The 58451-nt window shown below is 61.1% G+C and overlaps 4 protein-coding genes across 4 annotated transcripts in view; 2 read left to right on the top strand and 2 right to left on the bottom strand.

The window, feature by feature from the left end:
• The first annotated feature begins 891 nt into the window (after window positions 1-891).
• SSTR5 (somatostatin receptor 5) lies at window positions 892-2315 on the top strand. Its single transcript, XM_028531300.2, has one exon. The coding sequence runs from the start codon at window positions 911-913 to the stop codon at window positions 2027-2029; it is 1119 nt and encodes a 372-aa protein (XP_028387101.1). The 5' UTR covers window positions 892-910; the 3' UTR covers window positions 2030-2315.
• Window positions 2316-9479: 7164 nt separating this feature from the next.
• C1QTNF8 (C1q and TNF related 8) lies at window positions 9480-10972 on the bottom strand. Its single transcript, XM_028505697.2, has 2 exons — window positions 10768-10972; window positions 9480-10031 (listed from the first exon to the last, which is right to left on the bottom strand). The coding sequence occupies exons 1-2, from the start codon at window positions 10964-10966 to the stop codon at window positions 9481-9483; spliced, it is 750 nt and encodes a 249-aa protein (XP_028361498.1). The 5' UTR covers window positions 10967-10972; the 3' UTR covers window position 9480.
• Window positions 10973-16004: 5032 nt separating this feature from the next.
• TEKT4 (tektin 4) lies at window positions 16005-27419 on the bottom strand. The gene is made up of 7 exons (XM_028528979.2): window positions 27250-27419; window positions 21417-21962; window positions 19294-19364; window positions 18728-18871; window positions 17946-18168; window positions 17134-17288; window positions 16005-16311 (listed from the first exon to the last, which is right to left on the bottom strand). The coding sequence occupies exons 2-7, from the start codon at window positions 21948-21950 to the stop codon at window positions 16095-16097; spliced, it is 1344 nt and encodes a 447-aa protein (XP_028384780.1). The 5' UTR covers window positions 21951-21962; window positions 27250-27419; the 3' UTR covers window positions 16005-16094.
• A 29465-nt stretch (window positions 27420-56884) lies between these two features.
• Window positions 56885-58451, top strand: part of LOC118499599 — a 2506-nt gene continuing 939 nt past the window's right edge. The window contains exon 1 of the mRNA XM_036021100.1: window positions 56885-58451. This exon is cut by the window's right edge and continues 939 nt beyond it. Coding sequence (XP_035876993.1) covers window positions 57985-58451 — 467 coding nt within the window. The 5' untranslated portion in view covers window positions 56885-57984.

Here is a 58451-nt window from a genome sequence, read left to right as displayed (position 1 = left end):
CTGTGCGGGCGATGGGCCCCACCACAGAGCACGTGGAGCAAGCCGTCCCGCTGCGGTGACAGCGTGTTGTGCAGCAGTCTCTCAGGTCCTTTCCTCGGCCCGGCCCAGGGAACATTCGCGCTGTGGTGAGCGGGCTGGCTGGCAGCTGCGGGGCCACGGAAACCAACTGCTCTGGGACCACATGGCTGGGACTCGGTGGGGGTGACACAGGTGCCACTCACCAGGGGGTGGTGAACCAGTGGGAACCAGTGGACACTGGCAAAGCCTCTGTAGCCTGAGGTCTAGCTCCCGGCCATGTGAAGGGCCGGGCACTCTTCTGCTGCTTACGGGAGGTCACCCAGGGTCCGGCTTTGGGGTCACACAGGAGAGCAGGGCTCAGTGGGCGTTGCCACGCTTCCTGGTGGCGTCTTGGATGTGAAGGACCCGCAGTGCTCAGCCAATATCTTGGCCTGCTAATTATTCCTCCTGACTCTGGGGAGGGTCCCTGGGGGTCTCTGACGAAATGACACCTGCCATACTCAGTCCCTTACCCGTGAGGTGGGAATAGTGACGCTGCAGTGAGACAGTGCTGGCCTCAGACAGGAGGATGGCTGTGGCCAACCGGGGCACCACCCCGGGAAGGTGGGGGACACAAGGGTGGTCAGGTCTCTGCAAGCCACTGCAGTACCAACAGTCGGTGTCTCAACTCAGGCTGCTGTCCCCTTGCTCCTTCCTCTCTGGGCTGGTTTTCCAAACAATTTGCTTAATGTGATTCCCGGCCAAGTCGCACATGGATAATCGTGTTTACCCTACGACTGGGGTAATCCTGCGCCTCCTGGGGGGTGGGGAGGAAGTGCCTGGCTGTCCCATTAATTGCCCGCATCCTCCCTTCTTCTGCTGCAGAAAGGACAGTGTTCTGCCCTGGGTGTCCATGGAGCCTCTGTTCCCCTCCTCTAGACCAGACAGCTGGAATACCTCCTCCGTGGCCACTGAGTGGCAGACCAGCGGAGGCGACGAGAATGGGACGAATGGGACGATGGCAGGACCGGCGCCCTCGCCGGGGGCCCGAGCAGTGGTGGTGCCAGTGCTCTACCTGCTGGTGTGCGCGGTGGGTCTGGGCGGCAACACGCTGGTCATCTACGTGGTGCTGCGCCACGCCAAGATGAAGACCGTCACCAACATCTACATCCTCAACCTGGCGGTGGCCGACGTGCTTCTCATGCTGGGGCTGCCCTTCCTGGCCACGCAGAACGCTGTCTCCTACTGGCCCTTCGGCCCCGTACTGTGCCGCCTGGTCATGACGCTGGACGGCATCAACCAGTTCACCAGCATCTTCTGCCTGACCGTCATGAGCGTGGACCGCTACCTGGCCGTCGTCCACCCCATCCGCTCCACCCGGTGGCGCCGCCCGCGGGTGGCCAAGCTGGCCAGCGCTGCAGTCTGGGCCTTCTCCCTGCTCATGTCTCTGCCACTGGTGGTCTTTGCGGACATCCAAGAGGGCTGGGACACCTGCAACCTCAGCTGGCCAGAGCCCGTGGGTCTGTGGGGCGCCGTCTTCATCATCTACACATCTGTGCTGGGCTTCTTCGGGCCGCTGCTGGTCATCTGCCTGTGCTACCTGCTCATCGTGGTGAAGGTGAAGGCCTCGGGCGTGCGTGTGGGCTCCACGAGGCGGCGCTCGGAGCGCAAGGTGACGCGCATGGTGGTGGTGGTGGTGCTGGTGTTCGTGGGCTGCTGGCTGCCCTTCTTCATCATCAACATCGTCAACCTAGCCGTCGTCCTGCCTGAGGAGCCCGCCGCCGCGGGTGCCTACTTCTTCGTGGTCATTCTGTCCTACGCCAACAGCTGCGCCAATCCTGTGCTCTATGGCTTCCTCTCTGACAACTTCCGCCAGAGCTTCCGGAAGGTTCTGTGCTTCCGAAAGGGCTATGGTGCTGAGGATGTGGATGCCATGGAGCCACGGCCCGAGAAGAGCAGCCAGCTACAGGAGGCCACTCTGGCCACACGCAGCTCAGAGGCCAATGGGCTCATGCAGACCAGTAGACTGTGAGGGCCGCTGGTGGGAGTTGTCGCTGGGCCAAGCCTTTCCCTGAGATTCGGGGACCTGCTGAGGTGCTCCCCAGCAGCCTGAACACTCTCCACGGGGTGAGGGCAGCTGCCTGAGGTGAGGCTGTAGGTGGCCCTGCAGTGATGAGCTGCCGCTTCCACCTGTCTGTTCTTGTTGCGCAGGCAGGGGTTCCGGGGTCTTGGGTGGGAGGGGGTGGGAGCGGCCCAGGCGTCCCAGGCAATGGTCAGGGCATCGCAACCTTCCGGTCCTGCCCCAGCCTGTGTCAGCCTCCCAGACCAAGGGAGTGGCCATTAGTGTGAGCTAGTGACCACCCACCCAGCCCCCGCCCTCTTGCCACATGTGTCCCTCCTCAGGTCAGCCCTGCACCACCTGATCAGCGCCAAGTGCCACGCTGTGAAATTAAAGACTCCGAATGTGCTGGGCTCTGGCCTGCGCCCCCGGCTCCCGGCAGCTGGGAGCTTGTGGACTGTAGACACGGCAGGTGTGAGGAACAGAAGCTGCAAATGCCCCCAGGGCAGTGAGAGAGGGTGCTGGCACACCCCCTGCTGGTCCATCTCCCTCCCTCCTAGCCGCAGTCCCCTGGTGAGGGGAGCGAGGAATGGGGACTGTGGGTTCTGTGGTCAGAGTGCGCGGGGAAGGCGGCAAGTGTGGAGGGAGAGCGAGGAGTTGAGCTTGGGGGTGAAGAGTCAGCCCCCAGGTTTCTGGGTGAAGGGCTAGGAGCACAGGTGTCCAGAGGGGCTCCATGCAGGGGCCTGGGTCACCGGGAGAGGCTGTCCTGGGAATGGGGCAGGTGAGGACTCAGGAATGTACAGTTACCTCCCCTGCTTTCTGCAGGGCCTTTGGGCTGGAGAGGGAGCGGAGATGGAAGCAGAAGAGGAGAAATATCCAGACAGTCGTGTGGGGAGTGGCCTCTCAGTGCAAATAGCAGCTGGCTGGAAAAGGCTATGTGGGTGAATGCAAACGCCAACAAATGCCAGGAATTTCTGTGTCCCCCAGACTGGAGTGGTCCCATCTACCCTCCAGAGATGCCAGCAACTCCCAGCACCCCAGGTCCACAGCTGGGTCCCAGAGAATATCCCTGCCTGGGGCCTGAGAGCCGTGGGCCTCTACCCAGAGCTGGACAGAAAGGTCCAGGGTGTAGGGGCTAACTCAACCTGCAGACCCCATGCCTGGGACAGCCCTGATGAATGCCACCTCCCCTGAACCTCCTCTGCAGCCCAGAGCAGGACCCCAACCCTCAGGTGGGCACGGGGAGTGAGGGAGCCGCACTGGGAGGGGAAAAGCCCTGGGTCTTGCCACTGACCCCAGGCAGAGGCCAAAGCTTGGAAACAGTGGCGTGATGAGGGCTCTAGAGTTCAAAAACCACTCTCCTAAATAAATTAGAGAATAAATGTTTGACTCCTTCCCAAAGCAAATATTGTCCCTGGAGCCAAGAAGTCGGTGCAAATCAGAGTGCGTGGACAGGAAGGGGTGGGCAAACACTCAGCCAGAGCGGTCAGTGGGAGCTTAGAAGACGCTGCGGTGGAAGGTATAAACAACAGGGGTGAAAAGAATTGGCGTGCACTTGCCTTGGGGCTGGGCAGGGGGGCTCCTCTCACTTCCTGGGAGGGACCGGATCTGAACTTGGCCTCCACAGATTGGGGAGGAGCTTGCTTGGGGCCCTGGCCCTCGACTGGCTACCTCGAGGCATCCAGGCTGTCTCTGCCGCTCCTGGGCTCAGTTCCAGGGAGCAGGGACAGCTCCTCCGTGTGGGGCCCACAGAACCCGAGACTGGAGTCCCTGGGAGCTGGTGGTTAAAGCCGCCCTCACCTGTCCTGGGGACCAGTATCCCGGGGAGAGGTAGGTGCCCCAGGAGAAACTGAGGTCAGTCCAACCTGCTGTCCGCACCCCTTGGTCAGGCCTCCCCTTGGATCTGAGTGCAAAGTGCAGCCCTCAGAATGACTCTGGGAGTGAGCAGATGGCTCGGAAATCTCTGCCCAGATCAATTTCTCCCAACCAATTCCAGTGCGTGAGCTCCCTCCCAGGGCTGTGCCAACCGAGAGTGCCCACGTGGGGAGGGCAGGTGCCAGCACCTCCCTGAGCTGTTCCTGCCTGACGGGGTGTGAGTGTGTGTGTGCACACATGCCTGTATGTGTGTGACACATGTGTGCTCACGCCCCGGGGCCTGATGGACCCAGTGGGTGGAGAAGCCTGTGGGGTGTTCCAGGGGATTCTGTGTAGCCTGTGGACCCTGGGTCTGGGTGGGAGCTGGGAAGAGGTGGCCACTGTAGACAGACACTGATACTCAGGCGAGGGTGGGCCACTGAGTGGGGGGGAATAAGGACCCTCCCTGAGGCCTGTTGTGGACAGAGAAGGAGTGTCTGGGGGGAACATGAGCCCCAGGAGCCAGTGGACCTGAAACAATGGACCTGGGGATATGGCCCAGCCTGGCTGCAGCCCTCCCACACTCAGCACAGGCTGGGGACAGCCGGGAGGCCACAGAGCCGCCACACTGCTTGCAGGTCCCAGTCCCAGCCTTGAGTGGGATGGGTGGGGTGGTATAGAGCACATACCCTCTGGGAACAGTGACCTGTTTTATGGGCTCTCCCTCTGCATCGATGGGTTTTATTGGCTCCGGTGGCTTCCACAATGACCTTGCTCAGGAAATCCGGTCCCCGGGGGCAGGATGAGGTTGCCCTGGGATAGGATGCAGAGGCAGGAGGGGGCTGTTTGCCTGGTAGGGCTGGGCACAGGGTGGGAGTGTGGTGCAGTGGCAGCCTAGCACCCCCAGGCAGGGAAGATGCTGTAACCCCCACAATAAGGGAGACCAAGGCCAGCCTGCCCTGGGGTTGGTTGAAGCTGTGTTCCCAGCCCAACCTCCATCAGCACACCGATGCTGAGAGCCCAGGGTGGAGTCCTGAGCAGGGGTGGGGAAGGCCCACCCCCTCAGCACTCCTGGGGCAGAGCAACAAACGGAGGAAGGGGGACATCAGGAAGGACTTACAACAGGAACCTGGGGCCACAGAGGTCTGTGCTGTCCTTAGGGGGTGCCAGAGCTATTGAATGACATTGAAAATAGGATCTTTGCTGGTCACTTATCAGGGCTCCTGCGGAACCATGGATCGCAGGGCTGGATGGAGATGGGGACCTGGGGAGACAGCTGGATCCACAATCCACCCCTCCTCCCCCCAACCTTGGGGGCAGGGTTTCCTCCTCAAGCCCAACTGCCACCTCCCCACCCTCAAGGCCAAGGGCACTGCCTGCCCTGTGTAGATTGGCCAATGCCATCCTGGCTCCTGAGGGCTGGTCTAGCTACCACAGCTCTGAAGGGTGTTTTGTTGAGTGAATAACTGAGTGACATTGAACAATGAGGGCTCTGCCCGGGTGGGAGCCTTACGGCGAAGGTCCTGTGACTGCCTGGGAGCCTGAGGAGGGCCCCCCTCCCTGCCTTTCCCTGTCTTCGGGCTCACCCTGCTCCGGGCACCTGGCTCCTCCCGGTGCCAGGCGACCTTCCCACCCCTCCTTCAGGCTCTGCACTGCATCTGGAGATGAGGTCTCAGCTGTGCACCTGCCAGGTGTGTGCTGATGGAGGTTGGAGGGCACCCTCTGGGCCTGTGGGATAGGGCGGGGCTGGGGCTGCACCTGAGTGAACCTCCCTCCCCTGACTCCTGCCCGGGGTGAGGGGTGGTGCCCCTTCTAAAAGGGGTCTCTTCTTCTCCATTTGCATGCACAGGCAGAGGGGCTGGGGGAAGGGTTATGGAGCAACTGCTAATGGGGTTTCTTTGCGGATCGTGTGAATATTCTGGACGTAGAGGTGGTAGTTGTGCAACATTGGGAAAGTGCAAAAGCCCCTGAAATTGCTCACTTTAAAATGGCAAATTTTGGTATATGAATTTCAACTAAATTTTAAAAATGAATGTTTTATTGGAATTCCACTAAACAGATAAACCTAATACGGGTAAACTGGCTCCCAGACAGGATCCTATCTCTCTAGAGAAGGTTGTGGGGCTGTCCCTGTATTCGCTTTTCCAGCTCTTTTCTCTTGGCATAAGTATGTTCATTCTAGGTCACCGCCGAACCACACAGTGGGGGCTTCCCGCCTGCTACTGTGACTACGGTGGGTTCCCCTTGTATCCCCTCAGTGGTCAGGGCAGCAGCGGCCTCATTGGTTTTCGTGTCTCTGGCCTCTAACCCAGGGCGTCCCTGATCACCTTGCAGAGAGGGCAAGTTTGCCTCATCCTGTCCCGCAATTCTCAGTTGCTGTTCATGTGTCTGTTTTTGATAAATAAGCCCAGAGGGTGTGAGGGTGATGCTGGCACCGCCTTCTTATCCTAGACTCTCTGGCCCTGTCCTCTAGCCCGTTTCCTAGCGTGCACCTCTCAGAGGGGGCTTGGCCACAGTCGGGACTTGCCTCCACACCAGCCCTATTCTCCGAGGATGCGGCAGCTTTGGCACTTGGAGGTGGTCAGATGCCTGTCTTGGCCTGACCTACTCTGGCCTCCTGAGTTGGCAGCTTGGAGCAGGGCCTGCCCCTCAAAGCTTGGCCAGGCTGCTCCAGTGCTTGCCTGCCCAGGCTGCTCTGATCGCTGGGTTTGTGCCATGAGATTAGAGGAGGCAGAGTGGCTGCCGGCCTGCAGACTTCCCCTGCGCAGGGCGGCTCCTCTCCCTGCGCTCCAGGCCCCACCCCTGCTGCTCCGGGGCCCTCAGCAGCAGGCTGGCTGGAAAGAGCACGGGCTTTATTTGGGGCTGGCGGACAGGGCTGCTGGTCCCTCCTGGCCAGGCTGGCCCACAGCACACAGAGGGTCTGGGGTTCCTGGTCAGGGTGGGAGGGGAGTCTAAGATCTAGGAGAACTGAGGGAGGCTGGGGTCCTTCCAGTTCCCCCACAGATGCCTGTTCCTGTTCAGACACCATTATCTCTACAGCAGAACCCTCCCTGCCACCGTGTCGCCCATTAGCAGTAGCTCCTGATGTGCCCACGGGTTGCCAGGTGCCCTGGGCGTTTCCAGCTATCCCACCCATACAACAACACAGGCCAAAGGGCCAAAGTGCAGCTTTGAGGCTCAGCCCAGCTCAGCATCCCTGGCCCCTCTCAACCCTCCTGCCTCTAGCGGGGCCTGGCTTCACCAGCCCACAGTGTTCTGCCCCTCGTCCTTGGCTACAAGGAGCCTTGTTGCTACCTGCTGTGTGCCGTGGAGGGCCTGGTCCAGCCTTGAGGTTCCAGGGTCAAGGGTCCCCCTTTGAGTCCCCTGAGGTGCTGAGTCTCAGGGCATAGACACTTGCCTGTCCTGACCTCGTCTGTGGCTTTTTCAGGGCAGGGTCCTATTTTGTCTGAACCCAAGACCCAGGGATGGGGGACGGGGGGCCTGGGCTGGGCCAGCAATGGGGGTTTGGAATCACCTCCCCACCCAGGGCTGCTCCCCTGTGGAGCTGCAGGCCTGAATGTGGGACATGAGGGCTTCATGCCTGGGACTGCAGGAGTCTCACCTTCCTCGCCCAGTGCAGGCCTGAGGTGGCAGCCCCTCAAGTTACACCCGCACAGCCCTCGTGGGCCAGACCATGAGCAGGCGTAAGTGGACAGATGCAGGCAGGGTCCATGCTGTGCTGAGATGTGCCCGCTGCTCAGGAGGCTGCAGGCCCAGGCTTCAGGGTGGGCAGCGGCAGAGGGCCCCTGTGCTTGCAGACAGGCCCTGCAAGGACAGCAGCCCTCTGTCCAGGCCACACTGAGCAGAGACAGTCCCGTCAATGGAGTGCCAGCTCTGAGCGCTGCATATCCTGGGGGTCTCTCAGACCCTGCCGGCCTCCATTTCTGCACTTGTCTGGGCCTTTGTGACCCTGTCCCCTCCCTCGGCTCCCTGCGCATCAGTGGGTGGGCAGCCTCCTGGACCAACCTCAGCTCAAGGGTTTGTGTTCCCATGGAATAATTGAGCTGCATGGAGGTGGGGGTGGGGGAGCAGCTACCGTGTTCCCACCGTATCCTCCCTTTAGTGCAGGCACAGGAGGTGCGGGTCCCCACCCCTTTCTAGCCTCCCCTATCAGCTGGTCATTGTCCTGAGAAAGTTCCCCTTTCCCAGGGCCGGATGCATGTGAGGTTCGTTTCATGATGGGCTGGGGTCCTGGTGGGGGTGGGAAGAGGGGAGCCCCAGCCAGGCCAGGCCCCCTGCAGGCCCTGGGCCCCAAAGGTGGGTAAGGACAGAGGGAGGCCTGTGCCTGTCCAGCCCCCATACAGCCCCAGGCCACTTGGCAGACAGCTTGCTCCTGGCACATTGTTGGGAGGAAGGGGTTGGGGCCACCACCAGCCACCTCCTACCACTTCCTGCACCCCAGCTGGTGGCCTCAGGACCCTCCTTCTACGAGGGCTCTGGCATCTCCTGCTCAGCTGACCAGCCTGAAACTGCAGTCACCTCCACATGGCCCAGGACCTCAACTAGCCCCCCAGGCTCTGACAATTCCAGACACTGCTACTGCCAGGGCCTGGAAGGCCTCACTGCCCCAGAGCCCTTGTTCAGGGCGGAGCAGCCACAGGCAGAGATGCGAGGGGCGGCTGCACAGAGGAGGTGGCAGTGATGGGCCAGAGGGGCTGGGCAGAAGGTTCTGGAATGGCCAGGGGACACATGGCAGGAAAGAAACAGACTCAGAGGGGACTGCAGAGTGGGACAGCCTGACGGCTTCAACCTGCCGTGTGGACCAAGGCCTCCTGTGCAGTGAGCGTGGGAAGCTCCACCTGCACACACGCCTGCCGGGCTGGGCTGGGGCCCACGGACGGCTCCTCTGCACCAGGCCCCAACTTCAGCGCTTCTAAGCGTGAGGCATGGGGCTCCCTGGGGCTCCCCGAGGGTCTCACAAGCTCTGGTGCACATTGAGGTATGGTCTTGCTCCACCACACAGCTCATTCCCGACAAACAAGGGAACTGCGGGAGCCCTAGAAAATCAGCCCCCTGAGCAGGACTCTGTGTTCACCAAAGATTTGTGTCCCCTCCCAATTGCCACCCTCTGATACCCATGGAACCCAGCACGGTTCCTGAGAATCAGCTCTAAGGTCACTAACACCTGCGTTTGACCCGGGGTCTCCCCATGTCTGGCCTGGCACCGAGTAGGTGCTTTGCAAATGTCTCCAAGGCAGTGGTGCTGGCACAGCCCTTTATAAGCTAAATGATCGCTCAGCCAGGAGGCAAACTCCGCAGCACCTAGTAACATCCCACCCAGCCTGCCGCACACCCGTGGTGCCCAGGTCTCCCTCTGGAACTGTTTGGTACGAACCCTTGGTCTGTACCCAGCCCACCAGACCAGCCCAGAGTCTCTCTTGCTCCTGTCACAACACTTGGCTCAGTGTCTGCATGCAGTTGGTGCTCAATCAGTGCCCACAGTCATAGCTCCAACACTCAGTCTCATCTGTGAGGGCAAGGCCAGGCTTGGGTGTCCGGGGTGTGGTGCCATCCAGGACTGGCGGAGGCAGCTAAAGTTCGGTGGCAGGCTTGACCAGGTGGCCGCTGAAGGTGATGTAGAGGTCCCCACGCTCACCGTGGATGGCATTGGCTTGGTCATGCTGGAACATGTGCACCCAGATGGTGTCACCTGAGGTCAGTGGCAGCAGCAGGCTCTGGGTCTGCATGACGCTGCACTTGCCGGGCTGCACGTACAGCACGGCAGCAGCCTGCCAGTTGCACATGATGTGCAGGTAAGTCTCCTTGTGATTCCAGGTGTGCACGGTGAGGCTCAGGAAGTACACACCAGGCACAGTGCAGAGGAAGTGGCCAGACACCAGGTCAAAGGCGTCGTGCAGGTTCACCAGCTCCGTGTCAAAGGGCACAGCCTGGAAGGCTTCGGTGCTGTGCAGCCCCCTGCGCCGGCCCACTGAGAAGGCCAAGGAGCTATGCTGGCACAGGGTGCCGGGCGGCCCCGTCTGCCCCTTCTGGCCCTTGTGACCCCGGAGGCCCCGGGATCCTGGCGGGCCCTCCTTTCCACTCCTCCCAGAGCAACCTCTGACCCCTGTCTCGCCCTTCTCACCTGCAGGGGAGCAGGCAGAAGCCTCTGGTCAAGGCTTGGGATCCACTTGCTAACCACTTGGCCTTGTGAGGGACCTCACATCCCCAGCCTCTGTCTCCTTGTCTGTACAATGGGGGCTAACCCACTCATCATGCAGGTCAATGAGGAGCCACACCCCGAAGTTGTAGCTGTTCTGGGGCCCATGCAGACTATCGAGTGGGGTCGGTAGAACAGTGGGAATGATGACAGTCCAGGCAGCAGCCCGAGGAAGGGTCTGAGCTGGGCTCTGAAAGATGAGAGGGCTGGGAAGTTGTTACTCAAGTCCAACCTCCTGTGGCCTGCTGTCCAGCCCCAGGGCAGTGCCCTCTTGAGCTCAGCCTCTCTTGCCTTTTCCCTCGGGGTCCCAGCCCTCCCTGCCCCACCTCTGGTGGGCGCTGGGCCTGGGAGGGCCCATGCAGGGTGGGTACACAGATTGAAGGGAAACTCAGGTCCCCTCTCCTCACAGCTCCCTCCCAGGCCACCTTGCTCCTGTGTGAGGGGACCGGCTGGGGGACTGACGGCCTTCACGAGGCTGTCGGGAGCAGAGAGCCAGGGCTCGCTGTGCCCAGCTGGGCCCCGGTGCCTTTCCAGAGCCACTCTGATAAATCAGGGCCTCTGAGCTTTGCCCTGCTCTCCTGGCCCCTCTCTCCCATGTCCCTCAGTGTGGGTGTCCCTGTGGGGCAGGACACAGCGTGGGCCACCTCTCTGTGACACTCACCTTTGAGAACTGAGAGGTCGATGGTGGGCCGCACGTGGGGCAGCAGCACCCACTTCCCCCTGTCACTCCCAGGGGTGGACGAGCCGGGGGCAGCTGGGGGCCAGGCCAGGTGGCAGCAGGGCACACATGGCTGCTGGGGCAGCCCCAGGATGGGCTGGGCAGGCAGTGCCAAGAGGAGCAGGAGGGCAGGCACCGCCATCTGGGCCAGAGCCTAGGAGATGGGGAATGGAGGGAAGAGAAGGGGAGGGTGTCTGAGAGGGAGATGCCCCGCTGAGCACCCCGGACACCACAGCAGCCAGCTATGCCCCCTTCTCTGGGGAGCCAGCTACGTGGGTCACAGAGCTGGAGGCCCTCGAGGTGTAGCAGTGGGCAGGGCCAGAGCCTCATCCTGCCCCAGACAGAGGCCTGGCACACCCTTCTCTGATTCTAAGTGCCCCGTTCCTGACAGACATTACTGATGGAGCCCCGCACTCTTTCATCCAGGCCTGGCTGCGGCCTCGATCCTTCTGCAGGACCTCCAGGGCCACCACCCATCTGAGGGGCCTGCACAGGGGACCGCTCACACCTGCCCCGCCAGAGGCCTTAGCAAAGTGGCCCCGACAGCCCCGCCCAGTCTGAACTGGTATTTTCAGGCTTCTAAGGGGCTGCTCCCTTTGTAGGTCCCAACCCCTCCCAGGGCCTTAACTCTGCACTAGAGCAGGCACCCAGACTGCCTGCAGCCTGGGAGCCCTGGTCCCCAAAGCCCTCATGGTTGGGGACCCTACGCCTGGCAGATCAACGGGAGCTGCCTCGGCAGAGGGGGGCTCAGAATCAGCCCTCCAAACCCCCACCCTCCTGTAGAGCCCTTGGGGCAGGGCAGCTCCCAGGAAGGGCAGTACCCCAACCCCTGAGACTGGGCCTGGGTCCCAGGTTGGGAGGGGCCCATGTGAGGCCGTTGCTGCCTGCTGCCTAGCCGGGTAGAGAGCAGCACCCTAGTCCTGTGCTCCCAGGGGAGAGAGGGAGGGCTACTCGGGAGGCTACCTCATGGGACCCTTCACCGTCATGGAAACAATGGTATTTAACCCCCATCAGTCCTGGGCCTCCTGCCCCTTCACACCCTCCCCTGGGACACCCTGACCCCTGGCCCGTTCATGCCAGGAGGGGCACTACCTCCCAGTGCAACCAGCCGCTACCGGGGCCCCTGGGTGAGCCCCGAGTGCACCTGGTCCTCAGTTTACCCCCCATAAGTGGGCCCTGCCTGTCTTGCTCTCTCCAGAGGCTGCACCTAGGAGGCTCAGACCCCGCCAAGGGTTGGCATGTGAGGTGAGGGCCATCCCTCCTCCTTGTAGCCTGACCTTGCTGAGCAAAGACCCAGGCACCCTCCTCCAGGGAGCCCTCTAGAACATCGGTCTTGGGCAAAGTCCTTTCCTCTTGCACGGAGGGTCTGAGGCCCACTTTCAAGCTTGCCTTCCCGGGCAGATGGGACCCCCTTCTCTCCACCTACCTCCCCGCCCCGCCCCACCCCCCCGGAGCCCAGGAGACCCTGCAAGACCCCCTTGGATTCCTCCCATGGAGGGACCTGACAGGAGTGGGTGTCTCCAGGGGATCCCACCCGTGCCACTGGAGCCCCCACCTCATCCCACCGGCAGTCTGGGGTCCTGGGCATCCTAGCTGCCTGGCCTGCCCCGAAGACAGCCTGGGTTGGAGCCTCCCTCCCATTGGGGTCTAGGGGGGATCATAGATGCCTACAAGCCCAGCCTGCCTGGGGTGGCTATGAATACCCGGCTTGCCCCGATGCCCCCTGTTACCATTTCACGGTCGGTGCTGCTGCCTGTCTGGCTGTCTCCAGCGTCACTGCCCCAGCAGCCTGTGAAAGAGCCTTTCATGCACCCGCCTGCCCCCCGGCCAGGCGCCCACGGCTTCCCCTGGGCCATCCAAAACCAACAGGCCTCCGGCCAGCTTCAGAGCTCCCTGCAGGAGGCTCGCAGGGCCCTGCCGCCTGCCACTGGTCCCCCTCTGCCAGCTGGCCACCTGCCAAAGGGCCTGCACAGCCTTGCCACAGGGACTCCAGGGTCCTGCCAGCCGTGTACCATGCATGGTATGGGCCTCGGGGTCTGGGGTCTGGGACTGGTGGGTTGGGGGATGGTGCCGTGGGCTGGCCGCCTCCTCCATTTAGGGTGCAGTGACTTAGGGCAGAACAGGAGAGGCCAGAGTTGCAGCTGGGAGGAGACTGATCAGGGGGACAGAGGCCAAAGTGGGGTGGGACAGACCAGGGACAGCTGGTGATGGTGACAACCTCCTGTCTCTGCCTGGGAAGTGAGGGCTGGGGCCGGTGGATGGAGCCCAGAGGAGCGGTGTCTGGGCAGGCCCATAGCCCTGCCTGTGCTCCTCCGGGTCAGGGTGCCCAGCAGATGGAGAAGCCTGCTACGGCACCCTGCTGGGGGTGCTTGGCATCAGCCCACCCTGTCAGTGGGTAAGGGCTTTATCCCTGTTATGCCCACCAGTGGGAATGACTCACAGGGCCCCCCAGGGGGAACAGGCAAGGGCTTTACCCACCGTGAACCCAAAGCTGAGCCCGGGCTGGGGCCTAGCCCGGTCCCTGCTAGAGTCTGGATAACTGGGTACGGGACCCAGGTGCAGAACCCTGTGCCTGGTCTGCGGACATGAGGACATGCAATTCCTGGGAGTGTACCCTCCTCACACCAAGCCAGGCCACGTGTAGGGCAGGCACCAGCCATGGTCTGGGAGACAAGCCAGTGCCGGCAGCCTGGGCTGACTCACCCATTTCTGCTGTTCCAGGAGTAGCCACAGGCCCAGTTCTCTCCGCAGCTCCCCCACCCCGGCCCTCCTCACTGACGACCAGGTTAGGGCATGGATGATGGGAGGGGATGGGGAGACTGAGGTGGCCCCACCTGTGGGGGCTTCTTGTGGCAGGCTGAGGCTGAGTGGGACCGGCGAGGGCTGTGGGTGGGAGCTGCACCAGCTGGAGCCAGTTCCCAGACTGGCCCACCCCCAGGAGATGACAGCTCACTCCAGCAGGCCCCGCAACTCCCTTTGGGGACAGCCGTCTTCACCTGGTGGCACAGACAGAGAGCGGGTGAAGCCGGGGGCCCTGAGTGCTAACTCACCTCCCTGCAGCCCCTGCAGCCCCTGTGCCTTGAGGTCTGCCTCTGAGACCAGGGGCAGTTCAGCAGGCGAGGCGGCACTCAAGGCCGTGAGTGGCCAGGGCCCTGCCTCTCATCTCCATGTCCCCGTGGAGTTGCTGGGCCCGGAGCAGGCTGGGGGCTCATCCCTGCCCACACAGCTGTTACCTCTGAGGCTCCCAGAGGCAGGCAGATGCCCAGACTCTGCTGCTGCCCACAACTGAGCCTCAATTTCCCACCTGTAAGTGGGCACCCATGGGCCCAGAAGTGAAGGGAGTGGACCCTGTGCCAGATGGGCATGGGGGAAGCAAGGCCCTCAGGATGCCAGAAGCTTCACCACATTGCGGGGCTGGTGTCTGACCCGGTACCTCCCGCTGTCCACTCCCCGATTCCAACAGGCAGAGCAGCCCCCATGAAGGGAGGTGGGCATTCACCTCGAGCCCCCTTGGGGGAGGACACAGTGAGTCCAGTGCGCCTCGCATGCCGGGGTGGGCCTGGGCTGAGCACAGGCCTCTGGGCCCCCGGCTGGGTGCAGTGCTGCAACGGGCAGGCAGGCCAGGCTCTGAGCGGGGGCAGCCAGCAAGCACCACAGGTGACTCAGCGGGTGGCAGGAGGACGAGGCGTCTGGACAGAAATAGCCACTGCTTGGACATGCTGCCTGACATCTCCGTGACAACGGCAGGGTGGCGGGTGCTGTGGCCCCACGGGGTCAGCCGCCCACAGAGGGTCTGCAGAGGCTGAATCTCTACTGCTAGCAACTGGCCAGCCTGTGGTGGATGTAGCTGTCCATCCCCACCCCAAGCCCCACAGAGAATTTGACTTGTCGCCTGGAGCCATGGCGCAGCTCCAGGGCCCGGTCAGTGCTCTCCACAGGGTGACACAATCTCCAGCCTCACAGATGGCCAGCAGAGAACTGCAGACAGCGAAGCCCAGCCATCAGGCAGCCCCCCGGGACTGCGCCTGCCACCCTCCCTGCCTGGTGTCACCGCCAAGCTCTGGAAATAATGAGCTTCAAACAGTGCCCCTCACTGGGCTCCCATCAGCTGCCACCCTTCAGGAGGCCTCTACGGGGCGGCCGTCAGGACTGATGGGGACGCTGCCTTGGCCACAGGGTGGTAATGGGGTCTAAGTGGCAGGAGTCAGCGCAGCGGGAGCCATTATCTCCAGGCCTCTTAATGGCAGTGTCCCTGAGAGTCCTGTCTACGAGCTGCCCGCCGCTGGGGAGGAGACAGCAGCGGGGGAGAGAAGGGAGGGGGTCGAGGATGGGCAGGAGCGGGCAGGAGGCACAGCAAGGGGAGCCTCACTGCCACCCCACCTCCCCACAAAGTGCCTGGCCCTCCCTGGGGAGCACAGTTCTGCCCAGAGAAGTGGGCACAGGGTGCAGAGGGGTATGGGGCCAGCTGGGTAGCAGGGGCTCTGCAGTTTCCTTGCAGCCACACCCCAGCCTGACTCACTGGCTGGCTGAGAAGAGGGCTGGCCAAGGAGACTGGCCCCCCAAAGGTAACCAAGGTGGCTAGGCATGGAGGCCCTCCAGAGCCTTGATGTTCCCGCCTCCCAGGTCAGGGTCTGCCTTCCCAGGTGCCTGCCCTGTGCCAGGTGCAGGGAGAGGTCTTATGGGTTTTCCCAGGGGCCCAGTGCCATCCAGGGGTGTTGAGGCACCGCAGATGCCGGAAGGCCCCAGGGTGGAGCCCTTCAGGGAAGAGGCAGGCTAGCGGTGTGTCCTGACACCTTTGCCTCAGGGTCCCCTCCCACTGGTGAGGGGAGAGCCTGTTGGCTTCGCCATGACAACATTCAGGGCCCATGGAAGACAAAGAGCAGGTTATTATTGCAACGACCAGAGGCCGTGATGAGTGGTGTAGCTTCGGTGGGATGAGAGGGGACCCTTACTCTGAAGCATCCTGCAGGTGGCCCAGTTGGGCAGAGAAACCATCTAGGCCTGGGCTATGGTCAGAGCTGGGGAGGGGCCTGGCCTCACGTGGTCAGTTTGAGTGAGGAGGTGGGGTCTCTACCATCCTTGGCTGACCCCTCTCCGCAGGTGGTAACTGGGCCTACCCTGGGCACGAGGAATTGCCCCTTCCAAGGCTCCACTCAGAGCCCACGCCACAGATGGAAAGCTAACATGCCCTTTATTTGAGGGGTGGGACAGGTCCCTGCCCAGGTCTGGCCAAGGACAGTGGGGCTGCTCCTCTGTGGTGCCAGCCCAGGTCACTGATAGCCAGCCAGCCGGAGGACGGTGGGGTAGTGGGCACGGTGGGTCATGCACTTCTGGCGGTCGATAAAGAGGCTGTTGGTTTTGACGGCGATGTCCTTCTCCAGGCTCATGCGTGTGTCCTCCAGGTTGCGCAATGACTGCTCTGCTTCTAGAAGCTTCTCCCTCAGTGCTGAAAGGGACATGTTCAGCTCCTCTACCTCACTCACCAGCCTGGGGGATTTGGAGGAAGGAGGTGTGAACTGGGCCATTACCAGAACACTGGGCCTTTGGGCTGGGAGGGGCAAGGCCTGAGATTATTCAGAGGCTAGGAACCCTGGCGGGGGGTCTCAGCTGAGATACTCAGCCATAAAGGACCCCAGAGGTCCCCGAGGTTAGCCCACAAGCAGAGCTGGGGAGTGACTGAGGCTGGGGCTCTGTGAGAGGCCTTAAGGCTCCCCGTGGTTCCTTCTTTTCCTGGTGTTTGGAAGCAGGCTGGGCCAACGCCTTTGGAGCTGAGTAAAGCCCCCGTTTCCTGAACAAACCAAGAAACAGGGAAGGAGGAAGGTCAAGGCCAGCGGGGTGGGGGCAGTGGAGGAGTTCTGCTCACAAGGGCAGTGGGCGCTCCCTGAGTTAGAAAAACAAAAGACAGGATTCCACCTATGGCTCCAGCCCAGGCCATGGGCCTCCTGTGACTTCAGAGGTGGGGGCCGGTCCGTGACGCAGGTGGACTCAGCCTCTCAGACCCTGAGATTCCTCACTGGGAAGACTGCACGGCAGCGGGTGAAGTGGGGAGTGCCCCACTGTGCCTGGCACCCAGAGGCCTGACACCGTGACCCCTGGGGCCCGTGCAGTGTCCAGCCGGGCTGGGTGGGAGTGGGGACGTGCAAATGCCTGTGTGTGTGAGCTGTGTCGGTGTGAGGCCCCAGTGTCTCCTCAATACATCCATGGGTCTGTGTGTGCGGGGCGGCGGCATTCATGGGGGTCCCAGGGGCTGAGGGGGGCCTGGAGGGGCCTGGGGCTGGGGTGGTGGCCCAACCCACTCCAGGACTGTACCTGAGCTGGGCGGTGTCACGGCACAGCTCCACATTGGGCCGGTGCGAGCGCTGGTACAGGCGAGTCTCAGCCACCTTCAGAGGCACCTCCTTGTCCTTGATGGCCTGCTTTAACTCAGCTATGTTGTGCTCCTGGTCTGTTATCTCTCGAAGTGTCTGTACACAAGACAGTCCCCATGGGCCCCAGGCAAAGCAGGCTGCCAGCATGGACCTGGCCCCCACTCTGAGCCCTGGAACTGCGTCCAGGAAGCCACCTGTCCGCTGGCTCTGGAGGAGGAGTGCAGGCAGGGAGGGCATGCACAGCTGCCTGGGCCCACCCAAGGGCACCTGGGGGCTGGGGTGAGACAGCAAAGCCTGCTGTGTAGCAGCTCTGGCCTGAACTCCCCGAGCCCTGGCGGTCACCAGCCCCAACCCTAGCCAACGACCAGAGAGACTTGGAGGCAGCACCGGCTACCCTAACAGCCCGTGTCAGGAGTCGGAGCCCTGCCAGGCCCAGACCACCTCCTCCCATCTTCTCTCCTCCTGCTTGCACCTGGCAGCCTCTCCTGGTCGGTCACTCCTCTAGACCACCCCCAACATCACCTAGTTTTTCACTGGTTTAGTGAGGGGAGCCCTGCCTCTGAGGTCCCTCAGGATGGGAGGGCAGGAGGAGGGGCAGGGGCAAGGCCAGGTTGTGACCAGGGCATAATAGCCAGAACAGGGGCTGGGTGTGGAGAGCACAAGGAGCCTGGTGTCTCTCTGATTATGGGCGCCCAGAACCCAGGACTGCTCTGGACACGGCCATGGGTGTGGCTTGGGTGCGTCCGACCGCACCTTGTGCAGGTGATGCTCTAGCTTGTGGCGTGCGTCCTCCAGCTCCTCCAAGCGGCGCCCGAAGGCCAGGTTCACCGCGTCGCACTGCAGTCTCAGGTCCTCAGCAGTGTCCTGCAGGATGCAGTCAATGAGCTCCCGCAGGTTGCAGGAGGCCAGGCGCTCACGTTCGGCGCGGACCAAGTTTTCTTGTGTGAATTTGGCCCATGTCTCAGGCGTGGAGGCGCTGTGGGGCGAAAGCGGCCGGTGGGCACCCTGCCAACTGTTCCGGTTCCCACCAGGCCCACCCCTTGTCCCGGCGCCCAGCACAAACCATGCCCCACCCCTACGCCCAGCCACAGTGCTTCACCGCGCCTCCTGCGACCACTACCCCAGCAATGCCCAACACCCTCCAGCGCCGCCCCGCCCCTGCTCTGCGACCAGCGTCCCCCATGTCCAGCCCCACTGCGCGACAATGGGGGTGGCCTAGCTCCCCCTGCCGGCCTCTTGTGGAGCTGCAAGGCAGTCGTCTTTGCTCTTGTTTCCCAGGCTTCCCCGTCCCCCCTCCACTCCCCACCTCCATCTCATCTCTCTGGTGACTGTGTGGTGGTGGTCACCTGGTCAGGGATCCTGATCCCTGCCCATCCTCTGGAGCAGAAGAGTTGCAAGAGGGCCATCTGTGGTGAGAGCCTCAGGGGCCAGGGGTGCTGGGGAGGAACCAGGACGGGAAGGGGGCGCTGCAGGGGCAAAGGGGCGGGGACAGGGCTTTGTGCGGAAGAGCACGTGGAGGGGATGGGGCAGCCCACCTCTCTTCAAACTTAGTCGAGTGTGGGTGGAACTGCACCGCCGTGCTCTGGTTGTGGTACCCGGCGCAGGTCTCGTCAATGTTGTAGGCCTCCACCTTGTCAGACCAGTCCATCTCACACACCTGCTTGTGCTCCCGGTTCAGCCTGGGGGCAGTGGAGAGGTGCCTGAGTTTGTGCAGAGGGCTGGGGAAGCCGGGCCTACTGGGACACTGCAGGGCAAGCACCCCCACTGCCCCCCCGCCGCCCCACACCACAGGCATACCTCACCCGCCCCGTGTGGAGTCCTCAGGACCCAAGGCCCACCTAGCCAGCAGTGTCCAAGAGCAGCTGCCCCTTCCTCCCCAGGAGGCTGGCCTGGGCTACGTGGACACCCAGGTCCCCCAGGCCATGCAGGAATCTGCTACTTCCACACACACCTGGTGCCCCTGCACAGCCTGCACTCCTGGCTGTGACCTGGGGCAAGGCCCCACCTTTCTGAGCCTCAGAGCCAGGTCCCCCTGACTTCCTACTCAAAGCCAGTCTAACGGGTGGGGGAACAGGGGGTCATCCTGCCAGTGGAGACCCACCGGATCTGGTTCACAGCCTGCATGATGGTTCTTTTCAGCAGCTCCTGAATGTTCCGGATGAGCTCGGCCTCCTGGGGGAGGAAACCCCACCCCTGGTGAAGCTCCGACGGCGGACGGGGCTGCTGTGGGCCCACAGGCAGCCTCTGAAATGCCCAGGAGGGGTTGAAACTTGGGGCAACGTCCAGGGGAGTGGGGGGCTCAGCTGGCACTTGATCCCTGGCTGAATGGCCTTGGCCTTGGGCCTTGTTGACCCCTGGTCTCTTTCCTGGAAAATGGGACATCAATCCTGCTCTTCCTCACCAGGTTTACTCAGTGTTTTTGAACATTCTGTTCGGTACACTGCATAGGGTCTTTTCTTCCAGGGGCTTTGAGGGACTGCTGGGAGGGTCTGTTCCCACTCGTTTGGCACCCAGTGTCCCCTGGACTCTGGGGGCTGTCCCTGTAGCCTATCCAGGGCACTGAGGGCATCAGCCTCTGGACAGCCAGGCCTCCAGTCTCTGAGGACCTAGGCCCCTGGGGAGCAGGTGCTCCTCTGGGCAGGGCTACCCCTTGGGGTTGTGGACACATAGAGACCTTCCCTACACTGACCATGAGGGATTCCCTGCCTTTCTTTGTGCTACCTCGACAGCTCCATTTTCTGTGCACAAACAACCCTTTCCCCTGATCTGAATCTTTGCCTTCAGTCATGCACCAAATGCACGTGTGTCTGGATCTGCCTCCTGGTCTGTGTCCCTGTTCATGCACTACTGAAGTAGCTCATGCACTCCTGGGCCATTGGCCTTGGCTCAGGACAGAGGGGCTACACCCTGAGATTGGGGGTCTCTCAAAAGCTGAGTGTAGGGGGTCAATTGTGGGGGGCCGAGGAGGGAGTTGGGAACTTGGGGGAAGGCAGGAGGGTGAGGGACAGGACTCAGGGTTCTGGCCGGAGTGTGCAGGGACAGTGCAGGGGATGTCTGGAGCCTCTGGGACAGCTGTTTGTCTCTCTGACTCCCACGCATGCTCACTTCTTGCAGCCTGCCCATAGGTGAAGCCTCAGGCTCTGAGAGGTGTGGGAACTCTGCCCCACCAGGACCAGGGGCTTGGACTGGGTAACCCCCTAATTCTAATGGGGCTTTCCCAGGAGAGATACTGCCAGGTGGGGGTGGGGGGAATTCTTGTGGAATGAATGTAGCCTCCACCTCATTCTTAACCTATCCACACCATACCACTGACTGGTGCCTGGATTTCCACCATGGGTATCCTCGGGTGAGGAAGACATAGCCTCTTGGAGTTCAGGATCAGGCTTAATTGCATGATCGGAGTGACCCAAGGGGCTGCCCAGCAGGTAGCAGAACTTGAGGTGACCAAGGGATCATCCACTGGATGCAGGGACCAAGAAAGGCCCCCTGACCCTGCACATACTCCAGATCTCAGGTGGCTGTCCCCAGGACGCAGCTCAGGCCCCTCTCCTTCCTCAGGGTTTGTGTAAAGAGGTGTCAGTGCTCAGGGGATGGACTGGCTGGGCCCCACCCTGCCTCAGCAGCCTCTGACTGCCCCATCAGCAGGCAAACATCCCCAACACATGTCCCAGGTGCAAAGCCTGCTGCAGCCTCGGCCCTGTCCCCTCTCCAGTGTGCACCATAATGGGGGCGCTATGGGGAACCAGGCATGAGTTTGCAGCAAGTGGACAAGTGCTGAGCTTCAGCCCAAGTCCCCATATGTGCTGAAGCCCCATGCTGGTACTCCCAGGACTCAGGCCCCTAACCCAGCATGAATGGGCTGCACTGCTCCTTGCAGGGAGCCCAGCCTCACCCCAAGCCTACTTTGAGACCCAGGCTGTGGGAAGGTCAGACCAGACACACTCCTGGTGGCAGGGACACCTGCCTCCTGGGGAGTCTGAGCCCTGACCCTTCCCCCTGCCTGGGTTGCCCCAGCACCCAGTCAGTTCTGGTCCCTGACCTACAAACAGAGTCAACTTCTCTGTGCCTATGTTTGCAGAGGGGTATGGGCACCAAGGCCTCTGCCAGCCCATGTTTTGGGGATACACCTGTGTCCACCATCAGGTCTCAGGCAGGTCATTCTTTCTGCAGAGAGGTGAGGGTGGCCTGGGTCTGTGGGTCCCCAAGAGCCAAAGGGGCTCAGACCTTCAGCAGCTCCTTCTCCACATAGTCGCTAACGAGGTCGGGGTGCTGGCGGCGCTCTCGGCACTGCAGGTTGTCGGTGACGATGGAGAAGGGCACAGCAGTGGCATCCAGGGCACGCTCCAGCCGCTGCTTCTGGGCCAGCAGCAGCTCTGTCTCAGCAACCAGCTCGCCTACCTCACGCTGCAGCTCTGACTTCCAGCAGTGTATGTCCTGCAGGCGCTCGCCCACCTTCCGGGTAGAGTCCGCCTGCGTTCGCTGCGCCAGCGCCTCTGTCTCAGCAGCCAGCTGCCTGCTCTCGTGGCGCTGCCGCTCTGACTGGTCTCGGTCAGCAAAGGCCTGGTAGTAGCTGGCATAGCAGTTCTGGAACCATTCGTCTACCAGATACTTGGCTGTGCGGAAGCCGGCAGTGGCCAGGCCTGAGGACGTGTAGGCGCCTGTGTTGCGGGCCACATCATACAGCTTGAGGGGCAGCTCGCACGCCGGTATTGTCTGCGGGGCGGGCTGCTTGGTCAGGAGCACATCCGTCTGAGCCATGGTGCCACTGGCCTGGGTACAGGAGGGTGAGAGGGGAACTTGGCAAGGTCAGTGGGGTAGCTCTGGCCACTCTGTCTACTCTGGCCACTCTGCTCTGGCCACTGTGTCTTCAGAGCAGGAAGTCTCCAGGTCTCCTGGCGACAGGTACACGCCAAGCCCTCCTGTTGCTGGGCAACAGGAACCCTCCCCTATTGGCTCTCTTAAAGAACCAGGCAGGCCCTAGTCCCACCCATCCTGGCTGGCATATGGCTGGAGGAAGCCTTGCACCTGGGACGAGAGGTCCCAGTGGGGTCTCCCACACGGAAGTATCTTTGATGAGGAGTTGAATTCAGCCTCCCTTGGATGCCTGGAGTCAGATTTTTACATCTGCTCCACATGGGAGGAGGCTTCTGTCCTGGGCACAGTACCCTAAGGCCACCCAGGGCCAGGCTCATAGTTGAGGCCTGGGGGGGGGGGGGTGAGTAAAAGTACACCTGGTCTGGGGCATAGGTCCTCCTCATCCCCATTCTGAAGGGGGAGTTTCAGCACTCAGTGATACCCCACATGGGCAGCAGAGGGCGCCAATGGCTAAAAAATGCCATGTGTCAGGACCAGACAGTGGCTTTTGGGTCCTCCCACTTCTGCGAGGCCCTTGACCCCTCCCGTCGCGGCTCTTCCCACAGGAACCCCCAACCCCAGTCCTCCTAGCAGGACCTGCATACCTCCCAGCATAGTTTGGGAGAAGCCCAGCCCTCCACCTTCCGCCCCTGCCCCACACCCACTAGGGCTACGGGAGGCCTGGAACCTCCTCAGACACATCAACGGGGGCTCCAGACAGGCTTAGCTCAGCGGTGCCCTCCTCCCTAGGCCCTGACCCTCTGCATTGGCACCCCTCACTGTGCTAATGGCACTTACACCTCATGGCACAGAGTAGGTGCTTTATGCATGTGGGCTTCGGGGCCTGGAGTTGGAGGCTTTCCCGACCCAGAGTGAGAGAGTGAGCCAGAGTCTGCTCTCATGGGCAGGAGGTCAGGGGCCCCTTAGGTTGATGTGGCCTGAGGAACAGCTTCAAGTCTCTCTGTGCCTCAGTTTCCCCAGAGGGCAGCAAACACATAGCGTCCACTCAGGGTCGGGACTGCTATTTACCTCTTACTTAGAGCCTGCTCTTCACACAGACTCTTTCCCCTATGGTCAGCACGTGGCTGAGATGCCAGGGGTCTCCTCCCAGGAGCCCTCGGGAACACAGGGGCTGGAGCAGAGCTTGGTGACCTTGGACGGCCCTGGGCCAGCAGGCAGGGGAGGAGGGTCCTGCCTGTGTGGTGGTCCCACTCTAGCCCACCTTGTGACATGGTCTCCAAAGCAGGGGCCCAGGGCCGACCTGGCTCGCAGTGAGGCTGGACCAGCAGGGCTTTGCCATCAGGAGGCCGGACCCCCACCTGTCAACCGCAAACCCCCACACCTCTGCACTTTTGGTCCAAAGCGGAGGTGCAGGGGCAAGGGGGTGAAGACACTCTGGAATGACTCCCGGGTTGGGAGATGGCCCTGACCTCATCTGCCGTGTGGCCAGGCCGTTTCCCAGCCTCAGTTTCCCATCTGGGGAGTGAGGTTATGCCAGCCACTGTGTGGGGCTGTGGTGGCCACAGCTGGCCCAATGCCCAGTGCTGGGACTAACCAGCACCCACTTGGCTCCTTCCCACCCTACACAGCCCTGCAGCTCATGGAGAGGCAGTGGACATGGCAGATCATGGGGGAATATGACACCCAGCCCCAGGAGCTTGCGTGCTGGCCCTGTGCCAGCACTCCCAGGCGTCCTGCACCTGGCTGTCACAAGGCCACTGGTGTTTACTCTTCCTGTGCACAGAAGGGACACTGAGTCACAGGCAGACCACACAGTCGGGAGGCAGCGGGCAGGATTCACATACAGACCTCAGCTCAGCCTTGGCCCCAGGGCCCCAGCAGGAGTGGGAAGAGAGGATACGACGAGTCCCATTGTTTCTGGGAAGTCCCCTCACAGGACAGGGCAAGCCCCAGTCTCCCCACCGCAGCTTGGACCTTCCACACCCTTTGGGTGGACCTTCTGACCCCAGTGTCCCTTTTATGGTGGATTTGAGGTAGGACAGGTCAGCGGGGCCCCTAGCAAACAGACGGTGGGTTTCCCCGCTGCTGGTGGTCAAGGAGAGTTCTCTGCCTCTACCAGCATGCCAGCCAGGACCCAGACGAGAGGAGGGCCGGAGTCGCCAGACTGCAGTGGGGCTTGTGGGGGTGAGGGGGCAGGGGCATGGGTTCATGACCAGCACCCCTGTGACAGGTATGGTTAGGAGGGAGCGTTGCCCACGCAGGGCCCGAAGGACGGGCCAGAGTCTGCCCTGGCCTCCACCCTGAGCCCCCAGAGGGCATCTCGCAGACATAGCCTAGGTCCACGTGGGAGGTGCCCTCGGAGCCTGTGACCACAGCCCAGGAGCAGGGCTTCCATGCAGTGAAACGGTGGTGACCCGTGCCACAGCAGTCTCGGGGGCCTCTTGCAGTATGGTTCATGGTGGGCCTGCTGGGTCCCACTCAGCCCACCTGAGGCCCCCCTCACTTTGTCCCTGGCCCAGAAGTCTCCAGATGGGGAAACAGGAGTCTGCCACCCCTCAGCGTTGCAGCCTCCAGCGCTCTCCTGGAGGCCCGAGGTCACACCCAGATGGGAAGGTTGGGGGGCCTGAGGGACCCAAGGCACTGGAGCAGAAACTCGGCCATCTGGCCTTCTCAGACTCCCATCTGTGCCCTCCCTGAAATCCCACCTGGAATGAAAACTCAGGGAGCTCTCCAGTCTCTGAACAGATCCACCTGCCGTGCAAGGACAAGGGCCCGAGGCATATCCCTGGCTGTCTCCCTCCGGGGCCAGCAGAACGTTGTAATAACAGGAGGATCTGAAGTGGCTCAGATGGCCCTGAGCTGGGCTATGGCCACAGCAGATGGCTGAGAGGCCAAGAAGCAGGGAAGGGAAGGTGCTGCCCCCACCCCATGTGCAGGAAGGGAGGGTGAGGGACCCCTCCTCCAGGTGCATCGGCCCAGAGCATGGAAGAAGGCAGGGGAGGGAGGCTCAGGAGGGCTTCCTGGGGGAAGGGTCTCCTACACCAAAGTGTGAAGAGCACACAGTCCAAACTGAGCACGAACCACCTCCAAGGCGTAGGGAGTAGACAAGGGTGTTCCCTCCCCAGCCCACCCCAAGGCAGCTGCGGAAGTCCCTTTCCCTGGGGAGGCACCAGCTTGGTGGGGAAAACGAAGAGACGGAGGACCGAGTGTGGGCAGACGGGCCAGGCAGGGAGTGAGGGTGCGCCCAGGGGGCCTGGCCCCCAGCCGAGTGGGAGGGAAGCTGAGGGGGGCTGAGGGTGCAGCTTCCTAGCCTGCACCCCTGGGCAGTGGGCACAAGGTGGGGACCCAGGACCACCGGCACTGTCCCATCTACCCCTCATCCCGGGAAGACGCCACATGTTTCTCTCAGTCTGTCTGCCAGGAGGTGGGCACTGTATGTGGCTCCCATGCAGCCGCACCCACTTCCAGGACTCGGTTAGGGGAGAGGGGCTCTGCCCAGCCCCTGGCAGCTGCCGACGCCTTGGCCCACTTGTTCCAGACGCCCACACCTCTACAGCTGAGCCCTGGAGGTCTGAGGCACAGGCAGCAGCTCTAGACACCACCACCCAAGGCCGTGTGGCCGGTGCTCCTCATGGGGGCTGGAGAATGGGGGGAGATGGCGGGTGCAGCTGCTAGTGTGGCCGGCTCCTTGTCCGAACAGCCCCTACCCCCGGCCTCGGCCTCGCCACGGGACATCTCAGTCAGTGTCAGCGCCCCCCCCCCCCCATGATGTCCTTCCCGGGCGACGTCCAAGGCCTGTCTGGTGGAGTGGGGGTGCAGGTGGGAGAGGAGACTGGGAGGGTCCAGAAACAGGCGTGTGAGGGGCGTCTGCCGGGCTCCCCACCCTGTTCGCCCACACAGGGGGGCCAACCAGGGGGGCTTTGACCTTCAGCACCCCTCAGGGCACCCTCCCTCTGAACTAACTCCAGAAATGTCCAAGCCAAGCAGTTTTTGGAAGAAGCCATGAAAGTCCAGAATGAAAGGAAATGATGTGAAGATCCCAACTGCGAGAGGCAGATAGAGGTCAGACTGCTGACAACAAGGGAGGAATTGCTAGACGCCGGGTGGACCGATGTGGAGATATAAAGCCGGCTTCATAAAGAAAAGGCTGCCCAATGACGTGGGAAGGACAGAGACGGGCGGGGGAGGGGGGGGACGGTCCGGAGGTCCACATGCCGCCAGCGAAGCGGGGATGCCAGCGTGGGCCGCCCCCTTCCGTGAGCGCGAGCCGCCGCCGAGAGAGGCAAGACCGAAACAGCCTCAGAGACGGCGCCTAGCCCGTAGCCAGCCTCGTAGACACGCTTCTTTCTATCACTGCGTTTTTATTGCGGTAAAACACACACAGCAGAAAACCTGCCACTGTGATCACGCCCCAGTGTGTGACTGGGCCGCGTGCAGCGCATGCGCAGGGCTGGGAAGCGGCCCTTGCTGATCGGTTCCGGGATGGCCTGTCGCCCCCACAGACGGACGCCCGGACCCCAGCAGCAGTCACCCCGCCCCCAGCCCCCGGATCCACCGGTCTGCCCTCCTGCCTGGGGGTTCGCCTGTTTGGGGCACCTCGTGTACATGGAACCACATGGTACGTGGCTCTTCGTGTCTGGATCACGCAGAATGTTCCAAGGTCACAGTGCCGTGGGGCGGCAGGCCCGTTCCCTCTGCGGCTGCGCACTGCTCCACCGTGCGGACGGTGGAGTGGCTGCACCGTGCTCACCCAGCCGCTCGTTAATGCACTCCTGGGTCATTTCCAGGTTTGGGCTGCTGTGAACAGAACTATTGTGAATGTGAATACGCCCTTTCTGTTTGTTTGGGTGCCATTTTTGGTTCTTTTGGGTGTGTCGTCACACTCATCGCCCAGGGACTACTTGGAGAGTCTCAAAGACCCTGACTTGGAAAACAGGGCGATGCAGGGAGAGCCTTCCAGCTGCACCTTCCAGGGTCTTACAGGGAGTGAGATCTGTGGGGCTGCCTGCCGCACCCCATCATACCAGGAATGAGGAGAATGTTCCGGAAGGTGCGGGTTTTGCTAAGTGGGGCAGGGCATCCAATGAGGGCAGGACAGACACCAGACCCCCCGGGAAGGCACGGTCTTTGGAAGAAGCCCCAGGGGTAGCTGAGCGTCAGCAAACCGCCCCCCTCCCACCACAATGCAGCCTCAGCTTCCCTTAGACTCGAGTGGTCTGACCCCCACTCGAGTCACACTCACCCTGGTGTCCTTCACACCCGTCACCCTCGGGAGCCTATTGACCCAGCACACTGTAGGTGGGGGTGATGCGACCGGGGGGCTCCTAAGCCCTGCCCAGCTGACTCGGCACCCTGGGCCTGCCACCCGCCTCCCTGTCTGGGAGTTTCGGGTAGAACGGCCAAATCCCCGACTTATCAGCTCAGCTTTATCTCCAAAAACCTCCTACAGTTTCCCAGAGAACAAAATTAAATACAGGATTTAGGAGAGATTTTGCATCTGCCTGAGCAGGGCCAGGAACAGGCTGACATGACAGGCAGCTGGTGCCCGGGCCTCAGGCGGGCGGGTGAGCAGAAGGTGCCCAGCTTGGGGCTCAGCAGCCAGGAGCAAGGACAGCCTGCTGCTGGGGCCACGTGGGGGTCACCAGGCCCCTGTGCCATGCTCCCCTTCTGCCCCCAAACCTGTCGTTTCTGGCAAGCCTCTCAGTGACCCCAGAGGCTCCATCACCGCGGGCAGGGCAGGGCCTCCCCTACCTCCCAGCGGGACCTTTCGCAGGTGAGGAAACTGAGGCCTGGTGAGGTCACACCGTGCGCTGACTCCCAGCCACAGGCGGGCAGTGGTGGGCTAGGGCGTGGCCTCGGATGCAGCTCCATCCCAGCAGATCCAGCCTTGAGGACAAAGGGAGACAGCCGGGCACATGGACCCCAAAGCAGGCAGATAGCCAGCCTGTGCAAGAAGGGGCAGGCTCCTATCAGCTGCTTGTCCCGACTCCTCTCTGGAGTCCGAGGGGTAAAGGGATTGCTTTTAATGACCCCCAGCCCCTCCAGGAGGCCCTGAGGCCAGGTTGGCACCCCTGTTCTGAGGCTGGCTCTGGCTGTGGACCAGGAGAGGCCACAGAGCCTCTGAATACCGCCTCAGGAACCTTCTAGCAGCAAGAGCCATGGACAGCAAAGGGGAAAGAAATGCTGTGTGAAGCAAGAGACCCAGCTCACATTTGGAGCCATTACAGCCTCTCTGGCCTGACGTCCAGAGGCAGCAGAGCCAGTAACGAGAGCTGCAGGACACAGGACCCCGGTGGTCTCTGACTGGAAGGACCCCTGGACTCCGGCTGCAAGGGCTCAGAGAGGCTCTGCAGGGCCCCTGGGCCTGAAGTTTGGGTGGTCAGGAGAAAGAGCGGTCTTAGGGACAGTTCCCGAGGGCCCAGCACCACCCCCGCCCCTCCTCCACCTGCCTGGCTGGGCTGCCCTTGTCCCGGGCTGCCCTTGTCCCGGGCTCGTGTCCTGCCATTGAGGGGTAGCGGGGCAGAAGGGCCCATAGGGCTTTGGAGGCTTCACCTCTCACCCCTCAACCAGGCTGGGCCCAGCAGACTGCAGTGGAATTGACTGGACTAAGGGACCACCCCCAGCTGACGGCCACACCCACACCTTGGAAGCCCTTCCCCCAGGGGCGGATCCCAAGGGAGTCAGGCCAGTGACTTGCATCCCCGAGCACCACAGCGCTGACCTCTGTGTCAGAGACACCGACCTCTTTCCCTTCGGATTGTCAATCAAAAAATGACAACAGCCAACATGACAGCAGCCATCTGGCGAGAATGAATCAAAATTACACCTTTTTTTTTGTCAGATTGACAACAAATATATCTTTGGTGTGCCACAGGATTTTAGTCATTAGTGTATGTGAGCTGTGAGGTGCAGAAGTTGCACACCGCTGCTCTAGGTGACCCTCCACGGGTCTCCCGCCGCCGCTACGCCCACCCGCCCGCAGCAGGAGCGACGGGCACACAGGCCCTTTCTCAGGGGCTGGGCGGTGGCAAGCAGTGTGTGTGCCGCAGGCCCGGGAGGGTCCTGGCAGCTCGGGGCTGGGCCAAGGTTATTCTTAGCAGGGCGTTTCGGGAGTTGGTGGCTGGTGGCAGGTCAGGTCCCATCTGTGGGGCAGAGGGACCATCTGGACCCTGTCACTGTCGTGGCTGAACCCTGACTGCACCTTGCGTCTCAGGCCTCGGCACTGGCCGCCCTGGTTGCCCTGAGATTGGGATCTAGTCTGGCAGGTCTCAGCGGTGCCTACTAACCCTAATGAAGCAGTAACCCTAACCCAGGCCAGCCCTGAGCTGCAGACCAGGGGATTCGGGTAACAGGGCCTGGAAGTGACTTCTGAGGGCGTCCCCTCACTTCCACTGCAGCAGGGGGTCCTTGGTCCCACCCTGACCTTGGCTGGCCTGTCCCTGGCCTCCTGACTCCTCTTGGTCAGCCTCCAGGGTGGACCCTTCCCCTTCTCCACTTCTCTAGCCCCCTGGGCAAGTCATGGCCCAGGTAGCCTTGGGCAGTCCCGGCAACGGTGGTGGGGTTTGAGCAGCCGCTCTGCTGTTAAGAGGCCCCAGCAGCATCGTCTGCAAATGCTTCTGTTGACTGGTCAGGGGTATGAGGGCTACAGATAAGAGCCCAGAGGGCCATGTGGAGGGCAGGCACAGAGCACAGTAGAGACGTGTTCCCCTCACCCACCCCTGCCTCCTGCCTGCCCCCTCCCTTGTGCAGGGGCGGGTCAAGGGCACAGAGCTGCCTGGAAGTCACCGCACCCCCCACCCCGGGAGCCTCTTCCCTCTTGTACACTGTGTGATCTCTGGTAAACCCCTGACCTCTCCGTGCCCTCGTCTGCAAACCGTGAGCCATGGTCCTCTTCCCTAGCTGTGGAGTGTCCAGCCCTCAGCCACTTGAGCTCCTGGAGCCACTCGAACTCCTGGAGCCACTGGAGCTCCAGGGCTCCAGTCTTCCCAGCACTGACCTCTTGGTTCCAGGGGCTCCTGAAGCCCATCAGGCAGACAGGTGGAGAAGTCCAGTGCTCCCCGCACCGCTCCAGCAGGCTGGAAGTGGGTTGGGGCCTGCAGGGGGCCTCAGAAGTGTGTCTTCCTCCTGGCCGGGGGGTTGGGACCTGATGCCTTCTGGGGCTGGGCTGCTTCTAAGAAAATTTTGTCTCTCTAAGGCAGCACTTAGGCAGCAGCAGAGAGAAGCTCTTCCCTAGAATCAATCGCCAGCCCAAGTGTGTCTGTGGGGATGCCCAGGCCAGCCCCCGTGTGCCCTCTGGCCAGAGAATGCCCGCCCCTCGAGGGCACATGGCTGAAGGGCCAGGCTCCATGCAGCACTTAGACCAAAGAGGCCCCGAAAATAGACAGGCTGGACGGCACACAGTGCCCCGGACAGTCCTCGTGGGAGCAGTGGACGCTGCGGGGAGCCACTTAGCTGATGGAACCAGGGCTACTCAGTCTCCGCCAAGAGGAAGCGGGCAGCCAGTTAAGTGCTTGGAGGAGAAGGGCAAGGTCACTCTGGGCCACACGTGAGCAGCTCGGGCCCCTGCCCACCCTCCTGCTTCTGCTCTTTCTGTAAGCCAGGCCAGGCCCTCAGGCCCTCAGCCCCTCGGCCCCTGCTCTCTCCACTCCACCCAGCCTCGCTTTCTAAGTTCAGGGGTCAGAGGTGGGATCACAGCCCTAGGCAATTGGCACTTCCTTGTTTCAATTTCCTGATTTCAGGTTGGCTGTTTGAATTGGCCTCAGATATAAAACAAACTCCTAGGTGTTGGTGTCCCTCACCAGGTGAGGCTGGGATACTTGGACTGCTGGCTCTCGGTGGCAGTAGAAACCCCACCCCTGCCATCTCCACCCCTACCCGGCCCCCCTGGTGGGGAGGAGTGGAGCTCCAGAGGTCAGCACAGCCCAAGGGCAAGGGGGACGTGGAGAGGGGCAAGGACCCAAGAGGCAGGGGCCGAGTTGCTGCCTCTGAATTCAAGGAGCACCCGGAGCTAGGGTACAACATCCAGGAAAGGGTCCTGGGATCCATGGAGCAGAGGCCATGGGGGGCACAGGGAGGCAGGTCCCGAGCCCATCAGAGGCCAAGGGGAGTGGCTGAGGTGGGGACAGGTCCAGGCCAGGGACCTCAGCTCCTGGGTCCCGCCCCACACAGGAGCCTGCACAGCCCAGACACCTCTAGGAGCTGACAGTCGCCGAAGCCAGGCAGGAGGGGCAGGGCCACCCGGGAAGCAGCCTCTCCCTGGCTCCCAGGCCCCCACTAGCACAGCCCTTCCTCATGGCCCCTGGGCGGCTCTAAAGAGCCATCAGTCGGCAAAAGCTTCGATCGGTCTGATGGATGCAGACCGCCCTCCCCACTTGGAGCTAATGCACTGCATTATTGTAAATCTTGCTTTTTTGGTAAAGATTCTATTTATTTGCTTTTAGAGAAAGGGGAAGGGAGGGAGGAAGAGAAGGAGAGAAACAGCAATGTGTGAGATGCACACTGATTGTTTTGTCTCCCACACGCCCCCAACAAGGGACCTGGCCCACCGACCCAGGCATGTGCCCTGACTGGGAATTGAACCAGTAACCTTTGGGTTTACAGGCTGGCTCTCAATCCACTGAGCCACACCAGCTAGGGCAAAAATCTTGCTTTTCATGAGAAGAGAGAGAAGTGTGCTCTGGGGGCCTGTCTGTGTGAGGAAGCAGGCGCCTGTCCTGACAAACACCGTTTGCTCAGGTTTACAGGAAGTTCCTTCCTGGAGGGCTCTGCCTGCCTCCCCCGGCCCCGCCAGCCCCCCGTGCGCTGCTCCACCTGCCCTGGGCACTCCCTAGGGCCCTTATCTGTCAGGCTGACCTCAGGGGTCCAGAGAACCCAGGTCATTCCGTCTGCAGGGCCTCCCCTGGGTCACTCTCCCTCTTGGAATGCCCTCCCCTTCCTGCCTACTCTCTTCACCCTCAGACCTGGGTCTGGAGCCCCTTCCTCCGGGAAGCTCAACCACTGTGCCCCTCAGCTGGGCCTCTGGGCTGCCCACGCCGATGCCTCCTGTGGCGAGTGGCCCCTCGAGCACCGTGGGCCTGAGCCAGCAGAGGGGCCTGCAGGACCTGTGGGGCCAGGAGCTCGGGTCTTCACTGTGCTAAGCCAGAATCCCCCTTCCAGGTGAGTAGTGACCACTGCCAGAGTCCTGGAGGGGCCGCGGCTGCCCGGAGCTCTGCCCTGAAGTGGACCAGCTGGTGTCTGGCATGTTGGTGCTGGCAAAGCTGCCAGCTCAGCCAGCCGACGGAGCCCCGGCCACCCCGGGGCCAGCTGACTGGTCATTCGTGAACGACACCCTGGCCGGAGGCACCTGAGGGCCACTGCTGCCCCAAGGGCAGACTCAGAAATCCTGGAGGGCCTTGGGGGTGTCTAGGAGGATGTATCTGGTTGGAAAAAATAGTGGGGGGTGGTGCTGTCTTCAGAAATCAGTGTTCACTTTGAATATTACTGATCAAGAAAAGCAGCAAAAGATTTAAAGATACATTTGTACACATTTTACATGAGACACTAACTGTCCATATTGAAGATTGCCATGATAAAGGTTATTTAAGGTAGTGTATCAGCTTCCAAGGGCTGATGTAACAAAGGACTGGAGCCCTGGCTGGTGTGGCTCAGTGGATTGAGTGCCGGCCTGTGAACCTAAGGGTCATGGGTTCGATTCCCAGTCAGGGCACATGCCTGGGTTGCAGTCCAGGTCCCCAGGAGGAGGCACATAAGAGGCAACCACACATTGATGTTTCTTTCCCTTTCTCCTTCCCTTCTCCTCTCTCTAAAAGTAAATAAATAAAAGCTTAAAAAAGAAGACTAGGAACTGGGGAGCTTCACACACAAAGGCACACTCCCACGGGCCGGAGGCCAGAAGTGCTGCGTCAGGGTGTCTTGGGGGGGCGGGGGGTGTCTGATGCCCTGGGGGAGGGTCCTCTGCCTCATCCAGCCTCTGGCAGCTCTCGGTGTCCCTTGGCTTGTGATGAATGTGGATCCTGAGGCTGGGATGAGCTCAGGCTTGGCCTACCTACTGGACAGCTGGAGGCCAGGGGCCAGCATGGCACATGAGGGGGCCAGATGGGGTCAGGGCAATGCAGGGGGCCTCAGGACTTGATTTCTGCGCCACGGGAAGCAGACACAGGTGGGGTGTGAGCAGGGACCTGACCTTATTTGTCCCATTAACAGATCCTGGGAGGAGAGGCCACCTGTCCACACCCCCCCAGCTCTGGCCAGAGAGGGACACAGATGGCTATGGTTTACTCTGGAACGTGGTCGTTTCTATGACGACAGGGCCTCCTAATCTCAGTGGAGAATTGCTCACCGGGTCTGGGGTGAGGGGGTGGGGCTGAGCTGGGCCCTCCACCCCTGAGCAAGGGGCAGGCTTCCCACTGGACTCACCCGCTCACTGGGGACCCTGGTGCCTGGGGCCCGTGAGGCAAAGCATTCTGGGCTCCAAAGTGTCCTGCGTCAAGGTGGCGGGCAAATTTTCACATTCGGGCACACAGCATCCTGGCCCGAACTTTGGCCCTTTGGTGGTATCGATGATAAACTGTTATTTTACAGTCTTTAATGATGTGTGAGAACCTAATGGGGTTTATCATCAGATAATTATCCCCGATCAATAAGGAGAGTCCGGGTTTAGTGCCCCCATCTCAAGCCTCACCGTCTGTTCCTGCAGCTCAGCCTTAACACTCCAGAAGCTTCCTGAGACTTGGAGGCCCTGGAAATCATTTCTGGAAGGACAGAATTGTGGGGATCAGGAGCAGGGGGTGCTCCGCTGCACCCCAGAATCCCCATGAGGACTAGAGGGCTGAACACCTTGGGCCTGTAGCCCCTGCCCTGCCTGTCCCCATGGCCACTCTGCTTCTCCCGGGGGCCTCAGAGACTTCGGAGCACCCACAAAAGGCAGCCAATGGTAGCTGAGAACCCTGGGGTCCTGATGGGTGCCAAGGAGAGGAAGGGCCCGGTGGCCCCTGCCTTGAGACCCCTCACTGTGCAGTCTCTGGCACCAGACCTCTCCCACTGGCCCGGACAGGCGCAGAATGTGCTCACCAAACGCTTGTCATGTGAGTGAATGGAACGCCACAGCGGCCCAGAGTTTACACAGGAGGACGTGTTGGGTGGGGGCCGTGAGCCTCCTCGACCCAGAGACAGGGAGGGCTTCCCCTGGCCCAGGACCCAGCAGAGCAGAGCTGTCCCAGGTGCAGGTAGGAGGGCCAGGGGAGGGCAGCAGTGTTCCAGCCGAGCAGGCAGGGAGTCCCGGCCACAGGATGGGTAGCTGGGCTGGGGGTCCTGAGTCCAGGCCTTTGGCTGAATGGGGCTGGGGGATGGGCTGGGGCTTCCTCTCTGTCTACAAGCTCCCAGCTCTGAAGGGCATCCGCCAGCTGCTGGCACTTGGGACTACACGGAATGCACATTTTGCACTTAGAAATCTCATGTACTCATTTATGCTCAATAACAGGGAAATCCCAAGTCTGTTTGACTCACACGTGTAAATTTGCACGTTTGCAATGGCCGTCCTTCCCAACTGCTTCTGAGCGCATCCATCTGCTGGTTGGGGCTGCAATTCCACAGGTCAGGGAGGATCCCTCCTCCCAGGAGATGTGAGTTCTCTGGCATGGGGAACCCCTGGGACGTTGAGGGGCTCTCAGCTGAGGCTTCCAGCCTCTGGGGGGCTAAAGCCTGGGGTGTCCGGGTGCCCCAATGCCCAGCTGCTCTGATCCCAGGGGAAGGGGCTGCACCTCCAGTACCCTTGGAGGGAGAGATGGCCAACTCAGCTTCCTGGGCACTCAGCGCCTGTGTGGGGAACACCCTCAGATCTGGATGCCCTGCTTTGTATGAGGATGTAGAAGCAGAGGGAAAGGGGGATGATCGGCAACCCAGGTGTGCAGCCAAGGCACAGAGAGCCCAGGCCCCGGGTGGGAGGGGCTTAGAGGGGACTGAGGCTCCATACTGCCTGCGGTTTGGAGGGACCCGCTTGGAGGTCCCCATGGGAAGAGGATCATAGCCAGTAAGCCACTCCCCAGACAAGTGGCCTTTACTCAGCCTCTGACGCTTCCCAGAGGGTCAGCAGGGACCACTCCCACTCTCACCCCAAATTGGTGGGAAGGCCCTGTGGGAGAGAGAACAGGACCACAGAAGGTGTTGGAAAACCTGACCACTCAGCAGTACCCTGAGTGAGCCTGGCTGAACTGTTCGGTTCATCTGCCCCAGTGCTGGGGTTCAGCCCACGAGGGATGGACCAGAGGGGGTACCTCGGCAGGCAGTGCCCACATCCTACTGTTCCTATGCCTGACTGAAGACCCCCCACTGTCCTCAGCCCTCACCCTAAGAAGTTTGGCAAGAAGTCAGTGCCCCAGGGCAGCGCTGGGCCCCCAAGAAGAGGACATCTCTGGCTCTGCCTCCCCCACAACCAACATCTCTCCTGGAACCCACGGGGACCCCCAGTCCTCTGACCAGCAGGGGCCCAGGGCCACGCGTCACTCGGAATCTCAGGAAACAACCAGGCACCCAAATGCTATGGCACTTACAGGGAAACTGAGGCCTAGGGAGATGGGCCACATCCTGTGCCCCCTCGGGCCACAGAGGTCACTCAGAGCTCCATGCAGGGGAGAGGAGGCTTGTGTGATGCTTGCCGCTGAGGATGGCCTGGAGAAGCTGGGCCCCGGCTGGGTCCTTCCCTCGCCTCGGCCAGGCAGAGAGGACAGGCAGTCCTCTGTGTCATGTTGGGCCCAGCGGGAGGCCCAGGGTCTGGAGCTTCACCGTCACAGCCCTTCGGCCTCCAGCTCTGAGTCCCTGGGAGAACTTGGCGGTGCCCTGTCCTAGGAGCACAGACAGCCCAGGGACTGGTGAACGTGGGGCTCGTGTTCTCCTTCTCCAGGGACCTGCGGCTAAGGCTCCCAACGCTCCACAAGGGCCACTGACCCTTCCTGCCATTCAGAACAAAAGTGTCTTAACAAGTGGCAACCTGTAAATATTGCAACCTGGGGCTCCTCCTCCCCAGGGAGCCAAGACTCAGCCGAGACTAATCCAGAAGCATTTGGCGGTTGCCTGGCAACCCTTGCCTGCGCCACCAGAGTCCCTGTACCCACGCAGGTCTGTCCTGCCACCACTCAGTACCTCCAGCTCCACTGCCCCGAGGTGGAGAACTTTGAGCTAGGACACTGGGCAGCCTCTCCTCGTCTCACCCCACCCCCAAGTTCCCCCTGGACTGTGCTCGGGGCTGCGGGCCCCGGGGCAGCACGGGGTGGGGGGGGGGCGTGTGCTGAGGATACTAGGCTGTTGAGGGCCATCTGCCGGCCAGCCCTCCTTGCTCAACATCTGGTGCCTGGGGTTGCCCGACCCCAGAAAGAAAGGGAAGATGGGCCCCAACCCCAGCAGGGCCCTGGCCCCCTCAGGCCTTCCACTGACCCCTGCTCCGGCCTCTGGGCCGTCCACAGGCCAGGAAACCAGGTGGAGGGCTGTGCTGGGCCCCCTCTGAGGCTGGAGCAGTGTTTTTGAGAAGTAGAAACCCAGTTTTAGAACAGTGGGTGACGTGTCATTCACGTGTGAAGTGTGACCCGAGGCTCACTGGCAGGGTGCAATCTCCCAGTCAGAGGCTGGTATCACCATCACAGCGAGGGAGTGAGGGCCCCACCCCTACTGCCAAACTATGCCCTGTGTCACCTGAGGTCACGCCACTGAGCCAGAGCTGGGACTGGGACCCCTTTCCCCCCCAGAACTGACCCAGCTGCAGGGCAGCCTCTGCAGCGGTGTCTCATCCCTGCAGTGGTCTCCCAGCCACAGGCACCTGGTTGCGGAAGGTGGGGGGCAGGGTAGGGGGAGTGCCTGCCAGCCCAGTCCTCTCTACCCTGGGGCTCAGAGCTCCCTGTCCCCCGGCCCCCACTTCTGACTGGGAGCAGCGGGCTCTTTGCTGTGGGTCTACCTGGACGTGGTCCAGCCACAGACACCAGCCTTTCCCTTCCTGTTTGTCCAAAAGCTGGTGCAGAGGCCTTCCCAGCATCCTGGCTTAAGACTTCGGCCCTGTGTCCCCCCAGCAAGGAGGTGCTGGCCCGGCCCAATCCTCTGGGGACCATACTGGCTGCTCTGTAGGACGGCGGGCCGGAGGGAGGCCATCCTGGGTGCTCTCACCGGCCTCCCTGCCTGGCCGTGCCGAGGCCGACCTGAGAATGGTGCTCCGGGCAGGAGCAGGGCCACACTGCTGCCCTGAGGGGAGCCTGGAATTTCCAGGGGCCTCCCCTCTTCACCGCCTGGAGAAGGGAGCAGTCTGGGAGCCTCTGCCTCTCATGGCAGGTCCTCACCCCAAGGGCAGGCCCCCACCTGCTTGGTGGGTGTTCACACTTACACGAGTCTAAGAATCTCCTGGCCTCCTATAGAGGAAGCCCCGTGGGTTTTGCCCGGAAAGCTCCACGTCACCCTCCATCCTCACTGGCAGAGCCCACGTGCCTGAGCCCCCGAGGATTCGTCCACGTGCAGCCCTTCCCTGTGCGGCCCCGTTCTGGTTGGGAGGGGGCCAAACAGCACAATACAGTGCAGGTTAGTGCAGACTCCAGAGTGAGAGCCGTGGGGGGCCGAGCCTGGGCCCTGACGGGGTGGGAGACAGACTGTGCAGGCTCCGGGCCTCTGTGCCCCTTCTCACCCTGCGGCCCAGGTTGACCGCTGCCCTCCACAGGCTTGCGACTGTGCTTGAGCCATGGGCTGGCCTGTGGGTCCCTGGAGGAGGGAGGGTGTCATGGGGTGGGAGAGGCCACCCTGCCTGGCTCCCCTTAGGGGCTGTGGACGAGGTTATCTCAGCAGGGATCTGAGGGCTCTGGGAGACCCAAATTTGGCTGCTTGCTGGAAACAGAGAAGCAGTATTTGCATTTCAAGGCCATCAGCCCTGGAAACCAAATATTTTATTTTGGGATCAGGCCTGGAGCCACAAAAAGCAGACCAGCAGACCTGATCAAACACCCCCGCCCCTGCTTGTTTGGGGGAGGAGGTGAGTGAAGACCAAATCTGGTGTCCTTGTCACCTGCATGCCCGCCCCAGAAGCCAAGGGCTGGCACACACACACACCCGCCTGTGGGCAGGGTTGTGCCCTGTGGCCTTTCCCTGCATCCCCCCTCGCTCCCCCATGGAGACTCACTCCCCACACATGCAGGGACAACCATTAGTAGAGGCCTGTGTTGGGGTACAGCTAACCAAGCCCCAGCCCCTGACCATGACCACCTTGTAACAAGTGTGATCACTGAGCCCACTTTATAGGTGAGGGGATCCAGGCCCAGGGGGACAGGTCCCATGGCCAGGTGGTGGAGTGACCAGGAGAGCGTCTTGGCCAGTCTTCTGATCCCAGAGCCCGTATCAGCTCCCAGGTGGCCAGAGAAGCACTGAGCACAGTTGGCCCTTGTCTTGGGTGGTCAGCACAGCTGCCCCCCCCCCCAATGTCTTCCATGGGAGTCAGGCTCCATCTCAGCCTCCCCCTCCCTGTTCCATTTCTCCTTTGGCCCTGGCCAGACCCTCGGGTCCATCCGCAGACCTGACCCGGCTCAGGAAGCCCTGAGTCCACCTGGAAGGCAGCCTGGGTGTGGGCTGTCTCTCCCAGTTCCCCCGGGGTCTGCAAGACATCAAAGGGACCAGCCACCCTGCTCACTTCCTCTTGCACAGAGCTGACATTCTGCAGACCCAGATCAGCCTGGCCAAGTGGATGCTGTGTGTGGGAAACCGCCCCCACGATCACGGGGCCCCGCACTGGGCAGTTGGGAACAGGGACTCAGGACACCAAGTGCCCCTCCCTCCTCATCCTCCAGCACAGGGGGCTGCCTGGCTGCCTGCTGCCCACTGGTCAGAACGCCGGCAGCTGCCCGCGGGCCCAGGGTGCAGGGCCACGGAGGACGTCTGAGACTCAAGGACCCCCAGGCCATGAAGCCCTGCTGGTCCACACAGAGTTGATGGAGGCCCTGTGAGGAGAGGGAGTCTGCTGAGAGCCCCGTGGAGACGCTGGGGCCTGTGCCTGGGTAGCCCCATGCACTGTCCCATCCGCCCAAGAGCCCAGCTCAGAGACACCATCTGGGTGTTGAAGGGTGGGGGGAGGAGTGCGGTGCCACTGCCTGGAAATTCTAGGACAGCCCCTCCTAATCCACTAGTGCTTTCGTGGGGCAGGGGACAAAGACCAAACATTTTCAGAGTCTGGAAGAACAACAGGGAGAAGGGTAAACGAGGAGATCAGTAGTCCCAAGTAGTCCATTTAGCGGGGCAGGTGGTCACAGACCAACATCTTTGATCGTCTGAGGAGGGTCTCTGCTCCCCCCAGCTCGATGCCCACGCCCTGCCCTTGCTGCTGGGGACCAGCGCCTCCGTGGGCTCAGACCAGGAAACATGGGCTTGGCCCCACCTGCCACCCACATCCAGGAACCGGGCTCGGACCCTCAAGGGACCTGGGGCTTCAGCCATCAGCTGCAGAGCAGGGGTAAGACCCTTCGTGTGCTCCCTGCCTCCCCAAGCCCACGTGACCCCTGGGTGGTGGACTGAACTTTGTCTCCCAGAAAGGTGAGTTATACCCCCAACCCTTGGTGCTTGTCAACGGGATGTTATTTGGGAAAAGGGTCTTTGCAGATGATCAAGTTGAGGTAAGGTCATTTGGGTGGCCCTGATCCAATGGCTGGTGTCCTTGTAAAAGAAGATTTAAAGTCACAGACACACAGGAAGAGGCTGTGTGAATACAAAGGCAGAGACTGGGGTGATTGGCCATTACCCAAGAATTGCCAGCAACTCCAGGAGCTGGATGAAGCAGGAACAACCCTCCCCAAGCCTCCAGAAGGAGCCATCAGAGGAGCCTCCAGGTCCTCTGACACCTTGATCTCAGACCTCTAGCTGTAGGATGGAGAGGATGAATCGCCATGGCTTCAGGCCCTCCATCAGCCCCAAAAGACTCACACAGCCCTGCTCTTACCCAGCTCCCTGCGACTGTCCCTCCAAGCCACCCATCCCTAGGCAGCCTCCCTGGCTGGGATAACGCTGAGCCAAGTCTGGTCCCCTCCCCCTAGAGTCTCAGACACTGGTGGGTCACGGGGCTCCAGCCTGGCAGTCCTGGTTCTGGCCCTGCCTGCAGAGCGCCGGGGTCTGGGCTTTCCTGCAGCCCCATGTGCCCGTGCCAGTCCGCCTGGGCTGTCTGCTGGGAGCCCTAGCCAAGGCGAGAGGCCTCGCTGTCAAGGACCGGCACAGAGCACCGACTGCACGCAGGGTGCTAACTACGTCAGGACAGGTGACTACAGCAAAGATCCTTACAAAGGAGGTGGGTACAGGGTCGTGCAGGAAGGAAACAGAGTGTGTAACAAGGAGCTGGCCCAGTCCGGGTGGGCTTCCTAGAGGAGGTAGTACCTTGAAGCCTCACAGGAGCATTTGCAAGGCACTTGCATCCCTCAGCCCTGCCTGGCACATAGTTGGCACTTAATAAATAGGGTGGCCTGGAGGGGCCTGGAGAGGTTCTCTGCACACCCAGAGAGCAGGCAGCGGGACAGTCCTCTGGTCAGCCCCGATCACTGGAACGAAATCAGCCCTCTGAAAGGAATTTCTTGAGCACATGCTGTATACTTGGAAGGCAGGCCTGGGTGTCTGAGGCTCTTCCTCCCAAGTGGGTGGAGTCTACCCCCATCTTTAGGACCCGTCTCTCCATCTCCCTGCGCTACCCTGCTCTCCGTCAACTCATCCTGTTTAAATATTTAATCCAGTTAAATATTAAACCTCTTCCAAGTCCCAATTACAGCCAGATCGATTCTCTGCTCTGGCTGTGCTGCCAGCCTGGCGCGCTGCCTCTGCAAACCATGGGTCAGCTTAGTGGGAGAGGGAGGGGCCTGGAGGTGGAGTAGGCAGACACCTAGCGCAGTCAGCCAGGCAGGAGGCAGGCAGCCTGGCCTCCACTGCCCCACCCCCGCACGGCCAGGAACACAAGGGAGTGTTTCTTGGCAGCCCACAGCAGGAGTCTGTCCTGCGCTCCAGGACGTGGGGTCACCTGAGCCCGGGCAGCGTTCTTGCTTTCCTGGCCACAGTGGGAAGTGGATGGAAACACTCCCTCGAGGTGGAAGCGTGGGCTTCCCACTGGGAGAGAGGACTCCGGGAGCCACGACCTAGTTCTGCTTAAAAGCAGTTTTCAAATTATGCCGAAGAGTACAGAAAACAGTGTTCACGGTAGACCAGCCTCCAACACCGAGCACACACACAGCGTGGCCGCAGGTGTTTTCACCTGCGTCCCTCACGGTCCCGGCGTCCTTTGTGTGTCCTCTGCAGGTTGCCGTTTCCCTGTGTGTGAGCTGTGCAGTGTCATGCTGGTGTCTGTGTTGTAATGTGTACAGCAGCCGCGTGAGATACACTTTATGGAGATAACCATGGGTAGCACACAGCAATGTGATAAAATGAGTGACACTCTGTTATAAGCCCCACATGGCCAGTCCGTTTTTGTGGGGCTCCTTCGCTGACTTCTGCTTTTGTGTCCAGAGCCACCTGGAGGGGCAGAGCTGCACCTGGTGCCCCTGTGTGTCGTCACCACGTGGCCCCCTGCTCTTCTGTGTCTGGAGTTCTCTGCCTTAAACTGAGGCTGCTCTCACTTCAGCGCTGACTGGAAGTCTCCGTGATTTAGCTCTTCGTGGTGGCTGTGTTTAACAAGCCATGAACCACATTCCCAAAATTTACCCATTGGCCCTCGCGAGCAGGCCCTGCAGACACCGCTCTCCCGCTTTCCTGGCCACTGCGTGGTTCCGCACAAGGCCGCCGGGCCAGGTATGTGGGGGCTTCTTGCTAGCTGTGCGCTCTGCTCCCTCTTCCATGTGTCGCCTAATGTTCTAAGGACTTCAGCTTGATGGTAAACCTTGATACCTGGTTGAGGGACCTCCCTTATTATTTTTTTTTCTTGAAATCGGCTTGGCAACTCTTGGCCTTTACATCCAGAGACATTTTAGGGTTATCTTGTCAAGATCCAAGAAACATTTGTTGAGCTTTTGATAGAAATTGCATTGAACTCACAGGTTGATTTTAGGAGGATTGCCATCTCTGCCATATTGAGCCTTCCCGTCCAAGAACACCATAGTTCTCCACGTATTTAGATCTTTTATATCTTTGAAAACTTTAAAAAATTATTTTCCTTATAATTGTCATGCACATCTTCCTCCTTGGTTCAGTCCCTTCTCCCCAAATGGTTCTCTCAGCAGGGGTCGCGGGTGGAAAGCCATTCCGGCTGGATTGGTCTTCCTGCCTCCCTCAGTGCTGGCGGGGTCCGCAGAGGAGCAGAGAGCTCTCAGCCTGTGGCTCCTCCTCCCTCGGGACTTCGGGGACAGGATTCTGTCACCTCCTGGACTCCCACTGCTAATGAGACTTCTGAGGCCAGTCTGTCTGCCAGGCCTCTGCATCAGATGTCCCCCGGTCACTCAGGTCCCTCCAACCTGGGGTCTTAGGCCTTCACTTGTCTGGGCCTCGGTGGGAGTTTGCTCCAGTTCAGCAGACGCACTTGCACTCACAGTATGTCTGGGGGGTGCTGTGTCCTCACCGGGCGGAAGGGGCGAGGGAGCCCTGCGGGTCTCTTCTATCTGGACCGATCCCGTCCGTGAGGGCTCCACCCACATGACCTGGCCACACCCCAGAGGCCCTACGGACTAACACCATCACCTCGGGGATTAGTTTTCGACACCTGGATGGGGGGATGCGCAGAACCAAGTGGCCAGACCGGTCTCTGCATCCATGGTGCGTTAGGGGGTTGAGCAGTGGGAGCCCCCACCTCTTAAGCGGCAGTTTTGGGTGCTGACTCATCTGAGACAAGGCCCTGGGCCCAGGGAAGGTGGGGATGGGAGAGAGTCCTCACCGGAACCCCGCCATGCCGGCTCCCTGGCCTCAGACTTCCAGCCTCCAGAACCGTGAGAAGTCAGCGTCCGTTGTCTAGAAGCCCCCGCCTGCGCTGTTCTGGCACGGCAGCTCGAGTGGGCTAGCACGCGCTCTTCCTTGAACTTACGTGATGTTTGTTGCAGTTTATCCAGCATTCCTAGGTGTTATTGGTTGGGATTTTCTCCTCGCTGCTGCCGCCTGGGGTCCCCCACAGCCACTCTGCACGTCCGTGCAGAGCCCTGCTTCCCACGGAAGACTTCCCACAACCTCAGATGTTGCTGGGCACCCTGACGCCGGCATGGGCTCCGGGGCTGCAGGGCAAGCCCTGTCCTTGTCCCTGCGGAGGCGTTAAACACAAAGGAGACAGCTGTCTGCGTTCCAGCTGGGGAGAAATCAAAGAGAAAGAGTAGACACCCGTCCTGGCAGTGCAGGGAGGTCACTTGCCAGGCAGCAGTGCTGCTGAATAAAGCAGCAAGGAAGCCACCACAGAGGAGACCCGTGCAGCGTGGAAGGCACTTCCCTGGAAGCCTGAGACCGCCCCAGGCCTCGCCCGAGGCCACGCGAGGCTCCGTGGGAACCGGGCCAGCTCTCCCCGGCGGCTGGGAGAAAGAGGGCTGAGTGAGGAGGTGCAATCGGTGGCTGGACGCTGCTTTCAAGCGGTCAGGCAATGCACTGCCACACGGACAGGAGCCTTGGAGAGGACCCGTGGATGGCCCCCAGCCTGTGTGGTGTGGGTGGTGAATGGTGGCCCCCCAAAGGACATGTCCACATCCTCACCCTCGTGACCTTCGGGACAGACCTCATTTGGAGAAAGGTCTTAGTAGATGCCATTAAATTAAGGAATTTGAGATGAGATCTTCCTGGGTTGTGCAGGTGGGCCCTGAAGAGAAAAGAAGGAGAGAAGACGGGACACACAGGGCAGAGGCCCGTGGAGGCAGGGGCAGAGGCTGGAGCGATGCCGACACAAGCCCAGGAACAGGGAGGAGGCTGGCAGCACCACGGGCGGCAGGGGGCAGGGAGGGTGAGCGTGCCCTGGCGACACCTGGACTTCGGGGTTCCAGCCCATGGAACAATGAGAGTAGATTTTCGTTGTTCTAAGATCCCAGTTGGTGGTGGCTTTCCCTGCACCCCACCACTCGTGCAGGGCACTGCTCACACAGAGGCTACCCCCTGAGTGCTCAGACCTAATGCCATTCGAGGGCTCGCCTCGTGCTTCATGCCTCGCGCTTCGTGCCTCGCCTGCTGTGACCCTGCTGTGACCCTGCTGTGCCCCAGCCACCGCTCAGGGGCAGTGACTAGTACCCCATTTTGCAGAGTGGGAATCCCAGACTCTCAGAGGTCAGCCACCTGGGCCCTGGTCACAGGGCCCCAGGGGACTGCACCAGGTCTCGGCTACCCGCCCCCCACCCCCCACACGCCAGACCCAGACAGTTCAGCGTCAGCAGGGATGGGGACTACTTTGCTGAATTCCAGGTTGTGGGGTGTCCGCTCTCCGGGGATGAGATCAGCCTGCTGAGATGGACCTGGCACTCTGCTAGACTGGAGCGGCCAGAGGAAGAGCCTCTGGGGAGATAAGGGCTGGGCGGGGAGCATCCCCGGCCCCGTGAGGGCGGCAGCATCACTGTTAGAGGAGGAGGAAACCCACTGGCCACAGAGGGCGGGCTCTTGGCCCAGTGTGGCCACCACCCAAGGGCCTCCCTGGGACTCTGGGAGGGCCGAACCTCTCCTTCCCCCGCCATGGAAGCACCAGGCTGGGAGGATGTGAGAAGGGGGACTCACTGCTAGCTCGGGAAAAGCCCAAAACATCCCAATTTACAAAACTGGCCCAAGAGGACATTGTGGAGACTGCAGGGGGCCCTGGTCCAGAGAACGCGAGAGTCCCTGCTCCAGGCTTGTCCACCGCCCTGGCGCTTTGCCACCTCTCTGCCTGCAGGGGGAGGGTCCAACCGGGAAGAAGACTCGAGTGTGAAGAGGGAGGATGCCTGCGGTCTGGTCTGAAATGAGAATATCCCGGAACTCGCTGTACTGGTCTGGAGCCTCCACCGCATCAGGCCGGTCACTGCGGCCACCTCGGTGCTCTGGGCGGGGGGAGTCCGGGAGCCGCTGCTTTGGTGCGACGGGCCCAGCTGCCCTCTCCCGCAGGCCCCGCACAGGCAGTGCTCTTCCTCTGGCTCTGTCGCCTCACGGCTGAAGACAGCTCGACGTGCAGTGAGGTGCGCAGATACAAAGTGTACAGTGCATTGAATTTTGAGGGGTTATTATTTCTGGACATCTACATTCTCGAACGGCTTCAGTAAGGTACGATCAACATGCAGCAAACTGTACACATTGCCAGTTCAGCCTGTGTACGTGCCTGTGAAGTCACCACGGTCCCAAGAGTGGTAAGAAATACCAGAAATAGTAGAAAGCGGCAATCGCTCTGGAGGTGTTGTCCCGCCCCGACCCCTGCCCCCAGGTCCCCAGGACCTGCCTCTGTCACTGAGGCTGAGCTGCACGGTGGAACCACCCGTAAGCAGAACCACACGTGCACACTCTTTCCATCAGCTTCTTTCTCACCGTGGAAGCTCCGAGCTCCATCTGAGTTTCTACTTCAAGAGTTCACTCATTCCTTTGTGTTCTGACCTGCGCTCCTTGGTGTGGGTGCCCCCGCGTTGCCCACTCACTTGTGAGGGACGTCGGGTAATTTCCAGCTGGGGCCAAGTGAACGGGCCAGACCCCCAGGACAATACCAAATAGCAGTGGCAAGAGCAGCACCTTCTCCTGCTTCCTGCTCTTGGGGGAATCTCCCCGTCTTTCCCCGTCCAGCGTGACGGCTGTTGCTGTGGGGTTTCCATGGACCTTGGGGTCAGCGGCCAGAGCTGGCCGGGGGCCCTCCTGCCGTCCTTTGCAGCAGGAAGTGGCGCCGGTGTTTATGGGTACAGCAGGGCACACGGCCTGAGCGCCATGAGACAGTGACGGACTCCACCCTCATCTCATAATAAGGCCACAGAAAAGGCCCTAAATCCAGGGGAATTAAGGCATCCTAACCTGCAGGACAGAAACCCTGCACCTCTGGCAGCTGCCTTCTGGCCAGGTGAGGGGGCAGGAGCCTGAGGCGGGGGGCGCCCTGGGAAAAGCCGTGCTGGTGTTACCTCCCTTACCTCCCTGGCCCCCACACCACCCTCCTGGACTGACCTGGGGACCTTCTGGGCTCCCAAGGGCCCATCTTGTGGAGGGGGATTCCTTGCCCAGGGCCTTGAGGACCAAAGAGAGACACTGAGGGGCTGGCTGAGCTCCCAGGACCAGTACAAAGCTCGGTCCTGGACTTGGCCCTCCACCAGGAGCCCAGGCATGCAGGCGCCCCTCCCCTCCCCAAGGCCTGGGCAGCAGGCTGCTCCCAGCTCACGGGACCTCTCCTTTACTCTGTAAGGTCTCCCCAGAGTTTCCTCTTCCAGGGGCACTTTGCTCTTGACTTTAGCTGGGCCCTCCCCATGGCCGGGCTGTCCCTCAGTGCTCCCCAGTTATCACCCTTTAAAAGCATTTCTGAGAGGCCTGACTCCACCCAGCTCTGCCAGAGCCGATCTGTGTCCCTGAAACAGACCCCCTTCCAAGCTAAGGGTGTGAGGGGGGCCGGCGGCGGAGCGGGGTCTTCCCTGGGGCTGGGGCAGCTGAGGTGTGCAGACTCCAGCCCTCTCTCTGTTCATCCCAGCAGCCCTTGCTGTCCTTCCTTGCTATCACCGCCTAAATGTTCTGCTCTCTGCTGTCAGTAAGCGGAAGGGACTTGAGGAATTAATTCAGACTAAAATGTCAGTGGTTACTCTAGCTCAATACACAACAGCTCCCAGAAGGATGTGGCCTTTGAAAGGAAAAGCCCGAGGAGGGCAACAACAAAGGAACTGCTGATGGTGGGGTTTCAGGGAGAGGCTCCTGGGGGAGGGGAGGCTTTCTGACACTCCGCACATGCGTCGTGGGTCCTGCCCTCCAGGTGGGGATGAAGTGATTGATTTAGCAAGGACAACCTGCGTACCTGCAGGCCGCTGGTGGCAGGCAAACGAGGTGTGCGTGCACCCCCAGCAGCGGCAGGCCCCCTGAGCCAGGGACCACGCTGCCTCAGTGGCAGACGTGCCTCATCATTGCCAGAAACACACTAGTTAGAGCAGCAAAAGACGCCCTTTCCTTTTACCTTCACCTTGTCAGCCAACGGTGAGAGGGCGAGTTACTAATAAAAAATAGGAAGAACAAAGCCTCGGACCGGTCATTGCTGCTTAAAGCCGGAGGGTGAGAGAAGGGAAGCCACACCCTGACTGCCCACTGGGTCCAGTTCGGAGCCACCAGTCGGACCGGTCGCTGTCTGTCAAGGACTGAGGAGGACAAGGCAGGAGGGAGCCCTGACTCTTACGGCAGCACTGCCATCCCTCCACCTGCCTGCTCGGCGGGCTCCCAGCTGAGAGCTTCCTGGGGCAGAGGCCAGCGTCCAGTACCGGGCCCCAGAGCCCGGGCGTGCAGGGGTTGTAGCGCAGAGTGTGACGGCGCTGACGGGGACCTGGAGACGTCCTCACCCCACCACCCACTCAGTTCCTCACCAAAGGTCCCCGGGCACACACCTATGGAGGCCATGCTCGTTGGGCCCTCTGTCCTGGGTGGACCTCACCCTTGATGCCCCCTCCTCATCCTGTGCCCTCAACCAGGTGAGCCTCTCCGGGGCCTCTGCCTCATCCCCGGTTTCAGAGCCACCACTTCGAGGCCTGACACACTGACCACATTGAAGTGTTGATGACCATTGGGGCTGGCCTCACCGAAGGTGGGACAGTGCCCTAGGGGCCCGTTCCCACTGGAAATAGACATCGCTGCTGGCAGCAGACCCTGGTGGGTGAGACACTCAGAATTCCTGGGCAGGTGTGAGTGGTGAGTGGGTTCTGGGTGGGGCCCTGTCTGGCTGTCCCCAGAGGCGGCACAGCCCCAGGCAGGTCCCAAGCTGCAGCCTGGCGAGATGGCTCCTGTCTAGAAGGGGTGAAGGGGGCAACCCCAACGGTGGATGGTGTGAGAATGCCCTCCGTTCTAGGTGCCACTCTTTCCAACTGGATGAGAAGTCAGGTGCTTCTCAGGAAGTGATGGGGCCCAGGATCCAGAGTGTGGGCTCCCCCGCGGAGCAGAGCTGCCAGAAAGGGGCTGGCACTACCACACACAGACCTGGGCAAAGAGAGGAGGACTTGCCCCCGGCTCAGGGGCTGCTCCAGTTACAGCCATCTCGGCTGGTCTTTGCTCACCCTCATGCGCTCTGACTTTTGGCCGGCCCACACCCAGGTGTCCCTCCCCAGCCTCCAGGACACGGCCGGCTTGCCACGAGGCCCTCCGTCTCCACTCCGGGTCCCCAAGGCCCCTGACTGGCCCCACAACAGCAGGGTCCCCGGACAAGTGGCAGGTCCAGGAGGCTGTAGACTCAACCCAGGGATTAGCATTGTTCTGGAGAGTCTGGAGGCTGGAGGGTTCTGGAAGTTGCTGCTTTAACGTGGAATCCTTCTGGCTGCTGGCCCACGCACAGACTCACTTCTGCTTCAAGGGTACAGTTTTCGGGACAGGTTGGTGTTGGGGAATGTGAGAACCATGGACCTTGCTGGGCCCTGGAGATCCCACAGGCCCACAGGCACCATTGCTGGCTATGGCAGGGTCAGGGGTCAGACTGTCCCCAGGGTGCTAGGAGGCTTGCCTGGGGGTGGTGCCTCTCCTGCCCCCACTTTGGGGCAGGGATAAAGGGGACAGGCCTGTCCTGAAAATTTCTGCCCGTGTTCTCTCAGCTCCACACTCTCTGAGCCTCACCTCTGTGGTGCTACTCCACAGCCGGCTCCTGCCCAGGTGCCACACCGTGTCTCCTTCCAAGCTCTTGGGCTGGCCTTGTGGCCAGAGGCCACCTGTTAGAAGCTAGCACCTGCCCCCGGGCCTGGGCTCAGGTTCGGGAGCCCACAGCAATCTGAAATCCTTCCACGGAGGGCAGATGTCCCAAGCAGGGCAGGGACGCAGGCGTTCTGGGTGAGCGGAGGCAGGGACCCTGCTGCTCTGGGTGGGCTGGTGGCCCTGGCATGGAGGCAGGGTCCCTTTGTCGGGCATGGCTCCCTTTGTCGGGCATGGCTCCCCTTCCCTGAAAAACATGAACTGCTTTCAACATCCTGGCCAGTGGACTCTGGGGAAGCTGGTATTAAGTGGAATTAATGAAATATTAAACAAAGCAGGAACAATGTACAATACATTATGGAAATGCCGTCAGAGCCTTGGTCTCTGCCTGGCCTGGTTCTCGGGGCCACATGCGCCACCCCAGTCCCCTGAGATGCTTCCAGGCCTTCGTCACTCCTGGGGGAGGCCGCCCTTGGGAGGGGCTGTTTAAATACATGGCAGTTGAGAACTTAAACTGTAAAGATTCTAAATGTACTCCAGGAGCAAACGTATAGAAGGTGACAGGGATCAGATGGCCTGGCCCCGCCCCCAGCTGAGTCGCCACAGTCTCCGCAGCCCCGTGTCTCACTGACCGCGGGCACCCAGCTGCCTCCCCTGCGGCCTTGGCTGGTGGGCGCCTCTCTCTCAGGGCATGTCCTGGCTCCCACGGAGCCTTTGCACAGGCATGCCCTGCCTTGCCAGGCTGGTTGCTCATCCTTCAGTGTCACAGGCAGCTGATGGCACTTCTGGGGGCAGCCGGGCGTTGGGTCACCTTCTCACCTTCCTTGCCCTGAGCGTGGGAGTGGAAGGGGTGAAGGTCTGGGAGGAGGCTGGCACGCTTGACGGTATTCGAGGGCCTCCCCTCCACTGCCTACGAGCTGCCTGTGCCGGGTTCTGGGGAGTGGCCCTCCCGGGGTGTTCCTGAACTGCCAGAGCTGGGGTGAGGCTGGGCCCCGGGGGGCAGCAGCGCTGGCCTTCCAGGGGCCTGTCTGTGATGAAGGACGTGTGAGTGAGTCTGCGAGGAGAGAAGACAGGCCTGACACCTGCCTCTGGCTACCCACTGCCCCACAGCCCCTTCAAAGCTTTCTGGAAGTGGCCGGCTGGGGCGCACATGCCCTGCTTCCTTCCCCAGGTCAGCCTGAGCCACTCCCACCCCTGGGAGTGTTCTTGCAGGGACATTCAGCTGCTTAAGCAGGAGGGGCTACGCCCCAGGTTTAAAGCTGAGACACAGCTGCCCCCTCAGAGGAGGCCCTGCCCAACCCCCCAAGAGGCTGCACTTCCTACACGCCCACCGCCCGTCTGGCCAGCCATGAGGCTTCAGCCCGAGGCAGACATTGCTGCAAGGTGGGTGCCCAGGGGCCTACAGTCCCAGAGGCCCCCAAATGGGGCGAGCACCCCAAAGGGTGCAGGCTCTGTTTCCCCTGGCCCACCCCATCCCCGGCAGCAGCCCTCTCGAGGCTTGCCCGGCTCCTGCCCCCACAAGGGTCTCAGGCCCCCTGTTGTCACCATCGCATCCCAGCTTTATCCACACACATCTGATTCACACAGCATGCAATTCACCCCTAAAATCGTAGGAGTGATTTTCACAATATTGATGAGGTTGTGCCATCGCCTCAATTCTGGAACATCTTCATCGCCCCAAAAGGATACCTCATCCCCCTTCCCCACTCTTCCCACCCATGGCCATCCACCCACTTCCTGTCTCTGTGGGTCTGCCTGTGCTGGACATCTGACACTTCTAGAATCGCACAGTATGTCCCCTTCTGTGTCCGGCTTCCTCCACTGAGCACCACGGTTCCCAGGTTCATCTGTGTCATACTGCTGTCAGCGCCCCACTCCCCTTTACGGCTGCATGCCGCCCACTGTGCGGCCGTGTCGTCGTCCACGTGAGTGCTGGGTCCTTGGATGCTGCCACCTTCCGGCTGTCGTGAATCGCGCTTCTGTGGCTCTCCGTGCACAGTGTCTGTGTGGGCAAAGGTTTTCCTGTCTCTCGGGCGAGCGTCTAAGGGGCAGGATCGCTGGTGGAGTGGTAACTCTGTGCTCACCCATTTGAGAGGAACAGTCAGTTCAGTACCACTTTTCATTGGATGCTAGTTTTATTTTCCAGAGGAGGAAATTTAAGGCTCATCTGCCTCCTCCATCCCAGCTTCTTGGCAGTTTTTAGGGGAACAGGGCAAGGAGCAGAAACTGAAGGACATTTTTAGGTTCTTTTCCCATGCAGCCCCTTTCCCACTGAACCATTACCCCAGTGGCCAGAGCTGGCATGTTCCTCACCCTGAACCCCACACAGAGAGGTGGCCCAGGTATGGGGTCAGGACTGGGGAAATGTTCCCCATCCCCTGGATTGGCCCGTGTGCCCCTCCCTAGCACTCGAAGGGCCCTAGTCAGCCTTGGGCCAGCCTGGGCCCAGAGGAGCCCTGTACCCCACCCTCGCCACACCTCCCAGAGCCCCGTCTATGAAATATCAGCGAAGGTGAGAAAGAAGGCAAGAAAGGGCAGGTTCTGCATAAAGTGCTGATGATGTCTAGCTACCACCAGAAAATGGTACCCGTCTGCAATAAAATGAATGATTCTGTGCTCACTACTATTACAAGTTTAATCAATACTGAAACTTTTAGAAGTGATGGTTGCTGAATTAAGACCCTAGACAAATCTGAAATGCCACAAGCTACCTGAGTCCCCAGGAAAAGGGCAAGCTCCCCCTCTGTGAGTTGGGGGACTGGGGTGCCTACTAGCCAGCCAGTAGTCACCAGGACCCCACCCCCATGAGGGCAGGGTCACCCATCCCAGTACAGCTTGGGGGATTGTGGTGCCCAAGGTTCCTTGCAATGCAAGCACAAGGCCCTCCAGCCACCCAGTCAGCATGAATTTGTTTAAAACCTGCTGTGTGCCAGGCGCCAAACAAAGGAGAACCACCTGCTCCCACCCTCTGGGGTCTTATGGTCCAAAGCCCCATGGAGTCTGTGAAGTTGTAGAATGAGGGTCCAGAGCAGAGGTGGCAAACACCAGGCCCGAGGGCCGAATCCGCCCTCCACCTTGTTTTATCCGCCCGGCACCTTGTTTCTACCCGGCAGCAGCATGGAGCTCCTTGCCCCTAGTTAAGGAGTAGTTACATTTATGCAGTCCTAAAATTACATTCGGCCCTTGGAAGGCAACTTCAGGCTGAGGTGGCCCCCAGGGGAAATGAGTTTGACACCCCTGCTCTAGAAACTTCTGTGCTTTCAGGCGACCTTCAACACTTTATCCTGCTTTGGGAGTCTGGGGACTCAGAGAGGCACTGCTGAGGCTATGTCCCACAGCCCCACCCCTGCCCTCCGCACCTGACCTGAGTGGACCCAAGCCAGGGGCCTAGGGCTGGGACTGAACCCTCTGGGCCTCTGGTGGGAGAGGCAGGTGGGGGAGGGCCAGTTGCAGGTGCTGGCCATGGAGGCATGCATGCTCATGTGGTTTCCCACCCAGGTTAATGCGCCCCTCCCCTCGGTACCTGCTGTTTCAAAGTACACTGACTCCGGGGACAGTACCCACCCCTACAGGGGGTGTTGGCTTGCGCTGTGCATCTCCCAGAGGTTGCCTGCAGAGGGCGCCTTTTCTCACAGCCCCTCACAGACCTACCACACCTCACCTCCTGCTGCCAGATCAAATTTATTTTAATATTTAATATTTTAATTTACTATTTAAACCAACTTAAATTTGAATTGCAGATATAAACAATATTTTTAGTATAAGTGTGCCCAAAATATTGCATGGGATATACTTACACTAAAAATTATTCATTGTTTGTCTGAAATTCAAAGTTAACGAGCAACCTGCACTTTGATCTGCTGGATCGTGTGGTCCCACCCCGAAGCTTCTGTGAGCAGGACGGGTCGAGCCCATCCTGCAGCCAGAAACCGGAGGGATGCCTGAGGCTTGGGTGCTCTCCCCTCCTTGCCCCTGGTCTAAAACCACCCTGTATGGACCTAGGAGGCAGAGGAGCTGTGGGCGGGCTCGGGCGGGGTGGGGGCAGTGGAGTGGCTCGTCTGGGCCATGAGCTGGGACAGCGAGAAAGAGGAGCCAGGACACTAGAATCTAAGAAAACCACCACACAGTATACCACTGGTGTCAACAGGCACCATGAGTTTAAAATAAGAAAGGTCCCTCCTTTAGCTGTTGCTTTGTCCTGGGCACTGGGGGAGGATTCTCAGTGGGGCTGCCACTGTCCAGCGTGGCTGTCTGGGTGGGGCAGCCTGCAATTTGGATGGCCCTTGAGCTTGGGTGACACCAGACAGGCAAGGGACTGAGCGTGAGGCGCCTATCTTGGGAGGCATTCTGGATAAGTAAGGGTCCAGGTCGGTGTGGTTGCGTGGCCCTGCCACCTGCGCTTGGGGCTGTTCAACGCGGAGCAGGCCCAGTGGGCCTCCGACCCCATGAGTGCCAAGGGTGGCCCCCTGGGCCCACTTTCTAGACAACAGACAATGGGCTGGCTCCTGGGTGACAGTCGGCCTGTCCAGCAGGTTTGAGGTGGTCTCAGAGGAGCTGGTGGGAGGCCGAGATGAATCGGGCACCTGTAGCCCGGCCCGGCCTCTTCCAGGAGGCATGAACCCTGAGGGGCATGAGGGTCTAAGTCCACCTGGTGTCACTGGGGGCAATCCTGGCTCAGCCCCCACTCCTGCCTGAGGCCACTGCGTGGCATCGCTGTTGTGATGACAGCTCAAGGTGCACACCTGTGGGGTGACCTGTGCCTCACCTTTCCTGGCCTTGGTTCAGGTCACCACTGTTACCACTGCACATTCACTGAGCATTTCCTTGTCCACCACTTGCGACGGGTATGTGCTGAGCTTCACAGGCACATAGAACATGTGGTCCAAAAACAGCAGGGCCAACCAGCAGGGAGGTGAGTGTGGAGGGGCAGAGAACCAGGTGGAGGTGTTGCTTTGGGCACCACTGGCACAAGGAAGCTGGCTGCACGCTGTGTGCGGGCCTGGTAGAAGCATCCCTGTGGAGGTATGGCAAGGTCAATGCTGGTGGCCTGAAGAGGTCACTTGGCCAGCGGGACAGTGGTCTGAAGGGGACGGGGTGCTGCGGGAGGTGGTTCTTGGAAGTGGGTCCCCACTGGACCAAAGAGGCCTGACCCAGTGCCTGCAACCGGTGGAGGCTTTAGGAAGGAAGAGGGTGTGTGGAGGGGTGGGGGGCAGCTGGAGACAGAAGGGGGAGGCCAGGTAAGGTGCAGAAGAATGAACCAGTGTGGAGCTGGGGGCTCACTTTTCCAGTCGGAGGGTGGAGGGGGCGCCCTGGACACAGAGCAGCGTGGCGCGTGAGGGCAGCTGAGGGATGTGCCCTTCAGCACCCTGGTCTCGGGCAGGTACCCACAGGCCCTGGCAGAGGTTACCGTGCTGCCCGCTGTCCCGCCACCCAGCCGGCAGAGGCAAAGGGGTCCCCCTGAGGTGGCCTGAACCCTGTGACCACAGTTACGTGCCCTATGGGTCTGAGTCCTTCTCCCAGGGGCTAGTCTTAGTTCTACTTCCTATTGGCTGAGTGGGGGGGATATTTGCCCCCACCCTACTAGATTTTTGGCAAGGAAAACCTTTCCCTGAGAGAGAGAGAGAGAGAGAAGATAGCAAAAAACAGAACCAAATTTTATAGGAGGTTGTAGGATTAAAAATACATCTGAACACTCTGTACAGTTTAATCAAACAATTTTAATGCCAATTTCCAATTGTCCTGTGCTTCATCTCTCTATAACATTCCTTTCTAGCAATATGAATGTATCACATTTTCGTTGTTTCTGTGCAACTTTTCCATCTCATATCACTTTATGATCTGCTTTTCATTTCCCTTCTCCAGGGCACTTCTGGGCAGTCCCCCCCTGCAGCTGAATGAGCTCAGGCCTCGGCTGCATTACAGTGAGCCCAGTGCAGGCCCCGGCACAGCAAGCCAGAGCCCACTTGCAGGGGAGGGGTCGGCCCCACTGCAGCGTCTTCTCAGGGGATGCAGAGCCCTGCAAGAATAGTTCTGCCGTGGTCTCAGCTCAGTCAGATGAAGTGGAAGCTGGCGGGGAAAGGCTTCCTTCTGAGACCTTGAGGCGGAAAATGCCCCTCCAGGTGACCGCTCACACGACTCTTCGAGTCTGTGAACGGGCCACAGGACGCCTGAAGGCCACCGGCTTTGTCAGGTTATAGATGCTGTCTTTAAAAAATAATGTCTATTTTAAAAATCCATGGCCTTGTCTCTGGAGGGACAGCTGGAGGACAGAGTGTGACAGAGGAGGGTGACAGTCTGTCACAGTTAGAATGGCCCTGTCCTTGTTCCCTGCAGCTTCCCCCCTGTGCCCCAGGGCCCTTTGGGAGCCCCTGTTCTCTCCACCCCACTTAGTGGCCTGGCCACCTCATGGGCCCCTGGGCTCTCTCTGAGTCTTCCCACCCCTCAGCACTCTCCTGCCTGCCACAGAGCCTTTGCACAGCTGCTCTCTCTCCTGGGAGAGCCCCTGCACCTCTTCTAGTGGCTCTCTTGTCCCCAAGTAAGTCCCCTACCCCTGTCTGTCTTGGTTCTCTCCATGACACTTCACTTGTGAATGTTTCCTTCCTCTATCCAAGGACTTGTCTGTGGCTGCCTCCCTGCCGGAATGAAGCTGCAAGGAACAAGGACGAGCCTGGGCTGGCCACAGCTGCCATTACCCCAGTTCTACCCAGGGCTTGGCACACCGTCCACCTCCCAGTAATTTCTGTCTAACAAATCACTAACCAATGTTGAGCCTCATCTTAACAGCAGGCAGTGTGGAGAAGGATCAGGGGCACAATAAGGACCCTGCTAGAGCTTTTGTGTGTGCCCCACCTTGGCAAGCTTCCCTGCAGGGCTGCCCCCCAGGCCTTGGGCTCTACCCAGGACCCTCACCTTGGTGGCAAAGGCCCCAATTGCTCTTTGAAGACCTTAATTACCAGCCACAACCCTCCACCACTAAGTAGTAGCATTAAAGTAGAGTAAATGTTTTCCTTTTCTTGAAAAGTTCACATACACAAGTAGAGGCGTGGTCGAGCAGTGAGTGGCCCGTGCAGGGCACCCAAGCTGCCACATGGTCTTGCAGCTCTAGCACCTTCCTCACCCTCCGGGCCACTGTGCCCTTCCCAGGACCCAGGGAGCGAGAAGCAGGGCAAACCTACCTACTAGAGCCTTCCCTGTCCCCTCCAGAGCAGGTCCATCGCATCATGGCGTTCCTCTCTGCAGCGCCACCCTGAAGTTGAAGAAGCCCAAGCTGGCAGCGACTTCTTCAGAGCCTTTCAGGTTGGGGGTCTCCAGTGGGCCCTTACCCTCTGCCCACCCCAGCAGGTGGTGAGGACAAAGCCCCTGGAGCCAGCATGTGATTACCAGACATCCATCTCTTTGTCCCTAAGAGGTGGGGGTCTCTCTCCTCCACCCTGAAGGTGGGCTAAGGAGAGAGAGGACCCCCTGGCCTGGCTGGGTGTGGGGCAATCCTGCACCTGGCTGCGTGGTTCCACTGTGAAGGTAAACCGATGGTTCTGGGGGAGTGAACAGCTCAGAGCCTGGGGGGTGGTGGTGAGGGGCCCAGTGGGGGCACTGGGGTGAGGAGGAGTCAGGGCCCCAGCTTCCCTCTGCTGACACCTTAAGAGGCAGTGACACTGTCCTTGAGACATGCCTTGCTATCCCTGGTATCTGAAGGGGGTGGCTCTCAGGGTGGGTGTCTGTGGGCCTGGTGGTCTAGTCCACGTCATGGACCAGACCCTGAGGTGCCAAATGCTCTGGAGGGGAGTGGGTCCCACAAAGACTCCTTCATGGAAGGACCCCTGGAACACAGGAGTTCTCATGATCTGTCCCTCATTGTGCTTAGTGTGAGAGTGGGGGGCTGTTGGAGGGTCTGGTCTCTTTGGCAGGGTCCCACGGGGTCGCACGAGGGGCTGGGCACTGGACAAGTTCACAAAATCTGCCGCGCGCGCGCGTGTAATTGTAAGAGCGTGTGTGTGATGGGGGAGGTGCGGATGCAGGAGCACCCAGAATCCCACCCACGGATACAGCAGCACATCACACACGCACGGTCACACCCGGGACACACACACACACACACACACACACACACACGGAGGGGGAGGGGCACTCAGCCCTCGGTCACGGCCAAAGCGCGCCGCCCGCGCCGGTGCAGGCCCGCCCCCTGCAGACCCCAGTCTGCGTCGTAGTGGGGGCAGGGGCGCTCGCCTCGCCGGGAGGGGGAGGGGAAGGCCCGCCTCCGCGGCTCGGGCCGCCCCCGCAATTGGGGGCGGGGAGGACATTGGCGCCGCTCCCCCGCCCCCTCCAAGTCTCTCCGTGAGCGCCCCCTGGCGCCCCGTTAGCCGGGGAGAGAGAGGGGGCGCGGTGAGGGGGCGGGAGGGGTCCACCTCCAACCTCCCAGACCTTGGAGGGGCTGGGCGTCCTCCGCGATCGAAAAGGGATCACGCCGGCGAGCCCCTCAGGGCCACAGCGGCCCTTGCCCGCCGCGCCCCTAGACTTCTCCGGGAGGGGGGCGCCCCCAGCCCGCGCTCGCCCCTGCCCTTTCGGCCCCGCCCCCCGCGCTGGCCCCGCCCCTCCCGCCCCCACCCCCTCCGCGACTCACTCCGAAGTTTCCTGCGCCGCGCGCGGACACGCTGTGGGCTCGCTCACTCGCCCGCTGCTGTCTTCTCCGCCTCCGGTCCGCACTCCTCCGCCCGCGCCCCTGACCCGCGCCCATCCGCCTAGTGATCCCCTCCGCTCCCGGGCCACCGTCGTCGCCTGGTCTGCCCGAGCCGTAGCGGGAGCAGGCGCCGCGGCCGGAGCCGGGAGCTTGCGGGCCGGGGGCGCGAGCCGGGGGCAGCAGTATTCCAGTCGGGCCGAACGCCGTGCCGGGTCCGCGGTGACTGCGCTGCCCGGGCAATGCCCGCGGGGACACCGCCGGCCGCCGGAGTGAGGTGAGACGCGGTGAGGAGGCGCGCCCCACTGCGCGCCGGGACCCTTTCAACTTGAGTGCAGCGGGCGAGGAGCCCCTCAAGTACCCGCCCGGGCCCCGCTGGTGGGGGAGGGGCCGCCCAGCCCTCGCCGGAGGGAGGGGGCGGGCGGGGGGCGCATTTGTCTCTAATAAGAAAAGACAAAGACATCCCGGCGGCCGCGGTTGTTTCCGCAGCTCTGCTCCGCTGGAGGCGGGCGAGGCTGTCGTTCCTGGGGCCCGGTCACCGCCTGTCCCCCACAGGTGCTGCCCTCCACTACCATGATCGAGGGCGCGCTGTCGGCGGATGAGGTCCCAGTGTCCCAGGGCACGCCGGCCCCCGGCCCTGCGGCGGCAGCGGGGGCATCCCCGGCGAGCCCTGGGGTGCTGGGGTGCGAGGTGGATCGGGGGTCCGGGCCCAGCTCGTCGACCCCCGAGAGTCCGACTGTTGAGCGCAACGCGGAGCTGGGCGCCGACGAGGAGCAGCCCGTCCCGTACCCGGCGCTGGCGGCCACTGTCTTCTTCTGCCTTGGGCAGACCACGCGGCCGCGCAGCTGGTGTCTCCGGCTGGTCTGTAACCCATATCCTTCTCTGGCCGTTGGGTTGCGGGGACCCGGGGTGCGGGACTCACTCCGCGTGCGCCCCCGCGCTCCCAGGTTTGTTGTACCCGGCTGGGGCTGGGCGTGCGGGGGACGCAGGACGCTGTCATCGCGTCCCTCCGAAAGAGGTAGCTTGGCCGCTCTTCGGGG

Source organism: Phyllostomus discolor, chromosome 3, assembly GCF_004126475.2.
Source record: "Phyllostomus discolor isolate MPI-MPIP mPhyDis1 chromosome 3, mPhyDis1.pri.v3, whole genome shotgun sequence".
In the NCBI taxonomy this organism is placed as follows: domain Eukaryota; kingdom Metazoa; phylum Chordata; class Mammalia; order Chiroptera; family Phyllostomidae; genus Phyllostomus; species Phyllostomus discolor.
This window is presented reverse-complemented; position numbering and strand designations above follow the sequence as displayed.

Excerpts from the sequence above, each read along its gene's own strand:
- SSTR5 (XM_028531300.2), top strand. The coding sequence starts at position 911 with ATGGAGCCTCTGTTCCCCTCCTCTAGACCAGACAGCTGGAATACCTCC.
- C1QTNF8 (XM_028505697.2), bottom strand. The coding sequence starts at position 10,966 with ATGGCGGTGCCTGCCCTCCTGCTCCTCTTGGCACTGCCTGCCCAGCCC. Across the intron at positions 10,032-10,767 it reads CGACCTCTCAGTTCTCAAAG|GTGAGAAGGGCGAGACAGGG; the intron begins GTGAGTGTCACA and ends GCTCCCCTGCAG.
- TEKT4 (XM_028528979.2), bottom strand. The coding sequence starts at position 21,950 with ATGGCTCAGACGGATGTGCTCCTGACCAAGCAGCCCGCCCCGCAGACA. Across the intron at positions 18,169-18,727 it reads TCGACTAAGTTTGAAGAGAG|CGCCTCCACGCCTGAGACAT; the intron begins GTGGGCTGCCCC and ends TTCGCCCCACAG. Across the intron at positions 16,312-17,133 it reads CGTGACACCGCCCAGCTCAG|GCTGGTGAGTGAGGTAGAGG; the intron begins GTACAGTCCTGG and ends CAAATCCCCCAG.